General features: G+C 47.5%; 1 long non-coding RNA gene across 1 annotated transcript; it reads left to right on the top strand.

Moving 5' to 3' along the window:
- Positions 1-14864: 14864 nt before the first annotated feature.
- Positions 14865-47921, top strand: LOC140906093 (uncharacterized). Its single transcript, XR_012157040.1, has 4 exons — positions 14865-14967; positions 16926-16954; positions 23905-24008; positions 46152-47921. It is a non-coding gene; the product is annotated as an uncharacterized lncRNA (long non-coding RNA).
- Positions 47922-72089: the final 24168 nt, after the last annotated feature.

Below are 72089 nucleotides of genomic sequence, written 5' to 3' on the forward strand. Positions count from 1 at the left end.
CTCTGGCCAGTCCCAATGTGTGAGTGGGGTGTTTTCCCACTGAGTCCAGAATTCGGACAGAGGAAGGAGAGAGAAACCCAGAGCTAAATGACTGGAAACCCGAACTCTTTTCAGGGGACAAACATCACCTTTTTTCACGTAAGCTGTGAACTGCGTCTTTTTAATTTCCTGTAATTTAATTAAGAGAGGAAATTGCGTTCGTTAAAACTTTATCTTCTCTGTAGCCCTTTATGTGACCTAGTCAAAGGGAGTGAATGAAGGCTCTGTAGTACTCCGTCGCTTTCCAAAATAACCTTTATTTCAGCAGCATTGCCACATGGTTCGAAACAAACAGCTGAAGCTGCATCTTTCATTTTCAGTCTGGGGCGCCGTCCAAGCTGCAATGGATCCTTGAATTCCTCTCCTGCTTATGAACAGGAGCTAATCTATATAGCGCAGGCTAATTAGTCCCTGGTGCCATGTTCCGCGTGTGCCATTTCACAGATAACTCCTGATTATTCGGGCCCTACCAAATTCACAGTCTATTCTGGTCAATTTCACGGTCATAGGATTTTGAAAATTGTAAATGTCATGATTTCTGCTATTTAAATCTGAAATTTCACAGTGCAGGGGTCCTGACCCAAAAGGGAGTTATTGGGCGGTCACAAAGTTATTGTGAGGATGTCGGGGGGCAGGGGGTGTTGCAGCACTGTGTTAGGATATAGATATTTAGGTCTGTTTGCAAAGGCCTATACTTTAAGAATTTAGGGGTATTCTTACCACTTAGCTAGTTATTGAGGTATAAAAGAAAGAATCAAAATCACTGTCTGCCTGTTTATAGGGCCTTCTCTTACTGTGACAGTCTGAGGCCCTGTGCTTGGGCTAAGGCCTTTGGCTAAGCAGCAGAGGCAGCCATAAGCTGGGAAGCGACCGGTCACCTCCTCACATTCCCAAACTAGTCACATTGAAATAAGGTGTTATTGGGCTGTTAGGAATACAGTCCTGTCCTGATAATGCCCATCACCACCAGGGAAAGGGAAGAGCCTAGAAGATGTAAAAAAACCCTCAGCTTGATAGCATCCTGTCTGGAAAGAACTTACTTAAACAAGAGCTGGAATGTAAAATTCTTATTTGTTTGTTGTTCTACTACTGTAGTTTTCATTTTTCTATTGTTTGTATAATTTTTGTCTGGTTCTGGGATTGTTTCTGTCTGCTGTATAATTAATTTTGCTGGGTGCAAACTAATTAAGGTGGTGGGATATAATTGGTTAAATAATCATGTTACAATATGTTAGGATTGGTTAGTTACATTTCAGGAAAATGATTGGTTAAGGTATAGCTAAGCAGAACTCAAGTTTTACTATATAGTCTACAGTCAATCAGAAAGTAAGGGGGGGAATGGGAACAGGGAATGGGGGTGGGGAAATTGAAATTATGTTTCGCTAAGGAGGGAATGGGAACAGGGAATGGGAACAGGGACACAGGTAAGGCTCTATGGTGTCAGAGCTGGGAAGGGGGACACTAAGGAAGGAAATTGGAATAATTGCTTGCTAAAAGTTCACCCCAATAAACATTGAATTGTTTGCACCTTCGAACTTTGGGTATTGTTGCACGCTGTTCATGCGAGAAGGACCAGGGAAGTAAGTGGGTGAAGGAATAAGCCCACTAACATCTTGGTGCCGGTGACTTGGATGCATCACATCAGATAGGTGAGTGGCAGCCTGTAAGTCCCCCTCCCCAACAGTCCGCGCAGCTGCTTGGAGGGGGTATAGCAAATTCTCGTGATGGTAGTTGCCGGTTCTGGCAAGCCAGGATAAAGGATTTTTTGGATAAATGGATAAGGAAGAACCAGGGCCCATACCAGGTGCAGAGGTCAACCTGGGATGAGATTAAAAAGGAAATGGAGGAAGTGTTAGGGGACCCAGAGGGATGGGGTTTCGCTGAGGAGCCTACCCTCCTTGGTAAATGGGTAGCAGAAGAAGGTCCCTGCCCATGGGGACTGGATGCCATCCAGGGAAAGGAGGCACTTCGGTCCACTTGTGAGAGGTTTGAAGTTAGGGCAACATTATGGGAAGCTGCCAGTAATCTATCAAGTTTGGTGCTTCAGCAAGGGCTGCTGAAGGGTTGTAAATTAGTTAGGGGTGGTTAAAGATGATTTGGCACAACAGGGGTTAGAGTCAAAAGCAGAGTTAACAGACGACCTTTAGAGACAGGAGCTGGGACTTGGTCTTGGGGGAGTGGAGAAAAAAAAAGTTTCAAAGTAAAAAATGGCAGGGGGTTTGCAGGAGCAGGTAATGACCCCCACTCTTCTCCCAGAGCCAGAATGAGAACCTGGGGTAAGGGGTCCCAACTGTTTCAACCCAGGGAGCCTACTCTTGGTTCAGAGCTAGCTATGTCCTTTTCTTCTTTTCCTTAGTAGTACGGCCACCCTTACTTCTGCGCTGCTGCTGGCAGAGCGCTGCCTTCAGAGCTGGGTGCCCAGCCAACATCTGCCGCTCTCCAGCCACCCAGCTCTGAAGGCAGCACAGAACTAAGAGTGGCAATACTGTGAGCACCCTAAAATAACCTTGTGACCCCCCTGCAACTCCCTTTTGGGTCAGGACCCCCAATTTGAGAAACGCTGGTCTCCCCCCGTGAAATCTGTATAGTACAGGGTAAAAGCACACAAAAGACCAGATTTCACGGGGGGAGACCAGATTTCATGGTCCGTGACGCGTTTTTCATGGCCGTGAATTTGGTAGGGCCCTACTGATTATTCATTGATTAAATAAAACCAAAACAGGGACAAACAGGAACATCAAATATCTCTGTTTATGATCAACACTTGATAGGAATTAAGCTAAGAGTTCTCATTACTATTTAGTTCATGGTAGTGACTGATACATTGATATTGTCTCAAAAGTGCACGCTGAGAAGAAAGATGATCCAATGATCAGTGTGCTATTTTGGGCAACCTGGTTCAATTCCTGTTTTTGTCACAGATGTGTTCTTGAAGAAGTAATTTATTCTCTTCGTGCCTCAGTTCCGCAGTTATAAAATGGGGTTAATAGCACTGCCCCACTTCACAGGGGGGTAGTGGAGACGGTAAAGATTGTGAGGTGCTCCCATACTAGACTAATGTGGCCAGATAAGTGCCTAAGATAGATCACATATAGGTTGCTATCTGCTCTAGATCTTTGCTTTCAGCATATCTCACCTGGCACTGCAGTATCATTCTAGCTCACAAACAACACGGGGTTAATCAATATTTAGCTGAGAGACCGCCAAGAAAAGGCCAAAGCAGTGATGGTGGTTTAGATTCTCTTACAATATGGTGAGAGCTAGTTTATTCAGCCTGCTCTCTGAGTCAGTGCTAAGCCATGTCTCTAGCTCTATGCTGCTGGAAGTGCTGACTTTCAGAAGAAATGTGAAACCAAGGTCCACAGCACCCATGCTCATGGTAGAGCTCATGGCATTCTCTTGCCAGGGGAAGGGTATATACTCCAAAGCCTTGGGCTAATTTCAGTTTGGGGGATTACATTCAGGTTCTGCTGGTTCCCCCATCACTTTTTCTAGATATAGAATCTTTCTTTACAAGCGAGCACCCTTCTTCACTTCAAAACCTACGTGATTGTGCAATGTGTCAAATAACGGATGCACCCCTCCCCAGATATAGGTGCAGTTTAGCTGTTGTTAAAAATGTTCCTGTATACCATGTTCATAGAAAATTTGGGGATGAAAGTGTTATCTACAAATACTCTATTTTCATGTTATGGAAGTATAATAAATAATAATAACTGGTTCTGAAGTCTTTTCTCAGATTTTATTCCTCTTTATTAAGGCAAAACTTCCATTGAAATTAATGGAAGTTTTGCCTTAGTAAAGATTACAAACCAATGGGCCAAAAGCATGTTTCAAGGCCTTGATCTTTCAGTCATATGGGCACAGGAGGACTGAGACCTGAACTACAACTGTGCAGCCTTACGGGTTTGGATAAGCACCCAAAACTTCAGATGCTTATTTGAATTATCTGCGAAAAAAGGAGCTGGACTTCTCACGAGGACCAGCTCTCCCAGATTGTTCAGATACTTCCTGCTTCCTGTTGGGTCAGATCAGCCAGTTATTATGTATTATTTGTATTGCAGTTACTCCTAGGTGCACCAGTCAGATACTGTAACAAAGTTTTGCTCAGCTTGTGCAAACACAGAACAAAAAGGCAGTCCCTGCCCCCCAAACAGCTGGCAAGCTAAGCAAATGCAGTACCAGGAAAAAAAGGTAAAGATCAATCCCGGAACTGGTTGAAATTTTTCAACTGTAAGCAGTGTCAGGATGAGCTCCACCCTGACATCTGGTGGTGAGGTGTGGCAAGTTGTGGAAAAGAACTTCAGGGGCTGATCTCATTTGCATAGGCACACCCACCACGCCTAGAATGAGACCATAGCTGCCCAAATGGTCACTTTGGCTGCTGTGGGATCCCCAGTGTCTCTGTTATTGGGGCAGGAAGAATAAATTGTTATTACCCTGATTATGGGAACTGTGCTTGGAACTGTACGTGGCCTTTTGTTATGATGGAGGGATTCACCATCAACTAAGTAGCACTCGCTAGGCAAGGGTCATGGGTTCCAAAACTGTGTGAATGGAGAGAGGTTGGGGACAAGTATTAATATTTGGTGGCATGGGCCCCTTGGTGAGGACCTTACATGCTGATTGCACTTCCTCCTCTCTCCACTGTGGAATATCAGAGCTAATTTTGGTTTCATTAGAAGTCTAGTTATAGGCTGCTGAGCTCACTTTGGGCTGACAGTGCACCAGCACTGGGGCTCCCCTACTATAAGCTGAATTCACCTAAGAGCTGAAATCACTGAGTGTTGTGTTAAGTAGTGGGGGAGCCTGAAGATATATTGTGGAGCAGTTTGCGGGACGGCTGGTGAAGCAGTTCGACGCGGAGCAGTGTGTGGATGGCAGGAGCTGCTTGTGGGCCGTGGAGCTGAGTGAAGGAGTTCGTGGGGCGGCTGGCGGAGTGGAGCGCAGCTGAGCGAAGGAGTTCGTGGGGCGGCTGGTGGAGCGGAGTGCAGCTGAGCGAAGGAGTTTTGTGGGGCGGCTGGCGGAGCGGAGCGCTGCTATGGAGCTATGGGGCGGTCAGCTTCAGATCATGTAAGGTGCCTCTTACCCCCATCCCATTTCCACCCAGGTTGGGAGGTAAAGCTCCGCCGATAAACTTTCGAACTCTGGGGCTGCCCTGACCAGGGACAGAGACTTTTGGGGCATTGGACTTTTGGGACTTTGGGTGATTTGGGGTTGCTGGACTCAAGAACCAAAGGGAAAAGGGCATGCCCCAATTTGCCTGGGGTGGGGTTGTTTTTGCTCATGGGTTGTGTTATGAATCCTGTCGGTGGTGTTTCCCCAACATAATGCCACATTGTTTCTCTCTGTTATTAAAAGACTTTTGCTACACTCAGACTATGTGCTTACGAGAGGGGAAGTATTGCCTCTTGGAGGCGCCCAGCGGGGGTGGTATATATTTGTCCCAGGTCACTGGGTGGGGGCTCGAGCCGGTTTTGCATTGTGTTATTGGAATGGAACCCCTAGATATTGAACCCGGCCCTTGTTGCTGCCAACTCTGACGGGCAGAAGGGTTACACAACATTTGATTTTCTCAAAGTAATTTCTCATCAGAATTTTGATGGTGAAAGATGCTTTCTTCTTTGTTCTTCAACAATGACATTTTTCATCAAAATATCAAAACCAGTTAAAAACATGGGAAAAGTGTTTCCAATTTGTTTGTTTTCCATTTTTACAACCGGGTTGAAGAAGGCTCCATGGCATCTCTGCCCTGCTAGTTCTGAACGAAACCAGGATGGGCAGACTTTAAACAATTGTTATTATTAACAATAATTGTGATGGGGTACACAAATCCCACACTGGGCCCAAAGGGGTTAAAAGGCAATAGTGGGCCCATGTAGCAGGGCCCCTCTCGGCCTGCCGAGCGTGCTCTGACTGGAGGAGCAGGTTACAAGGAGCTCAGAAGCCCAGGCAAATGGTGGTAGACGGGCTGCAGGAGAGAGGAATCCCCTTCTCCAGGGAGCCAGATAAAAGGTTAAACCTAAGAGGGGACCACATAGTGGGTAAGGCCCACAGGCAGGGCCTTCTCCAACCACCGCCCACTTCAAGAACCAGCACGTCGTGCAGGGCTCCGCTCCTTTGGGCTCTTTGTTAAGAGACTGACTGTTTGCACAATAGGGGCCATGCCCCAGACTGCAGCCTACACCTCTCTTCAGCCTCCAAACCCTCCTCTCTCTTTCCAGGGAGTGACTGCCCTTTTCCAGCAGCAGCCCCTGTCTCTTGCCAGCTTCCCGGCTTTATAGGCCCCACCTATTCCTCCACAGTTGTATCTGCTTGCAATTACTTCCCTGCTCCCTACCTTTCCCCCCAGGTGCAGCCTGTGGACTTAATAGGCCTAGCTGGCCTCCTTAACCCTTTCCAGTCCTGTCTGGGGTGGACACCCATCACATGGGGTGACTGCCTGAGACCGTGATCCCTGGGTGGGGTGAGACCACCTGAGACCATGACCGCAGACCTGTTCACACCAACAGAAGTTGGTCCAATAAAAGATATTACCTCACCCACCTTGTCTCTCTTTTGCAGATATAGCTTACTCCATTTAGGGGACTGGTTTAAGCTATACAGTACAAGCTGTGTCTCACTAGGGATCTTTTGCTGGTATAGCTATACTGGCATAGCTGTCTACACTTTCAAGTGTAGACAAGGTCCTAGTCTGACTCATGATCCTGCCAGTGAGGTGTATTAGACTGTGGAACAGACTCCCAAGTAAAGTCCCATCCCTTGGAACATTTGACTAGAGAAGATTATGAAACACTCGAAAACGGGGAACATTCCTGCATGGGCCCCGGGACTGGACTAGATGTGACCTAACCGTGGTAGGATCGATGGCTATTGCTACACGGTGAGCGATGGGTGTGATTCCCAGCTCACACGGAAATACTCGGGCTGTCTCTGATCTGAGCGAGCATGTTAAACATAGTCATGTAGCCGCAGTTAATCGGGCAGCTGCACGGGGCTAACCACCCCGGATACAAACCTGCCGGGACCCTGGGTACGTTCTTGGGGGCGGGGGAGCTAGTGCATGCCAGCGTGCCATGGCTACCCTACTCTTTTTAGCATGATGAGCTACCAGCAACATGCCTGGTAGAGCAGAGACGCTGGCAGGGCAGGCATAGCATAGGACTCTTTGAACATGGACTAGTAAGAAGATGGGACGGGACAGCAAAATGCTGCCACGATGGCTGCCATAGCAGGACTGAACTGGTGATTTCCAGGGCCGAAAGCATGAGCTGGTATCGTTCACTTTGAGCTAAAAAGCCCCCTCTTTCTTGCTGGCCCATATACTCTGTCTAGCAGGCACAGCTGGAGTCATAATGAGACTTGGCAGAATTTAATTTATTTATTTATTTATCGTTCCAGTGGGTAATAGTGATGTTGAGTTTTAAGCTTTTTTTTTCCAATTTTTATCCATTTAAATTTTCACAGTTGTGGGAACTTTGGGGAGGATCAGACATCGGTGCGGTCAGGCAATGATTAATGACCGCAGACACTGAGATTCAAAAAGGTAATGCTTTATAACTGTCTAAATGCAAATTATCAACATCACAAGCCAAAATAAACCTCCCCGAATCATCCCGTCGGTCCCAAGCTGCATTTTTCATACTTTGCCTAGCTGTAAACGTTGATATCAGTGATGGAAATCAGTTTGCGTGTGTACAGTGACATGGACATTTATCGACATTTATCACTACAAATCGAATTGTTCTAAGCTTACTTACAACGCATGCTGACCTGGGGGTCCCACTAGGGCTAGGTGTTTAGTGACGCGATGCTAATAACCGGGTAGACGTCTCTGAAATAGCTGTTGTTATTATATATTTCATTAGAGTTGCAGATGACTCTTCATGGGGAAGATAGAAAGACAGGAACTCTATGCATCTCTATGCAACGAGAAGGCACCATGACTTGCCTGTTAGTCCTACCCACAACTCAGCCCTAGTTACACACGTCCATGCAAGGTGTGAGCCTGGGAAGCCAGGCAGCTCTGAACGTAGCAAGCACCCCCACTATGCTGGGTAAATATATCAGGTTGGCGGAACGGTGGTGGCAAGTTTAGTGGTTCAAGCCAGGCGCAGAGGCCTAAGAATCTGCAGTTCTAGTCTTGGTCTTTCCACTGACTTTGTGCTAAACAAAATATTTTCCAAAGTGGCCACTGATTTAGGGTGCCTCAAATATTTGGTGCCTTGCTTGAGACACCCGGGGCTTGAGAAAAGCTGATCTGCTCCCTCCGACTGCAGCTAAGCTGAGCGCTCAGCCCCGCTGCAAATCTGATACGGGGACATCCCAAAACCATCTTGGAAAAGAATAAATGGACACAAATCAGACATCAGGAATGCTAACACACAAAAGCCAGCAGGAGAACACTTCAATCTCCCTGGACATTCTATAACAGATTTAAAAGTAGCCATCCTGCAACAAAAGAACTTCAGAAACAGACTTCAAAGAGAAACAGCAGAACTAAAATTCATTTGCAAATTTAACACCATTAATTTGGGTTTGAACAGGGACTGGGAGCGGCCGGCTCACTACAGAAGCAGCTTGGCCTCTCCTGGAATTGACACCTCCTCATCTATTGTTGGGAATGGACCACATCCACCCTGATCGAATTGGCCCTGTCATCACTGGTTCCCCACTTGTGAGATAACTCCCTTCTCTTCTTGTGTCAGTATAATAATGCCTGCATCTGTAATTTTCACTCCATGCATCTGAAGAAGTGGGGTTTTTACCCACGAAAGCTTATGCCCAAATAAATCTGTTAGTCTTTAAGGTGCCACCGGACTCCTTGTTGTTTTTTTGGAAAATATTGTCCTTCACCTCCGTGATTCAGGAACTCCCCCTGTGAAATGGGGACAACAACAGCGCCCCCTGCCTTTGCAGAATGCACACAGCTCCTCGGCCGGGAGATATGCTTCAGGGCATTAGCACAATCTGACCTTTCGCCCGGCTGACCTCTCACCGCAGAGCAATTCACACACACTTGTCTGTCTTTGGCTGCCCTGTGGATCTTTCCTCTGTGTTTAATTTTCAGGGACTCAAAACGGCTGTGTGTGCTCATGGGCACAGCATGGGCTGCCTGCCTCCTCCAGCCTCCCCCCAAACCATGTGCCTGCCCAAGCAGCATCAGGTGAATTGAACCCTGCACTCTATTTTAACCCAACCCTGGGTGTTTTCGAGACATTCCAGAAATACTTCATGGAAGGGAACAGTACCTGCTGTCTACAACAAGCGCGGGGCCCGTTCAGTCTGGGAAAACTGTCTCCTTATGCTGTGGTTACAGTCAGGAGAGCGACTCTCTTAAAACAGTGTCACATAAAGTTGACTTAAGCAGCTTTTTACCTGTCCAGGGCTGAGTTCCAAATAAAGTTGTCTCCAGCCGGACAGGGTGGTTTGGTTTACAGTGCCAGGGGGGGACGGGGGGGGGGGGGTAAATGAAGCTTTATTGCATTTTGTGTCATGCGGGTATGTGGTCTCGAGAGCGTATGCACACGTACACACACACACATGCTCTATAGCAGTGGTCCCCAAATGTTTTATGTCCTGCCCGCCCGCGCCCACCCTGGGAGCCGGGCCATGGTGGGGGATGGAGCCAGGGCTGTGGGCCTCCGGAGTTGTGGTTGGGGCCAGGGGCCGAGCCTGGGGCTGGGGCTGTGTTTGGGCCTGGAGCCAGGGGCAAAGGCCAGGGACACAGCTGGGGGTGGGTCTGGGGCCAGAAGCGGAGCCGTGACCAGGACCTGAGACCGGGGCCGCAGCTGGGGGCAGGGCCAGAGCAGAGCTGGGGGCAGAGAGGGGCCGAGCGGTGCTCCATCCCCACGCCTCTGGGGGCTGGCCCCAGGCCCTGCCATACTCCCCCAAACGTTCTTCCATGCCCCACAGTTTGGGGACCACTGTGCATTAGTGTATCTATAAACAATCAATGATCCTGTAACAACCCTAATGATCGCAGCTGCTGCTGTGGGACTAAAATGGCTCTTGGCCTGTTCTCAGTTCTGGCAGCCTCCTCCTCAGTGACGCTTCTGGTGCAAACCCGGATGGTCATTGCAGTATGTGCTATGACTCCATGCCTTCCTTCCCCAGGTTCACCCCGGCATGCCCCCTATGCCTGGGGGGCATATAGGGCAAAGTGAGGGACAGAACCCTTCCCTAAGGTACAAAGTTCCTGTACCTTCCTCCGATCAGAGACAGGACACTGGATTCATTGTATCATGAGTTTGATCCATGACGGCAATTTCCTATGTTCCACCGTGATCGGAACCAGATATTGACAAGCCAACGTTGAAACTCAGTCTCGTTTGCCTCACTGATCTCAGTATAATTATGCATATTACAGTAGCATCTAACACTCCCAGTCAAGAACAGGATCCCTTTGCATTAGACGCGGTGCAGCCACGTCAGGTACATCGCCACTGCGATCGGGAGGACTGACTGCAGCCTGGGTAGACGTACCTGAGCTGGGTCTGATCTAGCGAGATTAAAGCTAGCCCCAGTAGCAACTGTACTGAAGCCGGGCAGTGGCCGCTCAAATATATACCTAGCATCCTGGGCAGGCGAGGCTGGCCCGTGCGGCTACCAGTGCTGTGACCATTTCACCGTGATTATTCGCTAGTTTAAAGCCAGCTGAGGTATGTTGATGTGACGCAGTCACACCTCCCCATGGCAGTGTAGTCATACCCTTTGTGAGATCCTCTGCCCTCAAGAGCTTAAAATCTAAATAGGCAAGAGGGAAAACTGAGGCACAGAGCGGTTAGATGTCCCCTGTCCACTTCACCCCACTCCCAACTCTATGGATAGGAGAGGGGGGCACTGTTGCATCTCTCATTTAGCCACCTCATTTCTGCAAAGCCCCAGGAGTCCACCTGTGCAAATAATAACCAAGAACCACAGGCCTACGAAGACCAGTTAAAAATGCAGTGAGCAGTTTTCCATCTCCACATGTGTATGTCAGGTGGAAATTAAACCCGCTGTGGTGACTTTCCAAAATAACCCTGGCTTGACTAAATAAACCAATCAGCTACTGATGGCTGTTTCTTTTAGTTTATGCAACCCTAAAATCCAATAAACACCTCAGACATGAAAAGAAACCATGGGGAACAAGCAGTGCCGAAAAACCAGCCCCCATTGATTGGAATTTTAAATAGATCTGCATGGAACCGAGCAGCTACCCGACTTTCCGAGCGTGTTCCAGCTTTAGCAATGAATGTCACTGTGCATCCACCCGCTTTCGGAGCCAGTAATGCCTGTGGTCTGCATGGGAGCTGACAGTACCCACAGGAGAATGTCACATTTGCATTTCTCAAACAAAATAAAAAGGAACTGGTTTTTGGCCCGGAACTGAAGCCTGCCCACCGCCTTCATTCTGCTGTTGTAGCAGTTGTTGGGAGAGAGATATTTCCTAATGAAATGTGATCTACTGGGGACACTGGGAAATCTGGCCCCAATTGTGGGTTCCGAGAACTGGGAAATCTAGCCCTGGAGCAATCCCAGTCCCACGTGGCCAAGCACTGAGGGAACTGCTCTGGCTATGTGACATGTGTCTATGCCAGGGCTGCTGAGTTGCAGCCACAGGATTGAAGAGAGAACTGGGATTTGGGCTTTTTTTTTTTTGCTTCTCCTCCTTCCAGTCCAGCCAACCCATCCCCATGGATCCTGGCAGCCAGATGGGGGAGCTGCTTAACCCGGGAACAGTCTCCTCTCTCGCTGCCTGTCTCCATGGCAAATGATCAGCACTGGCAGTTCCAGGGCAAAAGTGAGCCGAGGAGCAGCTGTCAGAGCTCAGCAGAGATTGGTGAACGCCTGTGATAGGACTGACTGAAGCAGAGGAATGACTAGCTGGGTGCAGAAGTCCCACGCCACTTGCTAGATCAGGGCAGATGATGGGCAACTGCCTCCTTTCTCTGTTGCTTCTTGTCTGCTTCTTGCTCTTCTGTTGCCCATTCCCCCCTCCATTGCCTCTTTTCCACCCCTCCCCAGCTCTGTTGGCTCTTTACTGTGCACATCCCATAGTCTCTTCACTGCCCTTCAGCCTCCCTCCTATCGCTTTCCCGCTCTGCTGCTCCTCAGTCTTCGCCACTGAAACTCACACAGTGTTAGTAGTCCTGGTCCTTGCGAGGCCCAGCTCAGCAGAGAGGATCAGAGCTCATCTAGCCCCCCTTTACTGGGGTCCTAAGAAAAAGGGAGAATATATTAACACCAAAAAGTCCCACTGTTCTGTGTCATTTTCTTAGATCCGCGTGGAAGCAGCAGGAATAGCTGCTGGAGGAAGGGAAAATAGAGAGATACCAGGTCAATGTCACGTTAAAAGAATTGCTGCTTCATTTCTTCTATCCAGCTGCTTATCTGGCCCCTCTCACCATAGCATCTCAGCGCCTCACAGTCTTTAATGTATTTATCCTCACCATACCCCTATGAGGTAGGTAGTGCTACTATCCTCATTGTACAGATGGGAAACTGAGACTCAGGGAAATGAAGTGACCCGGTCAACATCGCACACAAAGTTTTGTGGCAGAGCTGGGAAATCAAACCCTGGTATCTTGAGTCCCAGTCTTGGGCCGTTAAAGCAAACTCAGCCTTCCAGAAGAGGCAAGGTAGGTTTTTCTTGCCACTATCATGTGTCATTAATGATTCTGCTGCCCAGAATAGATATCTTTTGCAAAATTTATTTCTGACTGTTTCTACTTTCACGTTTTTATTTTCACAGGAACATTTTGGGCACCAAAATCATTAATGACCCATGAGATTGATGAGAGAAACCTACACTGCATTTTCTGGAAGGCTGAGTGTATATATATGTGGGGGGGGGGAGAGAGAAAATATATAATTACTTCAGCTTGACCCCATCTTAGAATCCTAGAATATCAGGGTTGGAAGGGACCTCAGGAGGTCATCTAGTCCAATCCCCTGCTCAAAGCAGGACCGATCCCCAATTAAATCATCCCAGCCAGGGCTTTGTCAAGCCTGAGCTTAAAAACTTCTAAGGAAGGAGATTCCATCACCACTTCTATGACAAATGTGGAGACATTCCAATATAGGCAACACATTTTAATTTCCCTCCAAAGCAAAGTTTTGCAAATCATATCAACAGCAAAAAAACAGGAGACAGGTCATCCTGAAGTAGTGTGGTCCTGTGGCTAGGATAGCGGTTTAAGTTCACATGGTTACTTGAGGTTCCTGCTAGCACTCTTCTTCTGTGACTCAAGTGATATGGGTTCTAGTCCTCACTATGGATGAGTTCCTTCACAAGTCTGTGTGCCTCTTTCCATTTCGATCTTGTCTATTTGTGAGGAAGCTCTTTGGGACAGAGATAGTCCATCACTGTGTGTTTGTACAGCATCGAGTAGAAAGGGGGTTTGAGCTTGGTTGGGGCCACTAACCACTACTGTAATACAAATAGCAGAACCATTTGTATAGTGAGTTTAATTCAGAAGGTTGCCAGAGCACACACATTACAGTATATTAGGATCACTTGTTTACCCCTGGAATGCAGCCAGTTCTGGGGTGGAATGTGGCTGCCATTGAAGCAGTAGTCATGCAGTAGTTTAGGACAAGAAGTGGAAAAATACTATGTTCAGCTGATCCTGCAGGAGGAACTTAGGTCGGCAGAATGCAATTACCAGAGTGGGAATTTGTCTCGGAGAAGAGACTTACCCCCTGTTTTTGAGACAGCTGCCAGAGGAAATGCAAGGACCAGAAGTTGTCAGCACCTCTGGTTTTCTTCAGAGCTAACACAATATCCTCCAGCGGCACAATGCCCCCCGCTGCATTCTGGGGCATGAATTCTGTGCAAAAGCCATTCAATTGCCTTAGCCACTGGAGCAAGTCACCAAGGTTTGTGGTGGAGTCTCCATCGCCAGCAGTTTTTTAATCGAGATTGAATTTTCCCCCCTAAGAGATCTGCACTAGTTCAAACCGGAATTATTCTGGGGACGTTCCACGGCAGGGGTAGCCAGACTGCAGCTCTTTTACAGTTAAAGTGTGGCTCTCACCCCCCCACCCCCATTCTCCACCTACTATACTGTTTGGGGGAGCTTGCGGCTTCTGACCTGTGGCGAGGTGATGGGGCTAGGGGCTTCTGCCCGGCAGGGAGGGGGCTCTTGGGGCATCAGCCCTGTGGGAGGTGCCTGACGGGGCTCAATAAAGCCATAACTGACAGGCGCACCCTGCGGGGCTGAAGCCCCGAGACCCCCCAAACCCACAGGGCAGAAGCCCTTAGCCCCACCACCCCACCACAGGTCTGAAGCCCTAAGCCCCAGCAGGGGAGTCCTGGCTCTCAATCTTTTGAAGATTGTCGTATTCGGCTCAGAGGGTTAGTAAGTTTGGACATCCTTGTTCTATGGCCTATTTTAGGCTGGAGGTCAGACTAGATGATCACAATGTTCCTTTCTGGCCTTAGACTATTAAATGTGCGGCAAAATCACGATTTTTAAGCTGGTTTTGCTTAGGAGATTGGGGGACTTAGATTCCTCACAGGTGTGTGTGTGTGTGTGTGTGTGTCCCTAACTGACACAGCAGTTAACAAATCATTCACCCAGAAGTGCATCACTTTTACCTACGGCCATATGCATGCAATACAAGGAGACTTATTAACTAGCTTTGCATAACTGAGTGACTGTGTATTTTGTCCCTTTGCTGTGTTTCCGTTTGCACTAACTGTTCTGTTAATAAAGTTAATGAGGGTTTGTTTCCCTTTTCCCCTTTCATCACAAGGACATAACAAATGAGATCCAAAAGGATAATCGTTCTTATATATTAAACTAACGGCTTCCACAAATCACTTTGGGGAAGATGACCTGAAACCACCATCTCTCCTAGAGGTGATTTCCAGATTTGCATGGTGAACTCCATTGAATTGCATCAAATGCTGGGAAAACATACTCCTTCCCTACGGAGCAGGTGAGATTTTACAACTCAACAGCTGGACCCCAGAGAGCCAGAGGGCAAGAAACACTGAACCGTGCATAGCGGGCCTGGATTTCAAAGCCGTGTTTGCCACAGTTCTCCGCACATGAGACAGGTGGTTGTGAGCACAAAGGTACCTCGCCCTGACTTTTCTGGGAACCTGATGTACATTGCATGGGTCACGGAGGCCCCGATTCAGCAGCGCACCGAAGCACATGTTCAACTATATGTGAATAATCCCAGCCCTGTGCCACAAAGCACTTAGGCAATCCCTTCCCCTCTCTGCACCTTCATTTCTCCTCCCCCTCTTTGAGTACATCTGCACTGGAGCTGGAGGTGAAATTTCCAGCATGGGCAGACATACCAGCACTAGCTTTGATTGAGCTCGGAAACGAAAAATAGAAGCAGTGCCACCATCACCCTAGGCATGAGCCCATCTGAAACCCTGGCTACGTACTCCAGTGGCTCCCACCGCTCCTGCTGGCATGGCTACACTGCTACTTTTAGCATGCCAGCTCCACCCCAGCTAGTGCAGGTGTGTCTGCCTGAGCTGGAAATTACACCTCCAGCCCCAGTGTGGACATACTCTTTGTCTTGTTTAGAATCATAGACTATCAGGATTGGAAGGGACCTCAGGAGGTCATCTAGTCCAACCCCCTGCTCAGAGCAGGACCAATCTTCCATTTTTATCCCAGATCCCTAAATGGCCCCCTCAAGGATTGAACTCACAACCCTGGGTTTCGCAGGCCAATGCTCAAACCACTGAGCTATCCCTCCCCCCCATAATTTAGATTGTTAAGCTAGTGAGGCAGTAGGACCTTGCTCTCAGCTGAAGCTACCAGAATCCAAATAATAAATGACAGCGTCAAGACTTCTTCAGTACTGGAGGCAAAGCAAGGACACCTGACACAGAAGCCAACGTTCTATCCACGAGACCATGTTATCTTCCCGGCCAGTGAGGTGTGCTGGAAGCCCTGAAGGCTGAAGATGGCCATTCAATTAAATACATTAGCAATCAAAGAGAAATAGTTATTCCGGGGTATTCCTTGCAAAACTCCTTTCCATCTCTGAAAGATCAGGCCAGAGGTTCAACACATTTGTCTGACAATGGCTTTCTAGATGTTGCTAGAGCACACTGCCCGGAAGTGAGTTTCGCCACGGCCAGTAAAACAGGACTGTAAAAATTTGTCCGAGGATTCAGGCATGCAATTTTTACCAGCCAAAAAGAAAGTCAGCATCTGGAAAAACTCTATGGCTGAGCAGGTGTATGTGCTTCTGGGTTGTCTGTCTAATGCAAATGTGGTTTTCTCGAGCAGGGCTCTCCCAGAGATGGCCTCCAGACACCGTTTCAGAACAGAACAAACAGAAGCAGCTCTTCTTTCCATTAGAAGTCAGGCCCAGACGTTACGCAAGCTGAAGCGGAAGCTCATCGGTCATTGGCCAGCCTAGTGGGAAACGATTAGAACATGGCCTCTTGACAATCCAGGATTGATAGCCATTGGACTGGCCTTGGGATAGTGGCTGCAGCTGGTTTCTGCACTGGAAATTATTCTACTTGGAAGCTCTGTTGTCCAAATATTTTGCTACCAAAACATGACGACTAGATAGTTTGTTGCCAGAAACATACATGGTCGTGTGAACTGTCGATGAGTAACCAAAGCAGGGGAGGAATGTTCTCGTGGTTAAGAACCTGGCCTGGGACTCAGGGAAGCTGGGTTCAATTCATGGTTGTCACAGACTCCCTGTGTGGCCTTAAGCAACTCCTTCCCCCTTTCTGTGCCTCAGTTCCCCATCTGCAGGATGGGAGGAGGAATAATCCTTTCTTTGTTTGTCTTGTGTATTTAGATTGTGAACTCTGCAGGACAGGGGCGGTATCTCTCTCTCTCTCTCTCTCTCTCTCTGTGTACAGCATCTAGCACAGAAGGCTGTTAATGACTATTATTTACTTACAGGAGCACTCTACGGGACAGTCACTGATTTGGTGAGTTCATAATCTAACCTGATCTCAGGTGGGTCCTATGGGCACTTCTATAATAATGACAATTAACAATAAAAAATGTGGCTAGAAAATGGAATTGGAGCCAGCAGAGGGGAATGACCACCCTAATTAGAGAGAGCTGAAAGAAAAAATATGGTCAGAAATTTAACAGCTTGCATTATTTATGTTGTTTGGTTCCCATTTTTCCCTGCCTGGATGATGAAAAGAGACTGGTCAGTTTTGCTCTGGTTTCTAGTCAGTTTCCAGTTATTTTCACTTCTAGTTCTCCTGTTCAACCCCAATACTGCAATGGTTGGGTTGTGAACATTAAAGCGTGGGGGTGTTTACATTGTTTTAACTTTTCTTTCACCAGATTCTTTTTTAATTTTATGGCCTTAAAAGATCACTTTTTTACTAAATCTAAATTTGGAGCCAAAATGGATCCCTGGTGTGTTTACAACAGCATTGGAGATGGATGGAAGTCAGGGCTGTTGAGTGGAAGATGGAGGTGATACTTTGTGGATCAAATGGCAAGACGGATGGACACACCGGGAAGCTCACATCTTTTGGGGGAGGATTTGGTCTCATTTGCCATCCAAATGAAAGTGGCAAATAGACACCCAAAGCAGTGACAGCATGAAAATCTGGGACCCATTACTGAACTGTCCCAGAAGTCAATGGAAGTTGAGCACCCTTGCAAGACTGTACAGTACATAAAGCACTTTTGTCTCTGATCAACCCCTCTTTGTATGTTGCATCCCTTGCCCTGCATCTGCTTTGGCTATTTGGATAGTGAGCTCTTCTGGGAAGGGGCCGTCTTTTATTTATTAGGTATTTGCACGGCATTGAACACAATAGAATCCCTGACTGACACCTCTTGCCATTTCACAATACAAATAATTATCAGTAATAACTGTAATGAGTTGGGGGTTCTGACTCTGCCACTTCTGAACTGTGGGTGATTTTCTGAAATTGTATCAAGAAATTACTGTACCATGGAAAGCCGACATGCACTTGGATCCCCCATGAGTTAGCAGGGTTTTGCCATGTCTCTGCCAGGCCAGAGACAGTGGTGAATGATCAGCACTTAATGATTGTCTGTTCAAAGTAAGACACCTTGGGACAATAGGTTTGCTCTACCTGGGAGAAGACACTTCCTCCTCTTGTCTGAAGCGGGGAGGAGTGGGGGGGTGATGGAAAGTTACCAAGATGCAGAACAGGAAAATAGCAAAGGTGGTCTATAAAGCAGTAGTCTATAAAGACATTCAGAGGGGGGAACTGGGGGCAGGAGCCATTTTTCCCCAGATTAAGACCATAGAATATTAGGGTTGGAAGAGATCTCAGGAGGTCATCTAGTCCAAACCCCTGCTCAAAGCAGGACCAACACCCACTAAATCAAGCCAGGCCTTAAAAACCTCTAAGGATGGAGATTCCACCACCATGATGAGGGAAGCTGCTGCAGGGCAGGGTAGGTAAGAATGGGAAGGCCACTGCCTATGTGTGATGGAACAGAGGTGATGCCCCCAGAGCTCCCAAGGGAAGGGTGAGGTAATGAGGGACATTGCATTTAGGATGTTTTATTGTTTGTGTGATCTGTGCTTTCTCATGCTTTCCATGATTAACTATAAAGAGCATGAAGTTGATAGACTGAACAAAGAGCGTGTGTGTGTGTTGATGGTGGCACAGCCCCTGATAGAACCAGAAGCTTCACACCTTTAGGGTGGAGTTCCAGGAGAGGGGTGTGCTTGCATACTGGGGCATCTGCAGTGTCCACCAGAAGGGATAGGCTGCACCAGAAGGGATAGGCTGCTAGACAGCGGGTTCCAAGACTCGGGGAGTGGGGGGTGCCAGATAGAAGGTCTGCACCCTGGGAGTGTGTCTAGGGACCCTGAGATTGAAACAGTGGCTGGACTCAGTTCAGGGTCCAGGAGCTTGAATCCAAATCACAGAGGTTTGGATTCCCCTCACAGCAGTCCTAGTGAGAGGCCAGGCAGGGCTGCTGCAAGGATCTGAGACAATAATGTTTGCTGCTTCCAGGACTCAAAGCATCCATTGCATCTTCATGAAGCTTCTTTCTGTCCAAGCTGAAGTGGGCCAGCTGCTTCAAAAGACATTCTCTCTTCCAGCATTTGCACTTGGCTCCCAAAAAATGCACTTGTTCCTATTTGTTATCAGATGAGAAGGTGTGGGTAACCCACTGAAGCCAAGCGAGCTCCTGCGGCTTGTACATTGCACTCTCATTGGCGAATTGTCTGAGTTCATTGGAATGCCGCTTGCTTTCTTTTCACCAGCTCTCTCTTTCAATAGGCTCCGTGTTTGCTGTGCTTTGAGCTGTCCGAGCCTGGACTCCTCGGTGGCTGAGGCCAAAAAGCCCATTTTCTGCTGCCTTCTCATAAAAAGAAAAATGGCTCCAAACCAAATAATGACGTGGAATCAAAGAGCCTCGTACAAATCATGTTAATCACCCGCGAATACTCGGAGCAAAAGTTGTTTTGTCTTTTTTTCCCATTTTTCTTTTTGGCAGTAAAACTGGGAACGAGCGACCGGAAGTTAGAAATTGTTAGCTTACATTTTACAAAGCTTGGAATGAGCCTTTTAATCTGAGAGTGTTAGAGGTTGCACAATCTCAAAATCTTAATGCTCTTATCCAATCCATCCAGCTATCTAGCTAATCTTCTACCTTTGAACAAATCACAAACTTTTCCTAACACTAGAGCAACAGGAATTTGAGGGGGAAGATCCCTGAAATAACTCTGAGATCTGTTTTCTATCAGACGAGAGGCTCTCAGCCTGGGAAAATCTCAGGAGATATCAAAATGAATTCCCTATACCACGGCTTCCCCTCCAAAATTTAGGCTGTGAATTTTGAACATTTCTTGTTTTTCAAGAATCATGGGTGATCTTATCTAAGCATAAGTTTCCTCTGGTCTTCCTCCAGGGAGGGGAATTTGTGCTGCTCATTACCAGAGTTGGCCAAAACTCACAATTTTTGGTTCATAACATTTTGCATTTTTGGTTGATTTCACTTTGGAGCCAAGCCTCAGCTAGAGATGAGGCTCCAACCGGGAGTGTGGACATCTTGGCATAGTCTGTCCTGGAGCTCTGGGTAGAAGTGAGACTCACAGGGCTTCTACTTCTCCTGCTTCATAGCAGGAAACGGGGTAGCCCCTGGGTCCCCAGCCCTGGGACAGTTCTCATGGCAGCAGAGCAGTAACTAAGCATTTTAGCACTCAGGGTGAGCAATCATATTTGCACCCCCTAGAGGTGACATATGGGGGGTATGCAGGGCCACATGGCCCCCCCAGATTTCTGCCTTGCTAGGGGGATGCACCCCACAGTTTGAAAACTGTCACCTCCTGTCAGGAGTCGGTAGCTCTGAAGCTGGTGGGAGCTGCCTGTCCCGTTCAGTCCCCTGAGTCTACATACTGAGGGATCCAGGGCACTTGTTGGCTGCCCAGCAACCCAACCTGCCCTGCTCCCTGAGCCGACTCCCCCTGCATGGCCAGGTGCTCCCCAGGAAGGGCGGGTGGCACAGCTTGGAGCTGTCCCCTGACACACTCTTGCCTCTGCCCTGAAGGAGCCCGGTGCTGGCCAGTGACACCCCCAGGAGCCGGCCCCGCCCAAGGAGCCCAGCTGCCATGAGATGTTCCCGACAGTACTCACCCCCTGGGGGCACCTGCCTCTCGCAGCCCAGTCACAGCCCGCTCGCTGCCCGGGGACCTGCCACTGCAGCCCGGTCATTCTCCCCACACTCCCTCTTGCCTTGCCCTAGTTACGGCCCTGCATGACAGGGCTCCTCCGGGAGCTGTGGACCCTGGCATCCAAACTCCCAGCATCTCACTAGGCAATCAGGGAGTTGCCAGATGGAAACTTGCCTGTGTTTTGCTGGAACCTGCGACAGGTCTGACAAAATGTTTTGCCCCCTCAAACTGGCATTTTCTGATGAAACTACGTGTAGTTGGAAAATTCCTGACCAGTTCTACTAACAAACCTCCTCCATCCCACAACTCTGCTGTTATCCTTACCTTGATAACCCTTATCTTCTGTACTAATCACCCTCTCTCTTTTAATACTTACAAGAGCAATGGGACCTGCAGGTTGCTGAACTCTCTATGGCCTTTTCATTTCGGTGCCTCCATTTTGAAAGAGATTTAGGCACCAAAAGCTGCTGATAGGTACCGACTGGGATTGTCAAAAACACCTATGTGCCTAGCTCCCATTGAATTATCTGTATCTTTTGGTGGCGAATTACATTTAAAAAGCTGTCTAAAGTTAGTCACCTAAATCCAAACTTAGTCCCCTAAATGAAATTGTCCTGATTTCCAAAGGTGCTGCTCATACACAGAGCCTGTCAAAGTCACGGGGAGGAGTGGATGCTCAGCACTTCTGAAAATCAGGCTACTCTTATGTAGGTGCCTAAATATAACATTTGTCAACAAAGTTTGAAAATACGGGCCTGCAAGTTAAACACCAAAGGGGAAACGGTCCAGTCCTGTCACCTTTCCAGACCAGGATCTGCCACTGCAATCAGTGGGAATTCTGCACACACTCTGCTTCTGAGATCAACTCTTCAAGGAGGTAACTAACATATGTCTATGAGTCAGAAGAAAGCAGGTCATCATCTCAAAGCAAGACAAGAACAAAAGGTATTCCAGAACTGAGAAGAACAAAAGAGCAAAAACTCAGCACCTCTTTTCTAAAGCAATTCCAGCCTCAATCATGATCAGTTGGAAGGATCCTCAAGAAAAATGATGATCAAAACATTCTGGGTTACAGGGTCAAATCCAGTACAGGTCATCAGTGACTGTATGTTGTTACTCTCTGATGGCTGTTTGGTATGACAAATGAGTTGGTGGCTATCAATGGTTAAGTGCCCACATCTCAAATAATAACACCACTAATTGAGTTCCTTTTTGATGGTCTTGGCTTGGAGGCCATGGAATGAATGGGCCATGGAGACTCAACGACCCTCTTTTGTCATTTGATATGGTCCCCTCCAGGTTAGGGAGAGGGCATATCAAGAGGCAACGCAAGGCGAAGCTAACCCAGACTATACTTGACTTGTGGGAACATAGAGGAGTCTAGGCTCTTGAGCTATTCATCTGGCACCTTTAATTGGTCTACAAGGTCTAAATACATGAAAAATAAATGGTAATAAACTGAACAGCACATCCAGTTCTGGTCCAGTGTGGCCAAAAAGGCTAATGTGATCCTTGGATGTACAAACAGGAGTGGGAGTAGGGGGGTTGTATTACCTCTGTGTTTGGCATTGATGCAACAGCTGTTGGAACACAGCGTCCAGTTCTGTCGTCCACAATTCAAGATGGATGTTGGAAAGTTGGAGAGGGTTCAGAGAAGAGCCTCAAGACTGATTAAAGGATTGTAAAACCTGCCATACAGTGATAGACTCAAGGAGCTGAATCTATTTACCTTAACAAAGAGAAGGTTAAGGGGTGACTTGATTACAGTCTAGAAGTACCTACAAAAGGAAGAGAAATTTGATAACAGCAGGCTGATTAACATAGCAGACAAAAGTCTAACAAGAGCCAGCGGCAGGAAATTGAAGCTGGACAAATACAGACCAGAAATAAGGTGCGAGGTCATTAACCACAGAAACAATTTACCAAGGGTCCCTTACCAAAGGATTCTTCATCAATGAAAATTTGAAAATCAAGATTGGATGTTTTTTCTACAAGCTGCGCTTTAGTTCAAACAGGAATGAATCCAGAAAAGTGCAATGATCTGTGTCATACCAGAGCTCAGACTAGATGGTCATAATTGGCCTGATGAATAAAAGAGCAAGAAACTCTCCCAGAGAAGTCCCACTGGCCAAATTCTCTGCTGGCGCAAGTCGGCAAAGCTGCATTGAAGCCAGTGGAGTTGCACCAGCAGAGTTTGTGTCTGTGTTTTTTTTCCTCTCCTTGTGACTGTACACACCTGGATATTTTTAGCTCTCAGCTGATGAAACCCCTGCTGACAATCTGCACTGCCACCTTGTGTGAATCGAGCTTTGTCTGTGCTTTCTCCAAACCCTTCTGCCTCATTGACGCCGAACATTTCTTCTCATGTTTCCATCTCTGTGCACCGTCCCCCCATGATTGACAGATTCTTATTATTACTGGCAAGCGTTAGCACCCTTCTGATATTTGCCGGTGGCCTGTATGTCCCCCTGCTGTGCAAACTGAGGGTCTGTTCTTGCAAGCTGTTGCACTGTGCCCCACTGAAATCTTGCAAGGAGTGAGTCTCCCTTCTTACACCTTTCATAGAATCATAGAATATCAGGGTTGGAAGGGACCTCAGGAGGTCATCTAGTTCAACCCCCTGCTCAAAGCAGGACCAATCCCCAATTTTTGTCACGATCCCTAAATGGCCCCCTCAAGGATTGAACTCACAACCCTCGGTTTAGCAGGCCAATGCTCAAATCACTGAGCTATCCCTCCCCGTTTCCTCCTAGGGCAGCCTCTACACCTAGAAATGTTTCCGCGATTGGGCATTTAGGCTGTTAGATCTTCATGGTGGAGACTCTTCAGCTGGCGTCAATCAGTATAGCTCCACTGCTGATTTACACTAGCTGAGGATTTGGCTGTAAGGTATTCATAGTTACTTAGCATTTAAGGCCAGAAAGAACCATTAGATCGTCTAGTCTAACCACCTGCGTATCACACATCATCACATTTCATCCAGTTACCCCTGTATTGAGTCCAGTAATGTGGGTTAGAATAAAGCATTTCAGTACTCAGGAGAAGGGAGGGAGTTGATTAGGTGAGATAAGCTCTGATGAGCCCCGCAGCCGATCCACACTCCATGTTACAGAGGAAAGCGGAAAACAAAGTTCCTGCCTATATATATGTATATATATATACAGAGAGAGAGAGATACATACACACATGTTGAATTGCATAGTCCAAGTCTGTGTAAAATATGCCTGTCTTGTGCTCTGCTTTTCCCCTCAGGAAATTGAAAACTGGACTGGATAAAGTATAAAATAGCAAACAATTCTGCATTGGCAGACGAAGAATCTCAGCTGGACCTAATAGCCCTTTCCCTTCTCTGGCATGTAAGTTTCGATCATCCGGTGTCAGGGGGAATTTTTTTTTTTTTTTAATTGCAGAGACTTTTCAGGTTGTCAGTTTCATCCCGTTTTCGGCTCACCTCACTTTGTCTCTTCACTGTTATTCTCTCTCTGCAAAAAACAAAACAAAACACCCAACCCAGATATTTCTCTCTTTGCTCTTTTCCTGTCACTGACATGAAAATCACACCCTGGGTGGCTTTTCAGGGGAGCTGGCAAAGCCAGATGAATTACTAGGGTGAAACACCAGGCAATTACATTTGGATGTCATTATGAAATCCTGTCCTCACCTTGAGAAACATAAAGCTTTCCTTGCTTCTCTGGCTTTCTCATAGTTCTGGTTTCATTTGTTAACAGAGTGTCTGGGTTGTTCAGCTCAGGCCTTGTCCATATTCGGCGTTGCACCTGTTTAACTAAAGGTGTCATTTCTATTCTATACAGGTCTTTATACCACACATCACCACAGTATCTGATTAAGCAATGTGACTAACATCTCTCATGTGTGATTCATTCTCCCGTTAGTCTCATTCATTTTGTGTGCAGTGGAGTGTTTTATTTTGGTAGGCTTTTGTTTTTATTTTAAATATGCATATGATGGGGTACACAGACCTAACGCTGAACAAGAAGGGGTTAATGAGAGCCTTTGGGCCCAATCAGTTCCACCCTATTATATTTGTGCAAGATCAAGCCAGGGGGAGGTGCAGAGATAAAAAGGGAAAAGACCCGCTCACTGGTGGCCGACTGGGAAAGGAAATGCGCCTCTTGAGCCAGCCAGTGAAGGAGGACCTGGCTGCGGCTAGAACCGTAACTAGAGGCTGCCTTGAAGCTGCCTGGAAGGAAGGATCAGCTGGGGTGAGAGCCAGACTAAAGACCCTTAAGTGTCAGAGCTGACTGGAGGCAGATAGGCCCAGTGCAGGACCTTTCTGTTTATCAACTAATTTCAATCCCCTTTGTTCTGAGACCTGCAGAAGAGTCAGCTGGAGAAGAGACCGCGAGAAAGGCCTAGCTGCAGGCCAAGGACACAGCAGGAGTTCTGAACAAGCACACCTCATCTGCTTCATGCAGGTTCCCTGGGCTGGGCTCCCGTACTGGCCCACCCAAGGCAGGAACAGGAAGACCCCAGAGCCAAAAGCTGGTAGGCCCCAAAAGCCTGGAGTTGGACCTAAACTCTGGCGTGTCACCGCCAAGACCAGTGGTGTGTTGGACCCTGCTTTCCCTGAAGGGGGAAGCACTAAAAGTGACCGGGGGGGCGGGGAGGGCAGCTCATAGGAAGAGGTAGCCCACGAGGGCTGGGTGGCTGTCAGCAGGGGACATCAAAGGAGGAGAAAAGCCACTAGGCCACACACAGCCACAAGGGTGCAGGCCTGCAGTGATTAGACATTTCCCCCGTACACGTTGCTCTGTGTTTCTCAGAGAAGGCAGGTCAAAGACCTGCCCCCTTGCACTTGGAGCAGAAGACAGGGACGTTTGGGATGATCCTAGTTCCTGGGGGAGTTTGTTTTCTTGGACTGGCCCCAAGAAAACTCTGTCTGCTGCACAGATTAATTTTACCCGTTTTGGTAGAATGTTTCTTTGTGCCAGAGCAATGCAGTTCTCAATCATGGTCTTCATCCCAGAGCACCAGGGTCTTTAAGATACCCTGGGCCCAGCCCCTGGAGCGCGCTGAAGCTGAGGACTGAGACTTTTTTTATTCTAAACCAGTAAAATTAAACTGGTGCAAAACACAGTGTAGATGCTCTTAAACCCGTTGGAACCTGGCACACATTAATTTAGCTTAATCCAGTAAGGAATCAATTTAAGGGATATAAACCTGGTTTGAATCTAGTTATAATGATCCACACTTTGTTTTCAAATTTAAGTGTATTTCCACTGTGTATTGAACCGGTTAAACTACATTTGTTTTCTGAACCAATTTAAAATTAAACTGGTGCAATTTGGAATATTGACCAGGGTCAACAGATGGCAGATTAGGCAGGTGAGAAATCTGGATTCCCATCTGGCCCCTAACGAGGAATTCCATGTAGCTTGTTTTGCTGCAGCTGTCTCTGTGGTTCACCTGGTTGGGCATTTTGTACACGATGCTGCCATTGAGGACAAAATAAGATGCCCAGGACAAAGCTGCGTCTGGGAAGTGGCTTGTGCTTAGAGCTGTGGGAACCTTTAAATTGCCTGGCCTCACCCGCTTCCAGGTTGCATTGCAAATGCAGAAAGTCAGCCCAGGATCATCCACAGATGCACCAGCCTCTGAACCTATGCCCTGTTTCAAGCATTGGCGGATAGAAAACTTCACACTGAAACCATCAGTAACTTGGCAGCTCCATTTATGTTTGCCTGTGAGTTTCTCAAACTGGGAATTCTAAGGGATATTCATGGCTAGAGCTGAGTGGAAAAGGGTTTTCCCATCCCATGTTCTTGTTGAGATTTTGAAAACTTTCCCTTTCCACATCCTGATGATACTGAGATCTTTTGAGGTTTTTCTAAAAAAAAGTCAGAGAGAATAGCTTGGTGATTAGGGATCTCAGCAGAGTCAGACCAGAGACTTGATCATGGGTTTCCCCATGTCCCAGACAAGCCATCTAACCACTGGGATATTTCGGATAGTGGTGCTTTCTCTCCTTTTGCACATATATTTCATCCTGGAACTGAGATACTTTTTTGGGAGGGTCAAATCTGGTATGTTCCCATGACCTTTCAGCATTTTCCAGCAACATTTAGTCAAATTCTTGACCAGCTCTATTCATGGCACAAGGGCATATGTGGATTGTGACCCAAGGAAATGTGTGCACTAAATGTAATGGAGGTACCCCAGCCTTAGAAGTGGGGTGTAGGTAGAGCTTTGAATTCCCATAAATTAAGGCTTGTTTGAACGTCTGTAGGGTAAAATACAAACAAACGGTACAGTTACAGTGTGTCTCTCAGAACACACATTTAATGCATCGAGACAGAATCACAATTAAACAATCAAGGTGAAATGCTCACCTTTACTCCAACACATTAAAAAATCCATGGCTTCATGGTTGCCACTATGATGGATGCTTGGGGCCTGATCCAGAACTCATTGAAGCCAAGAGGAGTCTTTCCGCTAACTTCCGCGGACTTCAGACTATACTTGTAGAGGTTCCTGGTAAGGACAGAGCTCAATTTCTACTGCAAAAGCCATTTGAACTAAACTAATCTCCATTGGCTCTTAGTAATACAAGGTCCATGAAACACACATGAGCAGTTCTGATCCTATCCAGCAGAGGGCAGCAGAATGCATGCCCACATTAGCTGTCGGGGTAGCCGTGTTAGTCTGTATCCACAAAAACAACGAGGAGTCCAGTGGCACGTTAAAGACTAACAGATTTATTTGAGTATAAGCTTTCGTGGGTAAAAACCCCACTTCTTCAGATGCATGGAGTGAAAATTACAGATACAGGCATAAATATACTGATACATGAAGAGAAGGGAGTTACCTTACGAGTGGAGAACCAGTGTTGACAGGGCCAATTCGGTCAGGGTGGATGTGGTCCACTCCCAATAACTGATGAGGAGGTGTCAATTCCAGGAGAGGCAAAGCTGCTTTTGTAATGAGCCAGCCATTCCCAGTCCCTATTCAAGCCCAAATTAATGGTGTTACATTTGCAAATGAATTTTAGTTCTGCTGTTTCTCTTTGAAGTCTGTTTCTGAAGTTTTTTTGTTCAAGTATAGCTACTTTCAAATCTGTTATAGAATGTCCAGGGAGATTGAAGTGTTTTCCTACTGGCTTTTGTATGTTATCATTCCTGATGTCCAATTTGTGTCCATTTATTCTTTTACATAGGGACTGTCCGTTTGGCCAATGTACATGGCAGAGGGGCATTGCTGGCAGGGCCTGTGCAAGGATATTTTGTGCCCCAGGCAAAACTTCCACCTTGCCCCCCCCCCCCCCGCCTCCCCCACCCCTCCCCCCAGAGCATCGCTTATTATAAACTTTCAAAAATGAATACTGCATAATGATTAAAATGCAAGTTCAACAATGTTTCTCTTTTCTTTATTCAATCGTTTTCCAGCAATAGTGTAAAACACAATTTTGGGGCACTGCTTTTTGGCGCCCCCAAATCTTGGTGCCTTAGGCAGCTGCCTACTTTGCCTAGTGGTTACACCGGCCTTGATTGCTGGCACATGATGGCATATACAACATTAGTAGACGTGCAGGTGAATGAGCCTCTGATGGTGTGGCTGATGTGGTTGGGTCCTCTGATGGTGTCGCTAGAGTAGATATGGGGACAGAGTAGGCAACGAGGTTTGCTACAGGGATTGATTCCTGGGTTAGTGTTTCTGTGGTGTGGTGTGTAGTTGCTGGTGAGTATTTGCTTCAGGTTGGGGGGCTGTCTGTAAGCGAAGACTGACCTGCCTCCCAAGGTCTGGGAGAGTGAGGGATCATTTTCCAGAATAGGTTATAGATCGTTGATAATGTGCTGGAGAGGTTTTAGCTGAGGGCTGTACGTGATGGCCAGTGGTGTTCTGTTATTTTCCTTGTTGGGCCTGTCCTGTAGTAGGTGATTTCTGGGTACCCGTCTCGCTCTGTCAATCTGTTTCCTCACTTCCCCAGGTGGGTATTGTAGTTTTAAGAATGCTTGATAAAGATCTTGTAGGTGTTTGTCTCTGTCTGAGGGATTGGAGAAAATCCGGTTGTATCTTAGGGCTTGGCTGTAGACAATGGATTGTGTGATGTGTCCTGGATGGAAGCTGGAGGTATGTAAGTAAGTATAGCAGTCAGTAGGTTTCCGGTATAGGGTGATGTTTATGTGACCATCATTTATTAGCACTGTAGTGTCCAGGAAGTGGATCTCTTGTGTGGACTGGTCCAGGCTGAGGTTGATAGTGGGGTGGAAATTGTTGAAATCCAGGTGGAATTCTTCGAGGGCCTCCTTTCCGTGGGTCCATATGATGAAGATGTCATCAGTGTGGCGCAAGTAGAGTAGGGGAGTTAGGGGACGAGAGCTGAGCAAGCGTTGTTCTAAGTCAGCCATAAAAATGTCGGCATATTGTGGGGCCATGCGGGTACCCATAGCAGTGCCGCTGACTTGAAGGTATAAGTTGTCCCCAAATCTGAAATGGTTGTGGGTGAGGACATAGTCACAAAACTCAGCCACCAGGTGTGCCGTGGCCTCATCAGGGATACTGTTCTTGACAGGTTGCAGTCCATCCTCATGTGGAATATTGGTATAAAGAGCTTCTACATCCATAGTGGCCAGGATGGTGTTTCCAGGAAGATCACCAATGCATTGTAGTTTCCTCAGAAAGTCGGTGGTGTCCCCAAGATAGCTGGGAGTTCTGGTAGCGTAGGGTCTGAGGAGAGAGTCCAAATAGCCAGATAATCCTGCTGTAAGAGTGCCGATGCTTGAGATGATGGGGTGTCCAGGATTTCCAGGTTTATGGATCTTGGGTAGCAGATAGAATACCCCTGGTCAGGGCTCTGGGGGTGTGTCTGTGTAGATTTGTTCCCGTGCTGTAGCAGGGAGTTTCTTGAGCAGATGGTGTAGTTTCTTTTGGTACTCCTCAGTGGGATCAGAGGATAGTGGCCTGTAGAATGTGGTGTTGGAGAGTTGCCTGGCAGCCTCCTGTTCATAATCCGACCCGTTCATGAGGACGACAGCACCTCCTTTGTCAGCCCCTTTGATTATAATGTCAGAGTTGTTTCTGAGGCTGTGGATGGCGTTGTGTTCTGTATGGCTGAGGTTATGGGACAAGTGATTCTGTTTGTTCACAATTAGCTGGTTTCCTTACAGTATGTGCTATACAGGTGAAATGTTTTATCAGACAATTCAAAGCAACCCTGCTTAGACCCACTGATGATATTAAGGACACTTCTTAAATCTGTCCAGTAAAGTCAATCACCTCCCCAGGCGCACACAAAATGAATAAACATTATTCATAGAATCATAGAATATCAGGGTTGGAAGGACATCAGGAGGCCATCTAGTCCAACCCCCTGCTCAAAGCAGGACCAATCCCCAACTAAATCATCCCAGCCAGGGCTTTGTCAAGCCTGACCTTAAAAACCTCTAAAGAAGGAGATTCCACCACCTCCCTAAGTAACATATTCCAATGCTTCACCACCCTCCTACTGAAAAAGTTTTTCCTAATATCCAACCTAAACCTCCCGCACTGCAACTTGAGACCATTACTCCTCGTTCTGTCATCTACTACCACTGAGAACAGTCTAGATCCATCCTCTTTGGAACCCCCTTTCAGGTAGTTGAAAGCAGCTATCAAATCCCCCCTCATTCTTCTCTTCCTCAGACTAAACAATCCCAGTTCCCTCAGCCTCTCCTCATAAGTCATGTGTTCCAGACCCCTAATCATTTTTGTTGCCCTCTGCTGGACTCTTTCCATTTTTTCCACACCCTTCTTGTAGTGTGGGGCCCAAAACTGGACACAGTATTCCAGATGAGGCCTCACCAATGTTGAATAGAGGGGAATGATCACGTCCCTCGATCTGCTGGCAATACTCCTACTTATACAGCCCAAAATGCCGTTAGCCTTCTTGGCAACAAGGGCACACTGTTTAAAAATAGCCAGAGCTTCGCGAACCAGCTGAGCGGCGGCGAATCAGCTGAGCAGCGGGGAACAGCAGAGCAGCACACAGCAGGAGTTTGCCTGGGAGTTCGCCTGGAGTGAGCCCAGTGAGGCTTACATCTTGCCAACTTCTCTGAGGAAGCTCATAGTAGGAAGGTGATATGGAAGGTGGGGGTTCAGCTGTTGTGACCTGCATTGGATGTGCCATGTTTGTCTTTCTTCCACAGGACAGAAGCGACTTTGTCTGTACAAAGTGCAAGCTGGTCTCCATATTGGAAGAGAAGATTGAAGGTCTGGAGCAACAGATAACGATCCTGCGTTGCATACGAGAAACGGAGGATTTTCTGGACAAAAGTCAGGATATGCTTCTACGGGCACAAAGCTCTAAAGATTTAGAGCAGGTTGCACAGCGGAGCCAAGAGGCCAGTGAAGAAGCTTGGCAACATGTGACCTCCGGAAGAAGAAGGGGGAATGTCCGGGTTCCAACAACGCGGACACAGGTAACTAACCGTTTTCTTGTTCTCTCCACAGGTACCATTGCGGAGAGTGGACCAGATGATATGTCTGGGAGGAAAAAGCAGAAGGAGACTCCGCTGGTTGGAAGGCATGAGATGCACTGTCCTGAGATGGGGGCTTCCACGACCACCACTCCCAAGAGAAGGAGGCGGGTGGTGGTGGTCGGGGACTCTCTCCTCCGGGGGACTGAGTCATCTATCTGCCGCCCTGACCGGGAAAACCGAGAAGTCTGCTGCTTACCGGGGGCAAAGATTAGCGATGTGACAGAGAGACTGCCGAGACTCATCAACCCCTCAGATCGCTACCCCTTCCTGCTTCTCCACGTGGGCACCAATGATACTGCCAAGAATGACCTTGAGCGGATCACTGTGGACTACGTGGCTCTGGGAAGAAGGATAAAGGAGTTTGAGGTGCAAGTGGTGTTCTCGTCCATCCTCCCCGTGGAAGGAAAAGGTCTGGGTAGGGACCGTCGAATCGTGGAAGTCAACGAATGGCTACGCAGGTGGTGTCGGAGAAAAGGCTTTGGATTCTTTGACCAAGGGATGGTGTTCCATGAAGGAGGAGTGCTGGGCAGAGACGGGCTCCATCTTACGAAGAGAGGGAAGAGCATCTTTGCGAGCAGGCTGGCTAACCTAGTGAGGAGGGCTTTAAACTAGGTTCACCGGGGGAAGGAGACCAAAGCCCTGAGGTAAGTGGGAAAGCGGGATACCAGGAGGAAGCACAGGCAGGAATGTCTGTGAGGGGAGGGCTCCTGCCTCATACTGAGAATGAGGGGCGATCAGCAGGTTATCTCAAGTGCTTATATACGAATGCACAAAGCCTTGGAAACAAGCAGGGAGAACTGGAGGTCCTGGTGATGTCAAGGAATTATGACATGATTGGAATAACAGAGACTTGGTGGGATAACTCACATGACTGGAGTACTGTCATGGATGGTTATAAACTGTTCAGGAAGGACAGGCAGGGCAGAAAAGGTGGGGGAGTAGCACCGTATGTAAGGGAGCAGCATGATTGCTCAGAGCTCCGGTACGAAACTGCAGAAAAACCTGAGTGTCTCTGGATTAAGTTTAGAAGTGTGAGCAACAAGAGTGATGTAGTGGTGGGAGTCTGCTATAGACCACCAGACCAGGAGGATGAGGTGGATGAGGCTTTCTTCCGGCAGCTCGCAGAAGCTACTAGATTGCACGCCCTGATTCTCATGGGTGACTTTAATTTTCCTGATATCTGCTGGGAGAGCAATACAGCGGTGCATAGACAATCCAGGAAGTTTTTGGAAAGCGTAGGAGACAATTTCCTGGTGCAAGTGTTAGAGGAGCCAACTAGGGGGGGAGCTTTTCTTGACCTGCTGCTCACAAACCAGGAAGAATTAGTAGGGGAAGCAAAAGTGGATGGGAATCTGGGAGGCAGTGACCATGAGTTGGTTGAGTTCAGGATCCTGACACAGGGAAGAAAGGTAAGCAGCAGGATACGGACCCTGGACTTCAGGAAAGCAGACTTCGACTCCCTCAGGGAATGGATGGGTAGGATCCCCTGGGGGACTAACATGAAGGGGAAAGGAGTCCAGGAGAGCTGGCTGTATTTCAAGGAATCCCTGTTGAGGTTACAGGGACAAACCATCCCGATGTGTCGAAAGAATAGTAAATATGGCAGGCGACCAGCTTGGCTTAACTGTGAAATCCTAGTGGATCTTAAACATAAAAAAGAAGCTTACAAGAAGTGGAAGTTTGGACATATGACCAGGGAAGAGTATAAAAATATTGCTCAGGCATGTAGGAATGAAATCAGGAGGGCCAAATTGCACCTGGAGCTGCAGCTAGCGGGAGATGTCAAGAGTAACAAGAAGGGTTTCTTCAGGTATGCTGGCAACAAGAAGAAAGCCAAGGAAAGTGTGGGCCCCTTAATGAATGAGGGAGGAAACCTAGTGACAGAGGATGTGGAAAAAGCGAATGTACTCAATGCTTTTTTTGCCTCTGTCTTCACTAACAAGGTCAGCTCCCAGACTGCTGCGCTGGGCATCACAACATGGGGAATAGATGGCCAGCCCTCTGTGGAGAAAGAGGTGGTTAGGGACTATTTAGAAAAGCTGGACGTGCACAAGTCCATGGGGCCGGACGAGTTGCATCCGAGAGTGCTGAAGGAATTGGCGGCTGTGATTGCAGAGCCATTGGCCATTATCTTTGAAAACTCGTGGCGAACAGGGGAAGTCCTGGATGACTGGAAAAAGGCTAATGTAGTGCCAATCTTTAAAAAAGGGAAGAAGAAGGATTCTGGAACTACAGGCCAGTCAGCCTCACCTCAGTCCCCGGAAAAATCATGGAGCAGGTCCTCAAAGAATCAATCCTGAAGCACTTACATGAGAGGAAAGTGATCAGGAACTGTCAGCATGGATTCACCAAGGGAAGATCATGCCTGACTAATCTAATCGCCTTCTATGATGAGATTACTGGTTCTGTGGATGAAGGGAAAGCAGTGGATGTATTGTTTCTTGACTTTAGCAAAGCTTTTGACACGGTCTCCCACAGTATTCTTGTCAGCAAGTTAAAGAAGTATGGGCTGGATGAATGCACTATAAGGTGCGTAGAAAGTTGGCTAGATTATCGGGCTCGACGGGTAGTGATCAATGGCTCCATGTCTAGTTGGCAGCCGGTGTCAAGTGGAGTGCCCCAGGGGTCGGTCCTGGGGCCGGTTTTGTTCAATATCTTCATAAATGATCTGGAGGATGGTGTGGATTGCACTCTCAGCAAATTTGCGGATGATGCTAAACTGGGAGGAGTGGTAGATACGCTGGAGGGGAGGGATAGGATACAGAAGGACCTAGACAAATTGGAGGATTGGGCCAAAAGAAATCTGATGAGGTTCAATAAGGATAAGTGCAGGGTCCTGCACTTAGGACGGAAGAACCCAATGCACAGCTACAGACTAGGGACCGAATGGCGAGGCAGCAGTTCTGCGGAAAAGGACCTAGGGGTGACAGTGGACGAGAAGCTGGATATGAGTCAGCAGTGTGCCCTTGTTGCCAAGAAGGCCAATGGCATTTTGGGATGTATAAGTAGGGGCATAGCGAGCAGATCAAGGGACGTGATTGTCCCCCTCTATTCGAGATTGGTGAGGCCTCATCTGGAGTACTGTGTCCAGTTTTGGGCCCCACACTACAAGAAGGATGTGGATAAATTGGAGAGAGTCCAGTGAAGGGCAACAAAAATGATTAGGGGTTTGGAACACATGACTTATGAGCAGAGGCTGAGGGAACTGGGATTGTTTAGTCTGCAGAAGAGAAGAATGAGGGGGGATTTGATAGCTGCTTTCAACTACCTGAGAGGTGGTTCCAGAGAGGATGGTTCTAGACTATTCTCAGTGGTAGAAGAGGACAGGACAAGGAGTAATGGTCTCAAGTTGCAGTGGGGGAGGTTTAGGTTGGATATTAGGAAAAACTTTTTCACTAGGAGGGTGGTGAAACACTGGAATGCGTTACCTAGGGAGGTGGTAGAATCTCCTTCCTTAGAAGTTTTTAAGGTCAGGCTTGACAAAGCCCTGGCTGGGATGATTTAATTGGGGAATGGTCCTGCTTTGAGCAGGGGGTTGGACTAGATGACCTCCTGAGGTTCCTTCCAACCCTGATATTCTATGATTCTATGATTCTGTGACTCATATCAGCTTCTTGTCCACTGTAACCCCTAGGTTCTTTTCTGCCGAACTGCTGCCTAGCCACTCGGTCCCCAGCCTGTAGCAGTGCCTGGGATTCTTCCGTTCTAGGTGCAGGGCTCTGCACTTGTCCTTGTTGAACCTCATCAGATTTCTTTTGGCCCAATCCTCTAATTTGTGTAGGTCCCTCTGTATCCTATCCCTACCCTCAAGCGTATCTACCACTCCTCCCAGTTTAGTGTCATCTGAAAACTTGCTGAGGGTGCAGTCCACGCCATCCTAAAGATCATTAATCATTATTGATATGTATTGCTGTTGCACACAGGAGCCACAGTCATGGAGCAGGATGCCATTGTGCTAGGTGCTGTCCAAACACTGAACAAAAGGCCCTGCCCCAAAGCCCTTGCAGTGTAAGTAAATATAGAGGGAAAACCTTATAGTGTGGTTCTATTCTGACAAGTAAATCCACTGCGGGGCTCTATATTTATTGACTCTCAGTCAATCCAGATGAAAACAAGGGAGAGAAGGATGGAGTTTAAGAAGGGAGGACAAATATGAAGGGAGAGCTAACACTGGGAAAGATACTGGCATTCCCACAGGCACAGAGTATGTAAAAAGGTAGGAATTAAATGATCTGACTGGCTGAAAACAATCCTAAACCCTGGCTATACTGAAGCATCAGTCACAGCCACATAATTTTTGCAGATTTTAAAATCTCTTAAATTTAGAAACCCACTACGTATATGTATATGCAGCCAGCTGTTGATAACATACCATGGGCCAGATCCTTTGCTGGTGCAAATCAGCATAGCTCCATTTAAATTAATGGGGCCTGTGGTCAGTTGCACTCACTACTTTCAAAAAGAAAAGAAGTACTTGTGGCACTTTAGAGACTAACCAATTTATTTGAGCATGAGCTTTCGTGAGCTACAGCTCACTTCATCAGATGCATGCCGTGGAAACTGCAGCAGACATTATATACACACAGAGATCATGAAACAATACCTCCTCCCACCCCACTGTCCTGTTGAGCATCCCCAGTGTCCGCTGTGCCTAGTGCAAGCTATAAGTCAGCCTCTGAGGGTCTTCTGTGGCTCAGCCCTCCAGCTGGGTCTCATGGTCCAAACTCTTGCCAGGGAGCAACAAACTCAAACAGAAGGAGATCCTTGCCCTTTGGGATCAGTTATAACTAAAACAGTTTGTTACCCATCAGGGCTTAATTCCCTTTCCAAAATTAACTCAGCATGGTGCCTTCTGCCATCGCCTGGGTCCACTGGCAATGTCCTAGGGAGCATTCCTCCTCAATCCACTGGCTCCCACCAGGAACTGTCTTGCTAGCAGCGGGCAGCTTCTTTTATTTCAGCCTGCTGAGCCCTGATTGGTTGGTGCTGGTCCCCAGACCGTCTAGCTGCCGGAGGACCAGATTTCAGAGGTTTCCAAAATGGCTGCTCCTGGGATGTCTCTCTAGGCAAGCCTAGAGGTCTAATACTCACTGCTCTTTTCCTCTCAGAGAACCATTTCTTGGGCCAGGGTACACCCTGTCACAGGGCCAGATCCTCAGCTGGTGACTACATCAGCTAAGTGTACAGCCCAACCTGAGTCCAATTCTCCACTGCCTCACACCTTGTGACATCATTTACATTTGTGCAAAGCGCGTGTAAAATTCTGTCAAATCTGAGTTTAATCCACACTCACTTATACCTGTGTAAATCTGGACAGAGGGGAGGTGTATACTATAAATGTACATCAATATAACTACGTCGCTCGGGGGTGTGAAAAATCCACACCCTGGAGCGATGCAGTTATACTTACCTCACCCGCGGTGTAGACAGTGCTGTGTCGACAGGAGGGCTTCTCCCATTGACATAGCTATCACCTCCCTTGGAGGTGGATTATCATCTCCCGTGGAGGTGGATTGACTACAGGCGGGAGAAACTCACACATCGGGATTGTAGTGTCTTCACTGAAGCGCTACACCAGCACAGCGGCAACAGGTTAAGTGTAGACCTGCCCTAACTCCATTGACCTCACTGGTGTACCTGAAATGCAGATAGGCCATTTCTCTCTCAGGCCAGATCCTCAGCAGATGTCAATCATCCTAAACTGCCTTGGCGTCATGCCACTGTCGACGAGAGTAACTGAGAAATGAAGCAGAACCAGGATGTGTGGTACAGTGTTAGTAGTGGTAACACAAATAAATAACAATGCTTGAGGACGTCCAACAGTAAAGATCTTTGAGAGAAAGGCACTGAATGAAGCAAATAACAATATGCTGGACTGCAGCCTAATGCACATGATTTATGCCCTGAATTTACCTGCTTTTGCTAGAACAACAGCAGTTGTCAAAAGAAAACATCTCCTAGATTAGCAGCAAAAATACATCCTGCTGTGACATTTGAAGGTTAGTGACGTGAATCGGCCCAGGTTCCCCTTAATATAAATCACTTCTTTGGAAAAGAAAAAAAAATAAATTGCAAAACAGGAAAGACTCTGGAACATGTCTGGGGGTGGTACCTTTCATGTGCTAATAATCAAAAGGAATAAATACACTTTTCTTTCCCACTCCCCAAACCCTCTTCACCTACTTGCAACTGAATATATAATCCATTTGCATTCAGGATGCCTCATAACCACCTTGCACTCCCGATTGCAGCCCACAGACAGACCTGGAAGGTCAAGGCAATTACACACACGCAGTTCTGAGGCTTTTAACATTTCTCTTGCCCTGGAGTGAGAATTCTATTGAATCAAATCCGCTCCTGTGAAACAAAGCACAGGGTACAGGAGCATCTTTTGTATTACATACATGGACAGACAGACAGTGAGAGCAGGGCGGGGAGAGGAAATTGTCGTGATTTTCTTCTCTTTTTTGTCAAAATTTGAAAACTTCTGTCAACCCCACCACCCCAAATCATCCAGTCCCCGTAAATATGATATGTTAATGCAATGTTGAGGTTGACAGCTGATGCATACAAAAGTCAGGGCATTAAAAAGTTAAAAGCACCTCATCTTCCATCAACACAAGTCCCTCTTTATACCACCCTGGTAGGTAAAGGGACCTTAAAATATGTTTACATTGTATTTATATCTACTCTATGGCCCTTTGGGGCATCAGTGTACATAAGAAAGCCCTGGCTGGGATGATTTAGTTGGGGTTGGTCCTGCTTTGAGCAGGGGATTGGACTAGATGACCTCCTGAGATCTCTTCCAACCCTAATCTTCTATGATTCTAAGAATCAGATCCAAAGTTCCCACAGGCAATGTACTAGGTCACATCCATCACATATAAATGCACTGGAAAGAGGACCACATTCTCCTGAGGATATAAGTTAATGGGAAAAGAGGAGGAAATGCCCCCAGAAATGGCCCCTCTGGCCTTCTTAATAACCACACAGAGGTTATAATGGCATAGTCAGTTCAGTGCAAAGTCATGCAGTGGTGGCGGCCTGACAAATATGCCTGTGTATAGAGAAGGTAGAGTATTAAACAACTTGATTTGTACATTTTCTCATGGACCCTGTCTCCCATGGGATGTGATTTATTCATAGAAAACTGTTTGCATCTCCCAGCATTCTCACAAGTTTCAGTGTGACATACACCACCGTGGCTGATATACCGGGGACTGGATCAGGACCCGCCAGAGCTAAACACATCAGCTCTGTAGCTAGAGCTAAAGCATCATTTTTTTGTAGATGAGAGCTGTAACAACTCCTATCCTCTGTAGACCAGCACAGCAACACACACACACACAGCCACGCATCATTGCTTTTTCTCTGAAGATTCATGCTGGAATGTGCATTAGTTGACCTCCATTATTTGTCTTTTGAAAAAAGTTTCAATTTTCCAGTCAGAGACCAGAAACACAACGACTTTCCTTAGGTGACCAGTCACCAAATGTTGGCACCAACAGTCCTTGAACAACCTAACAGCTGAAAAAATACCCATCCGGGAAAGGCTGAGGTGGGACATGATTGGGTACTTTTCTTTGTATGACTGCAGCACCTAGAGGCCCCAACTGCTGTTTAGGCCCTAGAAAATGTGCACACACAACAAGGGATACCTTCTGCCTTTTATGATGAGATTACTGGTTCTGTGGATGAAGGGAAAGCAGTGGATGTATTGTTTCTTGACTTTAGCAAAGCTTTTGACACGGTCTCCCACAGTATTCTTGTCAGCAAGTTAAGGAAGTATGGGCTGGATGAATGCACTATAAGGTGGGTAGAAAGCTGGCTAGATTGTCGGGCTCAACGGGTAGTGATCAATGGCTCCATGTTTAGTTGGGAGCCGGTATCAAGTGGAGTGCCCCAAGGGTCGGTCCTGGGGCCGGTTTTGTTCAATATTTTCATATATGATCTGGAGGATGGTGTGGATTGCACTCTCAGCAAATTTGCGGATAATACTAAACTGGGAGGAGTGGTAGATACGCTGGAGGGGAGGGATAGGATACAGAAGGACCTAGACAAATTGGAGGATTGGGCCAAAAGAAATCTGATGAGGTTCAATAAGGATAAGTGCAGGGTCCTGCACTTAGAACGGAAGAACCCAATGCACAGCTACAGACTAGGGACCGAATGGTGAGGCAGCAGTTCTGCGGAAAAGGACCTAGGGGTGACAGTGGACGAGAAGCTGGATATGAGTCAGCAGTGTGCCCTTGTTGCCAAGAAGGCCAATGGCATTTTGGGATGTATAAGTAGGGGCATAGCGAGCAGATCGAGGGACGTGATCGTTCCCCTCTATTTGACATTGGTGAGGCCTCATCTGGAGTACTGTGTCCAGTTTTGGGCCCCACACTACAAGAAGGATGTGGATAAATTGGAGAGAGTCCAGTGAAGGGCAACAAAAATGATTAGGGGTCTAGAACACATGACTTATGAGGAGAGGCTGAGGGAGCTGGGATTGTTTAGCCTGCAGAAGAGAAGAATGAGGGGGGATTTGATAGCTGCTTTCAACTATCTGAAAGGGGGTTCCAAAGAGGATGGCTCTAGACTGTTCTCAATGGTAGCAGATGACAGAACGAGGAGTAATGGTCTCAAGTTGCAGTGGGGGAGGTTTAGATTGGATATTAGGAAAAACTTTTTCACTAAGAGGGTGGTGAAACACTGGAATGCGTTACCTAGGGAGGTGGTAGAATCTCCTTCCTTAGAGGTTTTTAAGGTCAGGCTTGACAAAGCCCTGGCTGGGATGATTTAACTGGGAATTGGTCCTGCTTCAAGCAGGGGGTTGGACTAGATGACCTTCTGGGGTCCCTTCCAACCCTGATATTCTATGATTCTATGATTCTATGATTCTGCCCCCAAAGAGCGTGTGTATATATAGACACCCACTAGCCAGACAAAGGATGGAAGGGGAATCAGAAGCCAAGTGGTCAGTGACATAGAATCATAGACTATCAGGGTTGGAAGAGACCTCAGGAGGTCATCTAGTCCAACCCCCTGCTCAAAGCAGGACCAACCCCCACCCAGCTTCAGACCCCATGGCTCCTCACGCCTTCACCAGTGCCCTATCCACTAGATCACACTGCCTCACTAAATGATACCCTGGCTTTGTACTCCAATGATTAAATAGGCCCAGGTATTTCAGTAGGCTGTAGATCACAACTATAGGACTTAAGTGGTGCATAGACATTGTGCTGACTCTCTGCATTATGGGTGCATTTCACCCATAAGTTCCAAGCCATGAATTGTGCTGTGTAACAATCAAGACTCATTATTGGCAAGTTACATCCTTTAATTAGTAACATAAATATTTGCTGGGGCTTTTTTTTTTTTAGCCCTTTTGCCTTATGATCACATTAAGGTAGCACAGTATGACAATTGTATGGCATTAATTCCTGCTGAGCTGCTAGGATGCCATTCAAGTCTAAGGCTGCCAGCCTCACACATCAATCCAGTACTGGTTACGCTCTGTTACATATTACTGCTTAAATGAGAACAACTACAGACGGAGGGTTTGTTTTGTTTCCTATCAAGGGTAAGATATTTTGTTTCTAGGAAATGAATAGAGAGAAGCCCTAGAATTTATATATGGTCATTTGTGGCTCTTAGTCATTATGGAAAAATCTACAAGGCAAATCCTCTCTTGGCGTAAAGACATCAGTGGAGCTAGCCCATTGGGGATCTGCCCCTATAGATGACTGAGACTACACTTGGTTTTGGGTGGAGGGCTCCTGCGATTGGCAATAATGAAACATGGGTCCAGATCCTTAGCTGGTGTAAATTGCCATAGCTCCATTGAAGTCAGTGGAGAATCTGGCCCATGAAATCTTTTGTGTCAAGGTCAGGAGTTCCAGCCCTGACCAGGGGGGTAGGGAATGATGGTCAGCACATGGGCCTGATCCTACACACCATTACCTGCCAGGGAAGGTTTGCAGGATTGGGCCTCATCGCTGCACTCCAGTGATGGCTTGCTGGCATGTGCAAAATGAGTTGGTGGCTTCAGTCCAGGTGTTCGTAGACAGGTGTCCATGCCCCACAATCCATCGTGGGCAGCAGTGGGGCTAAGGACTGAACAGGCACGGGGGCTTCTCTGCTACCCACGTCCTGTCCTGCTCACTGCATTCTGCGCAAGCTTCTCTCCTTGCTGCTCCATCAGATCATACTCAGTAGCAGCAGGTGCCACTCTCAGTCAAGCCAGGACATCTGCAGGGCATGCCAGACCTAGTCTCAGTCTGAGCCTCTTGTCCTCATCCACGCAGGGCTCCGTGCCTTGTTTGAGACATTGTGCTCATCAGCAGTCATAAAACACCATCGCTCTCCTCATTCAGATTGCCCCAAGAACCCAAGCTGTTCAGGTCGGCATTAGGTTTACGCTAAGGTTTGGCATTGAGGTGGAACCAGGCCTGGAGTTTAAATTCAGCAGCCCCCAAGAGATTTTATGGCCAAACAGGGCCTGGGGCCACCAGTGAAAAACATGTCAAGTGGAGGAAATCAGGGGAGATCACCTTTCGCAGCTAAACTTCAGCACTTGTCTCCATTGGGCCTGTAGACTAGGCCCCTTCTGCTTGTGGATCCAATCCAACTCCTCATGGGCAGGTTTAGATTCAGGGATCCAGGTCGAACCTCTTCATTCCTGCCTCCTGGACATTCACAAGGGTTCGGATTCAAAGGTGCTGGCTTTCCTTTGGCCCCTCCTTCCCACGAGTCCTTTGGGTGCTACCAACTTCATGTTTGCTACTTGTCTTGACCATCTTGGCTCCTGGATTGTGACTTTAGCTCAGCAGGGGTTCCAGGGGACCTTGTCTTGCTGTATATTTATTTCACAGGCCAGCTGGGCCATTTAAGGGTAGATGGGCCCCAATTCACCGGGGCTAAACTTAACTAGTCTCTACAGGTGCAGAGAATGTAATAATAAGTGATGTCATGTGACAGATGGGTCGTGTGTCTAACTCAAATCTCTGGCTGTAGATAAGAGAGGCCTGGGGAAGCACAGGCTGGGGGGAGGGGGGTAGCCAGCAAAGAGTTGTGGGATGTAGGAAAAAGGGTTTTGTCCTGAGAAACTATAGGACAACTCCTGGTAAGGTGTCCTGGGAGTTGCTGCTTGATAGGGAGCAGAAGGGGTTATGAGCCAGCTAGGAAGGCTGAGAGGAAGTGTTCTCTTTATTGAAATGTTCATCTTTATAAACTCAACCCCCCTAAGAGAGGTTTTTACTGGACATAAGCCTTTGTGAGTCACTGACCGAGGAGGCCTGAGGAGAAGAAGACACTGAGGCAGGGCTGCTGCGGAACTGCTCCAGGCTATGAGGGGGTGTGCTGCAGGTGACAACCCCGGTACGGTATATTTGACAGGACTGTGGTACCACAGAAATGAGGGTGATGATAACTCTTGGACTCATGGTGCTTGTTTCTCGCCCTTGGAAGGGTTTTAAATAGTTTATTATGATTGTCTGTGTTACTGTAGCATGTAGAAGTCCTAGTTGTGGATGTGGGCAGACAGAGTGCAAGGAAACACTGAGATAGGAAGGGTCAGCATCCTAGGCCATGGTCCCAGCTCACCAGCAGCTTAACCTCTGTCACATCCTTCCTTCCATGTTCCGCTCTGCAAATATTGGACTGTGGACAGGAAGCAGTGTGCAGAGGGCTTCTTGGAATCATTAAGGGGGCACTCAAGGATTCGGTCTCAGGGAAACGTGCCTGTTCTGTTCTGAGCTGGCCACATAGTTCTCTACCCATTAGGGTTATCATTAACCACAGATCATCTGGTTTGATTAAAGTGAACTCAGAAGCCCCAGGGAGGCCTCAAATAAAGACGAAAGGGAGGATTTGCTGTTACAAAGGAAGGAGACTCAGGGGGAAGCCATCATTTTCAACCTCTCTCAGAAGGTGTCAAAGGTTTGATGCAATCCCATGGACATGGTCCTGGCAGAGGATGATATCCCATGCACCTATGAGGAGGACACCAGCTGCTTTCATGGCAAGGGAGGGCAAATGTACCACACTGCTCTGATATGCCACCTCAACAAACCTTTCCAAAGCAATGAACACACACACATACTCACACTCATGGCCCTCCAAATAGCCATGCTTTACCAAGGGTGAAGGAGCCCAGCATGCAACCAGTAGGAAATAAATCAGATCCCAAGAGCTTCTAGGAAATGCTGATGTAATTCTCTAGCATAGGGCCCTATCCATTGTCCATGGAAGTCAATGGAAAGTTTCCCATTGATTTCAATGAGCACTGGATCAGGGTCTTAGCTATTGTGTCCCCTTCTACTTACCGGTGGTGGTGACCACAACAGGCTACTTCTGGTCACCACCATAGTTCTAAGCCTTCCCTTTTAGCTCCAGTACCAGAGGATAGTTTTGTAATGAAAGACCTGTTCCAAAGTTCATTCAAGGCAGAATGTTTCTGTTGACTTCTGTGGGACTTGGATTGGGAACCTAGAGAAGTACAATCATGTAATCACATTTTATTGATGCCAATGTTCTCAAATATTGCATGCGTGGGTATTTATGGGAACCAAGATTTAAAGTCACACACCGATGTGTTCACACCGGAAGAATCTGCATGCTCATCCAATGAGGAGAAAAGAAACAAGAGTGCATGATTTCTTTACCCAATCAAAGTTTAACGGCGTGACTTAAATTTCAAGTATTTGCAATCAATTTACAGAGTAAACTTTGAATAACAAATAGACCTAAAGGAACTGCAATCTGCTTATGGCCATTTCCCAAGCAGAAAAGATGGCTGTAGACTCAGTTTTTGTGTACCAAACTTGAGATGCTTGGAGGTTTGATTTTCAGTGAATGGGTGTTCAGAACCTTAAAGGGGTCTAAGACTGGGCTCCCCAAAATTGAGGCACCTGGAATCACTAGTCACTTTGGAAAAATCTGGCCTGCAATGAATAATACACTGCATTACTTGGGCCACATCCTCAGCTCGTGTAAAACAGTATAGCTCCACTATAATTAATGGAACAACACCAATTTGCACCGTTGTGGATCTAGGGTGGCCAGGTGTCTGATTTTCGATCAGAAAGTCCAGTCGAAAAGGGTACCTGATGGTGTGCGGTCAGATCTGTTGACCGGACACCCAAAGTCCAGTTATTGCGGGCGGGGGAGGCACTGAGTCATCATCCACGCCAGCCCCTACTCAGCCAGGGCCATCTCCTACCTGCAATCAGGTGGCTGCAGCTCCCTGCCCCAGGTCTGCAAGCTAGTCCCTCCCAAGCCATGCGAGGGGGGAGAGATGGGAAAAGCAGTGAGCGACAGAGGGAGGGGGAAAGAGGAGCAAACGGGGGATGGGGCCTCAGGGGGAAGGGGCAAGGCAGGAGCGGGGCCTTGGGGGAAGAGGTGGGGCAGGGGTGAGGCCTGGGGTGAAGGGAAAGAGCAGGGACAGGTCCTCGAGGGGGAAGAGGCGGGGTAGGGGAGGTTCCGGCATTCCTGCTGGAGTGTCCTGTTTTTAAATATTACAAACTTGGCAACCCTATGTGGATCGCAGAGTATATTATTCATTGTGAATTATTTGCTCAGCTCTAATGAACACTGTTATTTACACTTACCCTGTATATTGAACCAGATTTTCTCCTTATCTATGTCAACACGGTCCTAGCTGGCCATGTCTGACCTTTCCAATCACATTGTTCTTTAGCTATAGCCCAAGCGATTTAGACAGGCCGTTCATGTTGTTACTTATTCCCCGCTGAAAGCAAGGCACCGGGGAAGTCTCTAAGCAGTTCCCACAGCCTCCCTACAGAAATATTTCTACACTGTCAGCAGCGCTGGGCCTGGGATGCTGATGCAGGAGATAAGCACACAGCTGTGCCAACTCCGCAGAGCCGAAGCAGCTGGCTGTGTGTGTGTGCTGGACAAGGAGATAATGGGATATGGGAGAGAGGTGGCTTTTGTGACCAGCTAGTGCAAGGTCCAGCTCTCAGCTGTTCTCACTGGCTTTCAACATGGATCTTGTCATTCCAAGATCAGTTAAAAAGCTCAATGGCATCCTTCCTCTTAAAGGGATAGGATGGGACTCAAAGATCCTTGGCCAGATATTCTTCTTTGTCAACCCAGCATGACCCAGTGGATTTTAAAGTGACTGCATTGCTTAACGGACAGAGAAATTTGGCCCTGTGTCTTAAACTGTTATAATTAATGGTGAATCATTTTGGAAGGGCTATGAAACCTCAGGCTTAGGGTCTTAAGCCAATCTCTAACTCTTGGAGACCAAATGCTGGGGGTAGATTACCCCACATCTGCTCAGAGACAGGATACTGGAATAGATGGACCTCAGCTCTGTTCCAATCTGGCAAGGGGGGAGGGATAGCTCAGTGGTTTGAGCATTGGCCTGCTAAACCCAGGGTTGGGAGTTCAATCCTTGAGGGGGCCATTTAGGGATCTGGGGCACAAATTGGGGATTGGTCCTGCTTTGAGCAGGGGGTTGGACTAGATGACCTCCTGAGGTCCCTTCCAGCCCTGATATTCTATGATTCTAAGTTTGTGTGTATATATAAACCTGTGTACAACCTGAGATCATAGAATCTAGGGATTGGAAGAAAGAGGGTTTGAAACAGCACATGGCATTTATAAATTATGCTCATTCCTCTGGACTTGCTGCCTCCCAAGGTTTTAAAATTAGCTAACCAACAGAGCATGATGGTTTGCAATGTGACCCGAGTTAGATTCAAAGGAAGTGTCTTCTTCCTCCCTCCCCCCCGCCCCCCCGGGGAGTCAGACTTCTTCCTTTTGTTTGAAGATCAGTCCCTCAAGTCTGGTCTATTGCTGGGGATTTCCAAAAAGTCATTCCCACCAGTTCAGCAGAAGAAGTGGTGGCCTTCAAGGGAACCACTGTGCAGACAGTGCTCCTGTGGCCACACTCATTTTTTCTGGGATATAGGGCGGATCAAAAAATTTCCATTGAAACTGTTTTTGAACAGTTTTTGAACTGTTTTGAAACTGCTTTGACTAAACAATTTTTTTTCTTTTTTTTTGCAGAAAGCGTCTACATGGGGTCCTGCTGGTGCTACCAGCAGTTTCAGTGGAAAAATCAATAGCACATATGCTGCTTTAAGAGCACAAGCCCTGAAATGATTAATCACCTTCCCCTCCTTGCCACTTGAATTCAAGTGCCTGTCATGCAACATGCCAAGCCATTTTTGCTGGGTCAGCAAAAACTGAAACCTCTCCTCCTAGTGGCACATGGACTTTCCAGCCCTATGAAGAATAATGAAGCAGGGCGACAAAATTAGAAATTACAGAAGAAAAAAATTGCCAAGGAAAAGCCCACCCCAAAGCAGGCTGGGCTGGGAGAATAGCTCCCCCAGAGCCTCTGCAGCCTGTTTATCCAGGAAAAGAACACAAGAATCTGAGGAAACCGGAGGACAGTTTTAAAAATACCAAACCTCCAGCATTTTCACTTAATTACAGAGTAGGAGCTGAGGGAATGGAGGGAAAAGAACAGAACATGGCCTATTCTTTTTGTGCTGCTGGCTGCCTGTTTGTTGTTGCTTTTCATTTTAATTTTTCTGGGTCACATTCTATTTTGGAAACTTCGCCTTCCCCACCCCCATTCCCACCCAGCAACCAGATCCTTCTTGTTTGGGGCTGTTTGTGGACAGACTTCATTGTCTGAGCACAGCACAGTGGCGGAGACCACAGCAGATGCAGCTGGCAAGCTTGGGGGGTGGTGTGTGTTGAGGGAGGAGCTTAACCATCTAATAGTGGGGTCCATGTGAAACAGCTGGAGCAGAGAGTTTTCCAGCCACTGGGGAGGAGCTGTCAGTCTCTCTCCCCTCATTTCTCCTCCTCTGTGTGTCTCTCCCCCGCTAGGTCTTTTTTAACCACAGTCTTCTTGGGGAAAGTTCACCCCTGCTCAGGGGCCCCCAGGAGCCAGCTATGCCAGTGAAAAATGGCCACCTCAGGCATTAATGCTACTCTTCCCAGCTAGTTTACCCTGTACAGCGAGGGCAGACCCAGATCCACCTCTGCACTTCCCTGCCCCAGGAACCCCCAGTGCACGGAGCATTCTGGGGCTTGATCTAATTTTGCATGGGGAACATAGAAATCCTGCAGCAGCCGGGAGAAAATTCCACTGGGACTGGCAGAAAGGGCCCTCCTCACAAGCTGCGGTGCAGGGGATATGCTCGGAGCAGGAAGGGGGATGTCTGGGGAACTTCTATAGTCAGTGCTGGTGCGTGGGGTCAACTGAGATTCCATTTTCTGCCTCAGTCTCTATCATTTTTTCTCTCTCTTTCTTGCTCTGTCTCTTCCTCTGTCTCTCCTTCTCTGCCCAACTCCAAACCAGCTAATGATGACAACACAGAGATCTATTCTTGTAAAGCATCCATCAGGAGATGGCGGGGGGAAATAACATCCCACCCCAGGTCCTTTCCTCTTGTTCTGCCGATGTACATTTCACCAGCTCTCATCAACCTAGTTGAATCCCTGACAGAACAATCCCTGTAATGCAATATCCGAAATATTTTCTTTTGTAAAAATAAAAATACAAGGGCTGCTTCCACTCTCCTTGGCAGAGAATCTCACCTTCGAGGCATTGCTGTTGCAAGGGGGTGGGGAAAAGGGGTGACGCTTTTATTTGCATTTGTTTTTGATATATATAAAAAGAGAGAGAGAAATACTACGGCTTTCTATACGCATCAGATGTTTTCATTAAACATGGGGGCGTTTTACACGTCTTAATGCCACGTCTGTGCTTTGAATTCCTGGGAGCTGAAGGAAACTACCTAGCTAAGTGGAAATGTAAATAAAGGTCATTTACAGCTAACAAAATGGATAATGGCATTTTGTATTAACAGGCAATCCCTGATAGCTAGGCCTGGCTGTGACCACCTTTTTGGATTGCCTCAGCCAGGCCACAGAGCTCGCAGCGAGCCAAGAGCCGTCCCCGCTTCTACAGTTACAATAAACGCCTGACGATGATGGTAGCTGACAGTTTATTTCACACAGCAGCTCAGCACTCGAGTGCCAGAGCATGGCAGAGTGAGCCCGGTTGCATTATGAGATGACTGCATGTGGTGGTTACAGGAACGGCCTGTTTCCAGTTACGCCCCCTTGCAATTCCCACCACTCCAACCGCTCCCTCTCCATAAGCAAGCTCTCGGTTTTCCTTGTCCAGCGATGGGCGGGTTGCGGGGGGCGGGAGGGAGCAGACCCAAAGCATTAAAAAGAAAAGGAGTACTTCATCGGATGCAAGTGAGCTGTAGCTCACGAAAGCTCATGCTCAAATAAATTGGTTAGTCTCTAAGGTGCCACAAGTCCTCCTTTTCTTTTTGCGAATACAGGCCAACACGGCTGTTACTCTGAAACCAAAGCATTAAGTTTTCTTTCTGCAAAGCTCATTGCTTTCATCAAGCCACCAAACAGCCTGCTCCTGCTTTTCTTGTGCCTCGGTCCATTCTCACAGACCTCTCCAGACGTTCGGGAGCGGGATAAGCACAAAACAAGCCTGCGCCAGGCAGCGCTGCTGGAAGTGACACTCAGTCTGTGATTATTAATAATATTACACGGGGGTCAGAGGCTCCGTTGTGCTCGGCAATGCACAAGCACTGAGAGAAAACACTTGCCCAGAAGAGCTTGCAATCTCAGTGCACAAAGGGAGTGAGGGGGAACAGACGAAGCTGCTCCTCCACAATCGCAGAAGTTGAGTAGCTGAGTAGGAGGAATAAAACCCAGGTCTCCCAATGCCTAGTGCGGTGCACAATCCAGACCACCACCCTTCCCAGTTTTACAGGGTACTACCTCTCCTCCTTACCTTTCTGTAGCATTACATGGGACACCTCCCACCCCAGGAGGACTTGATTTTAGATCACAAGTACCTACACTGGAGTTACATCATGGTAATGACTTTGAGAGGAGAAAGGGGATATATATTTTACCCTGTCACCCCATGCACTCCCATTGACTTCAGTGGGGTTGTCCAGGATGTAAGAGAGGGCAGGATCTGACCCATAAGTTAGTACAATGGGAGATGGATAAATGATATTTCCCCCGTGCATTGGGCATTCTTAAATCTCAACCCATGATGTTTGCTGTACACTGTTATCTTCCCCGTCTAAATCCAGGGAGGTGTAGCGGTTACTGCAGCTACCCAGGGCAGTGAAAGATGAATTTGAATGGTCGCCCTGTACATGTGTGCATAAATCACTCCTCCGGGTCTGTTAAATCGTGTGTTTTACAGCAGCGAGGCTCACTCTGGGAAGCTAGAGTTGCAGCTAGATTTTCAAGGTCCCATGTGCATCTCCGTCAGCTTGATTGGCTTCATTGCCACAGCCTTGGATCTCAGGAAGAATAAGAATGGTGATGACTGCACACTCAAGCCGCCCAGGGAGCACTGAGAAAACAGACCAGTGGTGGGATGGCAGCCATCTGTAAGGGAAACAGAAGGAAAGGGATTTCTGGGGATTTCCACCAGGTAGAGTAGGAATGAAGCTCCTCACCTAGCCAGCAGTGGGGGAGGGAAAGCTGGAAGAGGACTTCTCCAGAAGCCAGGAAGGAGGAGAAAGGGACTCAGACAGAGCTAGGGGTGTCAGGAGAAATGACGCTGCTCTGTTGTCCATGGCATCATTTTGTAGCTCGTGAGCCATGATGGCACAACGTCATCACCACCCATTGAAATCAACGGGAGTCTGATTGAGTTCAGTGGGCTTTGGATCAGGCCCCAAATGACACAACGTTCTGGCACAATCCTTTCAATGCAGTGGTGAGATGCATGCATTCTGTGGTTCTCCGCAGCTCTCCAGTGGCTGTCCAGAAAGTAGAGATGGAGCACCACTGATTAACTGTGGGGCACACGTGCATTGGATTCAAGCAACATAGCAGAACAGTAGAGGAAACAAAAAATGATTTGGAAGCACATCCGCCATGTGCAGTTCTTGCCTTCCAAAGTCCGGTTTTGACTATCCTAGAGACAGGGATTTCCCTACAACCCCCCTAGGGTGTACACTTCCCCTAAATTTCCCCATCATCTCCCCCGCCCAGTGGTCAACTAGTTACATGCAGTGTTGCCAATTCAGTCGTTGGTTGGAAATCTGAATTGAAATTGAAACATTAATACATGCTTTAGCATATACAGTGTATGATAAAAGACTTATACCTGACAAAGTATAATAGGTTTGAAAAGTGTGATCCAAGACTAGCTTCCTCACGTAGCTGTTGTTTTTTTATGAACATGTCGGTGCATTCATTTCGGCGATGTTGGCCAACCTGATCATTTCACATTATGATTTCTAAGCAAGGTCTGAATGAGCTCTCCCCTGACAGCTAGTGATGAGCTGGGTGGCAGATGGTGGACAGGCTGTATTTACATGAACACGCCTACTCTGCCTCGGTATCCAGCAGACAGAGCTGTGTTGCCCAAGTGGTCAATTTTGGCCGCTGTTGGGTTACAAAACTCGTTAGTACTGAAAGCAGTGGGGTAATAACATGTTGTTATCCTTATTGTATGAGTAAAAGGCAGAAGGACTGTATTTAGCCTGTCCTGATTGAGGGGGTCACCCACTCTCAGTTGAACTGCACAAGCTAAGTAAGGGTTTTGTATGGCAGATCCCAGGGAAGAGAGAGAGAGGGTGGGGGACAGCGGTGATGCATGGTGGTGTGGGCTCTGCGTAAGAGTCACGGGCACGATTTGACCTGCCCTCTCCCCGTTTAAAGATAGAGCTGATTGGGCTCCATAGAGAATCTTTCGTTTTGCTAAGTGACCCCTAGATCTGAAATCACTTCTAATCAGGTCTAAGTGCTCAGACCTGCTGCGGGACAGCTCTTCTGTGGAAGAGACGGCCCAGCCTGCACTAGCAGCAAGGTTCCTGCACTGAGAGCTGAAATCACTGGGAGCCTGGTGGAACCTCAAGAGATTGACTCGCAAAGGTCACAGTGGCAGGTGGGGCAGGGCCATTGGCAACGGAGCAGTGGAGTAAATGAAGAGCATGAAGAGCAATGGTGGCCAGAGCGAGCGGCTGGAGCAAATGGCGAGCAGCTAGTGGAATAAGCAAGGTAGTTTCTTCCCCCTCGGGTGGGAGGTGAACTCATATGAAAGCACCTCTGAACTCTGGGTCTCCACGGACCAGGACAACAACTATGAATGGGGATGCACTGGAGGGAAACGAGGGAGTGGCACCTTAAAGGAACATTTGTTTGTTGGACTATGTTTTAGTGACTTTGCTCCAGAATGCTAGACTTATGATTGGGAAATGTATATAAATATACATTTCCTAGTAGGCCAAGATTTTTAAAATGCATTATTTGCCAAGGTCGTTATCTCACATCATCGCTTTCTCAAGAAGTCGTTATGTTGGGCAGTTTCTTTACTAAACACTTTTATTGTTATATTATAATTAATTTTTACAGAAGAACAGTTGCACTGGGTCAGACCATTGGTCCATCTAGCCCAGTATCCTGTCTTCTGACAGTGGCCAGTGCCAGGTGCTTCAAAGGGAATGAACACAACAGGCAATCATTGAGTGATCCATCCCCTGTCATCCACTCCTGGCTTCTGGCGAACAGAGGGTAGGGACACTCAGAGCATGGTGTTGCATCCCTGCCCATCCTGGCTAATAGTCATTGATGGACCTATCCTCCATGAACCTATCTAGTTCTTTATTGAACCCTGTTATAGTGTTGGCCTTCACAACATCCCCTGGCAAGGAGTTCCACAGGTTGACTGTGCATTGTGTGAAGAAAAAATTCCTTTTGTTTGTTTTAAACCTGCTGCGTATTAATTTCATTGGGTGACCCTTAGCTCTTGTGTTATGTGTTATGTGAAGGAGTAAATAACACTTCCTTATTCACTTTCTCCGCACCAGTCAAGATTTTATAGACCTCTATCATATCCCCCCTTAATCTCTTTTTCAAGCTGAAAAGTCCTGTCTTTATAATCTCTTCTCATATGGAATGTGTCCCATACCCCTAATAATTTTAGTTGCCCTTCTCTGTACCTTTTCCAATTCCAATATATCTTTTTTGAGACGGGGTGACCAGACCTGAACACGGTATTCAAGATGTGGGTGTACCATGGCTTTATATAATAACAATTGAGGAGCTTGGTTTGCCAGACCAATCAGCAAAGCCAGTGCTGACAAACTACATGAAAAGGCTGCAAAACACCAAGCCTCTGGACTGCATCAACATGCAGAAAGCCTTATAAGCTAGTCACTGTCAAAGCCAGCTTTAGAAGTACTTAATGAGGCTGTTAAGATTGCTTGAGACACAACTAAATACTAGGCAGTATTTATGCGAACAAACATAGCTAGGCATACAGTTTATGTGAACAAACATAGCTGTTGCATCATACTTTCTATTTTAGCAAGAAATACCACGCACTACAAACTGTAGGCCAATGTTAAGTGCATTGTTAATCCTGAAGTTGCACACTGGTTCCAAACAAGACCAGCAAATGTTCCCTGTCTTTCTGCAAGAAACTCAGCTGACTGGTTAGAAGCATGCATTGCAACAGTGAAAGACTCAGCAGCTGAAAAAGTGAAGAACTCTCTCACCACATTCAAAACATGTGCATATAAATGGGCATCCAATATTAAGTTATTGTGTACATTATCTTGATGTCAGTGGTAGGTCAATAGATGCATTTATAGCTGTTCAGGTTATGGAAGACACATCCACTGCATCTGTGACAACCCACATCTTAGAAGAGTTAAATGCTTGTCAATTGAACCCCAAACAGCTGGCTGCTTGTGCCTTTCATGGAGCTGCAAACTTCTCTGGAAGACATAGTGGATGGAGTACAAGCTTTGTTCAGAGAAAAGTGTAACCCTAATCTCTCTTATACACACTGCAGAGGCCATCTACTCCAACTACAATAGTATGAGCTGCAGAATCTTCAAAAGACATTTAAAAAGCCATACATTTAATGTCTTTTTAGACTCTTTTTTTAAGCAAGAGTCCAAAATGATTGAACGTCTTGGAAAAAATAGACTGGGATTTAGTCCACTCTGGGAAAAGCTGTTGGCTTTCTCATGAGCAATCCTTGGCTGTTGCCTTAAAATTACTGCAACCATTATCACTGGCTTTGGAAAGTATCTACCAAGATGGGATTGATCTAAATAGTGAGGCTGGTGGACTGCTTTTGCGAGTGAGTTCAGAGAAGACAATTGCCATTCTCTCTTTTGTAAGTCTACTGTTGAAACCGCTTGGGTAACTAAACAATGCCATCCAGGCATCTAATACAACAGTCGTAGATCTTTGTCCAGCAGTAGAAGCTACACTTGGATCAATCAGAGAGTTAACCATTGAAAACATACTGGAAGAAGCAAAGACTTCAGTATAGAAGTTGACTAAGGAAGGCACTTATACTGACTCCTTAAGTGAAGAGGACAAGAAGTGTTTGTTAAGCCAGCTGAAAAAGTACACAGGCTTGATTCTCACAAATCTTCAACAACGACTTCTGGATTCTGCTCAACCTCTACGTAGCTTTTACAGATGCCTGTCTTATAAAACATCGACAGTTAAGTAGAGTGAGCCACTACCTGCAATGGGTCGGCTATGTGATCAGGACAGAATAGAGAATTTTGAACACAGGGTGGAATAGCATATGATGAACAAATGAAGATTTGACTTCAACTTCTTCTTTATCATCACTAGTGACTCGACCCAATCTTTGTGCTCTGTTTCCTGGGATGAAAGAAGTAGGAATTCATCTCTTGCTACTCACAGTCACAACAACTACAGCTGAGTGTTTCTTTTTCCTCATTGAATAGAATTTTGTGTTCTGAAAGAAGTCACCTTCTGGCTGATCAAGAACATATCATGAAGGACTGGACTACTGGACTCATGAAAAGCCAGCAAAGATGAAAGCATTGCATTCGAGAAGTTCATTAACAGAGTTGTGCAAAATTACAACAAGAAACCAAGAAGGATGTAGATATAGTGCTTCACAATAGGCTTGAGTAGCCAACTTTAACTTGTGATGATTTTAAAACATGAGTTAAATCTAATAAAATGGTTGTGAGACATTTTTCAGTTTTTACTATGGTGCCATACAGACCACCTTCGTCCTTATGGTTTTACCCCTCTTCGGCTTTTACACCCCTGTAAATTTGAACACATCCCCAATTTCAATTCATGGGGAAAACACTGCCTAACGTTTAGTTACAGAACACAAGATAAAAGACTCGCATTAGCAATTGCAAGCACAAAACCACACTTGTAATTGTGGGTGTAATGTGCATATGTAATTACTGCAAATTGCAAGTGCAAGCCAGGGATTTAAAAGTATAAGCGGCCATTTAGCTGCATAACACACCAGCTGCATGCTAAAATTCAATGCACAGATGGGCAGGCATTTCTCTGCTTGAATTTTTGAAAATCAAATCAAAAGAGGGCACCTAATACAACGCTCTTAAATCCTGTATTTGGCTGCTCAAAGTGACACACTAATCGTTCATTATTAGTGTAGAGCTCAGAAGCCCCATCAGGATCCAGGCCTACTGATTCTGTGCAAACTTGACCAGCTTTTGATGCCTTTACATTGATGACCAATTGATTCCACTAGTAGCCCCACTGAAATGAAGGGACCGACTTGAGGACAAAGGTACCATGTCATGTGAGTAGAGGTGGCAGAATCTAGCCCTATGAAGGCACCTAACACTAAGGCACCTAAGACTGGAATCTGGCCCACATGTGCCCATTTAGACTCCCACATTTGAAAATTTGGCTCATCATAGTTGGTGATCAATTAGGCGTTTCATTCTGTTTTGAAATTCACAACCTGTAACTAACACCTGGTAACAGGATGACAAACGCCGTAGCTCACCCTCACACTCTGTAAAAAGGGACACCACATATTCCTCTCCTTCACAACAGTATCCCTACCCTGTGCAGCCTGCACTGAGGTGTCCCGTTCAGTTCAGCTTGTTGATATGTGCCCCGTCATTCCAATGGATAATATTTCCATTTGCCTTGCAGCAGCCTGTGGTAGGATGAGACCTTCACTTTCTGTGCTGTCTGTATTTTGAGTCACCGCTGGGTGACTGGCCCACTGTTAACACCTTCCTGTCTGGCAGATGGCTGCTCAGAGTCATTTCTGTTTGTATGAATTCCAACTTCTATAACAGAACTACAGTATCATGAGTCATTCACCTTCAGTACCAGGTTTAAACAAGAAATGGGCTAGGACTGGGGCAAGAAAAGCAGAAACTGGCTTCCTAGGGGAGAGACCCTACCACCAGTCTGGCTGGGCTAGACTATGCCTTTAGGCCCAGCCCTGAGCAAGGAACGATGAGTCAGCTGCATCTCCCCATGAAGCACTGTGACTCAGAGACACACTCTGAAACACTGTACCGCCTTGCTCCATGCTGGTAGTAATTTAGGGCCAGATGGTGAACCACTTACCCCTACTGCTGAGTGCTTATTCTCCGTTGGCTTGAGTGGGACTGCTCATGTGAGTAGGTGCTCACCAGATGTAAGAGGTTCACACTCTATACCAACAGTAAGTTATTACTCCAATACTCATGTGTTGGCTTAGCTCCTCTGGCCAGCAAGTAGCAGACGAGAGCACAAGGTCCACCCATCCCTGCCCACTCCTCACCCATCTTATTTAGAGAGTGAGTGAGTGATCAGACCTGTTTAATTCTACGCACCTGGACCCAAGGCCTGGGTAGACCACACAGGGCTGTAAGCAGGGTCTTGCTCCACTGTGCAGGCTTGTAGGCCAAATTGCAATCTAATCCACTATTTGTAATTAAAGGGATCTAAAAAAAGTCCCTCTGGAACATTCATCTCACCACCTTATCCAGTGTAGGGTTACCACTTTGAAATGCAAAAAACCCGGCACCCTCCCCACCAGGCAAGACTGCCTCAAACACAACCCCCAACCACAAGGCAACTCTGTACCCCCACCCCTTCAACAGCCACTTATAGTATCTAGAGACAGAACACAAATAGATGAGATTGATAACAGTGCCGGTCTCCTCACTCTAGTGTGACTCAAACCCGTAAAAAAACCCCTGCAGATTAAATTATTTTTCTGGCAACTGGAAAATCCATAAAAAAAACCCTGGCAGGCTGGTCAAATACCATCCAGGTGGTAACCCTAATCCAGTGTGAGGAGAGGTATGGTCTAATAATCTAAACACAGACCTCCTGAGTTCTCAGCCTGCTTCTGGCCTTGGTTCCATCTACTGCTTGGGCTAATTTCCTGTCTGCAAAGTAGGGATAATATTTGGAGATGGGTCTGAACCACTAAACTGAGTGTGAGGTCATCTGTTCCCTTCACGCTGGGGCCCATCAGGTTTAGGGCATCTAGGACTGCAGTGGTGGCTTTGTGGCACAGAGCAAGAGGTAGTCTATGTTTTAGCTTGGACTAACCCACTGAAATATATAGCAATGATCTGCAAAGGAGATGAAAATGGGTCAATCTGTGACAGTGCACCCCATAAGGCTTTATGGAAATATGCTTATGAATGTATATATGACATAACTGGAATATGTTTTATGCTACATATGCCATGTAACATATCTCTGTAAAGGTTATGATCTACTGAATTTATTCATCCTATTTGTATGCATGTGTCATTATTGCATTCAAAGCTATGAATATTGGCTGTATACTTGTTTGATTTTAAATAGCCTTAGTAAGGCATTTGGTCAGCTTCTTTAGAAAGGAATTTGCAAGTTAAATGCCCGATCAAGAAGCACGGACAATGGATCTTGAAAGTCTCCAATCCACATAAGAAGTCTATATGAGGACGTTCAAGGTAGCATGTGAACAATGGCTGCTGCCTGTAAAAACTGAGTCATGCATGGACATGTGACTTGCCCAGGTGACTCCAAAACTCCATCTTGGAGCTGGACTTTGCATAGGAGAGAGGAGGGGGTCTCCACCCACAAGAGAAAGTCTATTTAAGCCATGGGAGACCCCTCCATTTTGTCTTCAGCTGGCTCAAGAGATAGCCTCTCCACCTCCAAGGAAACCTGAAAGAAACTGGAACAAAGGACAGTAACTGCAAGGGTGTGAGTGATTCCTGGACCCAGACTACAAGGAAACTAGTCTGTAAAAGGAAGCTTCCTGGAATTCCTCTAAGGGTGAGGTTTTATCTATATTCAGTTTTTTTACTGTATTAGACATAGACTTGCATGTTTTGTTTTATTTTGCTTGGTAATTCACTTTGTTTTGTCTGTTACAACTTGGAACCACTTAAATCTTACTTTCACTTTTTACTTATTAATTAACCCAGAGTATGTATTAATACTTGGGGGGGGCAAACACCTGTGCATATCTCTCTATCAGTGTTATAGAGGGCGAACAATTTATGAGTTGACCCTGTATACATAAGCTTTGTACAGGGTAAAATGGATTTATTTGGGGTTTGGACCGCACGGGGAGTTGAGCATCTGAGTGTTAAAGACAGGAACACTTTTTAAGCTGCTTTCAGTTTAAGCCTACAGCTGTTAGGAGATGTGCTTCAGACCTGGGTCTGGGTTTGCAGCAGGCTAGAGGGTCTGGCTCAAACCAGGCAGGGCACTGAAGTCCCAAGCTGGAAGGGCAGGGAAAGCAGGGGTAGAAGTAGTCTTGGCACATCAGGTGGCAGCCCCAAGGGGGTTTCTGTGATCCAACCCATCACAAATGCCTTTTATGTTTTGTTTCTGTATGACATAAACAATAGGCCTGAAAAGCATAGGAGGAGGAAGTGGGATTGGTAGTTGAAGATTTTTTTTTCCTCCTTGATTTTCATAATGGAAATTCACTTCTTGTCTTCCCTGCTTGGAAGACCCTATGGTCAGCGGGATAATGACATCACAAATACCAAGAAAGTGAGACTTGATTAATTGAAAAGGAGCTGATTTTTATTCAGATTGGTGAAAATTGAATTTTGAGCCTTTAAGGTGCCCTGGCATCACATTTTCAGGCTCTTCTCTGCAACCACAAGGGCTAGAAACTCTCTTTTAAAAAAACAGAGAAAGCTGCAGAGATTATGTGATAACTTCACTCCAGGAGCTGGTGGTTTAAGAAAACAACCAAAGAGTGACTGACTTGGCCCTGTTGTACCCCACAACACTGACAAAGGGTGAAATTCACCCCTGCACAGAGAGTCAGCACAAGGCCTATGTGCCAGTTACATCTTTCCTAATGACTCAAAACAGGGTTTAAGTTGGAATTAAATGGTGCATGGGCATGCTGTTAGATCTCCATACTGGGGACAATTTTACCCAAAAGCTCTGAACATCAGATGGTGAAAAATTCCATTAACCACTGGCATGACGGGAAGGTCATGACTTTCCTTCACCAAGGGAAGGTCATGCCTGACTAATCTAATCGCCTTTTATGATGAGATTACTGGTTCTGTGGATGAAGGGAAAGCAGTGGATGTATTGTTTCTTGACTTTAGCAAAGCTTTTGACACGGTCTCCCACAGTATTCTTGTCAGCAAGTTAAGGAAGTATGGGCTGGATGAATGCACTATAAGGTGGGTAGAAAGCCGGCTAGATTGTCGGGCTCAACGGGTAGTGATCAATGGCTCCATGTCTAGTTGGCAGCCGGTATCAAGTGGAGTGCCCCAAGGGTCGGTCCTGGGGCCGGTTTTGTTCAATATCTTCATAAATGATCTGGAGGATGGTGTGGATTGCACTCTCAGCAAATTTGCGGATGATACTAAACTGGGAGGAGTGGTAGATACGCTGGAGGGGAGGGATAGGATACAGAAGGACCTAGACAAATTGGAGGATTGGGCCAAAAGAAATCTGATGAGCTTCAATAAGGATAAGTGCAGGGTCCTGCACTTAGGATGGAAGAATCCAATGCACCGCTACAGACTAGGGACCGAATGGCTAGGCAGCAGTTCTGCGGAAAAGGACCTAGGGGTGACAGAGGACGAGAAGCTGGATATGAGTCAGCAGTGTGCCCTTGTTGCCAAGAAGGCCAATGGCATTTTGGGATGTATAAGTAGGAGCATAGTGAGCAGATCGAGGGACGTGATCGTTCCCCTCTATTCGACATTGGTGAGGCCTCATCTGGAGTACTGTGTCCAGTTTTGGGCCCCACACTACAAGAAGGATGTGGATAAATTGGAGAGAGTCCAGCGAAGGGCAACAAAAATGATTAGGGGTCTAGAACACATGACTTATGAGGAGAGGCTGAGGGAGCTGGGATTGTTTAGCCTGCAGAAGAGAAGAATGAGGGGGGATTTGATAGCTGCTTTCAACTACCTGAAAGGGGGTTCCAAAGAGGATGGCTCTAGACTGTTCTCAATGGTAGCAGATGAGAGAACGAGGAGTAATGGTCTCAAGTTGCAGTGGGGGAGGTTTAGATTGGATATTAGGAAAAACTTTTTCACTAAGAGGGTGGTGAAACACTGGAATGCGTTACCTAGGGAGGTGGTAGAATCTCCTTCCTTAGAGGTTTTCAAGGTCAGGCTTGACAAAGCCCTGGCTGGGATGATTTAACTGGGAATTGGTCCTGCTTCGAGCAGGGGGTTGGACTAGATGACCTTCAGGGGTCCCTTCCAACCCTGAGATTCTATGTTTCTATGATTCTATGAAAATATTTCCAATGGCTTTAGCCAAGCTGAGAAATCTAGCACTCCACCGCCTACCCTTTTGGAGTGCCAATTATCATATTCCCAGCAAAGATCACATGTTCCCAGCAATGGCAACAATTTCCTACCTCATGGGATAACCTCCCCCCCCCCCACCCCAATGTTGGAATTAGAGCACTTAGGCTGTTATCACAATGTGATGGGAAATAATAGAACTATCATTTGTCATTAAAAGGAAAGAAAATCTCTGCTGGCTCTTTTGCAGCCCTGGCTGACAATTCTGAGCTGCAGTTCTCACTGTCAGATAAAGGCCGGATTGTGAGTCACATCAACAACATCAAAGCACAAGCCATCACATCTATTTGTTCTTCGATTTGGAGTCCGTGTGTAATTTATCGCTGCCTCATTGTTGTGGTCAGATTGGAATATCATTTGGAGGCAGATTACAAATCTCTGTGACGTTACAAGAAAGGAAACATTTATATTGCCCCAACGTTTGGAATAATAAATCAAAAACTCAGCAATCCATTAAAACAATGTAGATAGGATCCTGAAGGCAGATTTCTGGACACACTGCAGAGCCCTGCTTTTATTTATATCATAAGGAAATTAACCAGCAGAAGGACAGCAAGTTTGACAGTTTAATGGTATTATGTAAAAGCCCTTCTTGGACAGAAGATAAAGGGCTAGATTCACTGGTTTGGTGCAGCTGCTTTGATATGCTGCATAGCTGGTGGAATCCAGCTGGAAAGCCAGGAGGGATCACCCCATTGAAACAGCAGAGTTTCGCAAAAAGAAAAGGAGTATTTGTGGCACCTTAGAGACTAACAAATTTATTTGAGCATAAGCTTTCGATGAAGTGAGCTGTAGCTCACGAAAGCTTATGCTCAAATAAATGTGTTAGTCTCTAAGGTTCCACAAGTACTTCTTTTCTTTTTGTGAATACAGACTAACACGGGCTGCTACTCTGAAACTGAGCAGAGTTTCTGACACTCCTTCTCTTCCCTGCTCCTTTACCCTTGCCTAGGAGTTTGTGGCCAGGACACCATCCTGCTTCTTTGGCCACCCGGGGCTGTTTTCAGACAATCCACTTTAATTTAGTACAGGAGGATCCACCTGTAGCAGGATTAAAAGCCATCTTTCTACCCTCACATCTTCCCCCCTTTCACGCCTCAGCCCTAGCCAAGTGATCTGGCCGCGCACATTCAGTCGTATGGTTTCCAAGGTGGAAATGAAAGCACAGTGCTGACCGTGCCAAAATACGCAACAGGGGCTGTGCCATTCGGAAGGGAAAGGCTTCAGTGTGCGAGACGCCAAAAGGCAAGAGAACAGCCAGGAAAGGAGGCAGTCCCTGGCCATGGTAAAATGGGGAGTTTGGGCCAAGTTGCTGAGTTTTGACGCAGCCTACGCTGCTACTTAATCAAAACCAGCTCTGGGAGGGGAGACCAGTGGGAAGGAAAGAGACTGCTTGCACTTGGAACATCAGTCATTTGTTATAAGCCTCGGCCAGTTTTATGCTCTGCAAGCCAAATTTCTGAGGCCTTAGAAACCGACTCCGGTGGAAATTGCGAGTGCAGTTCTGTGGGACTACCAGGGGCCCCTGTGGTAAAAGGGTGTGTATCTGTGCGTGTGTGTGAGGGCGAAATTTCTCCTTGGACATGCAAAGTGTCGTGGGGAATAAAAGATAATGCATTCAATGCAATAGAAGCTACACCTCTACCCCGATATAACGCGACCCGATATAACACGAATTCGGATATAACGCGGCAAAGCAGGGCTCTGGGGGGCGGGGCTGTGCACTCCGGCAGGGCAGCGTGTCTGGCTCCGACATGCTGCTCTGAACGGCGTGTTAAGGGTGCCGGGCCAGGGCTGAGGGGTTGGATAAGGGGCAGAGGGTCTCGGGGGGTGGTCAGGGGACGGGGAGCGGGGGGGCTGGGTAGGGGGTGGGGTGCTGGGGGTGATTAGGGACGGGGGGTCTCTGGAGGAGGAGGTCAGGGGACAATGAGCAGTGGGGCTTAGATAGGGGGTGGGGTCTTGGGACGGGTGGTTAGGGGAGGGGGGTGTCTCTGGATGGGGTAGTCAGGGGACAAGGAGCGGGACAAGGAGGGGGACAAGGAGCAGGGGGGTGGTACTGCATACACCGTGTTAGTTCTAACAAAAATGATTTGCTGACTATTAATAACGGAAATGCTTGAGGCCAAAGCAAGTTCGATTTAACGCGGTTTTATCGATAACGAGGTAAGATTTTTTGGCTCCCGAGGACTGTGTTATATTGGGGTAGAGGTGAAGCACAACTCTCGTCAGCTCTTGAAGGGCCATGTATCATACCCACCTTGACGCAGGAGTTTAGCACAGTGGAAGTGGATGCCAGAGCGAAAAAAGCGAAGTGGTTTTAGTCCCAGTTTTGGAAAGACTGATTTCCTGGGCCAACAGGTTCCTAATCTTTGCATCAAGATGATGGCTGGCACAGCGCTGGCTTCCTCCTTGCCCAGGGGGGTGCTCAACCCCTGCTCCGCCCCAGGCCCCACCCCCCACTCCACTCCTTACCCCAAGTTCCCACCCAGCCCTTCCTCTTCCTGCCCTCACTCTGCCCCAGGCCCTGCCCCCACTCCATCCCTTCCCACAAGCCCCCACCCCGGCCCCACCTCTCCCTGCCCCTGCTCTGCCTCAGGCCCCGCCCCCACTCCAGCCCTTTCTACAAGCCTCACCCCCATCCCGTCTCTTCTCGCCCAGTTTCATCCCCTCCCCTGAGTGCACCCGTCCCTGCTCCTCCCCTTCCCCCCAGCACCTTCTGCATGCCACAGAACAGGTGATCGCACCCGGTGGGAGGCGCTGGGGGGAGGAGCTGGCTGCCGGTGGGTCTAACACTCATTAGACCTGGTTTCAGCTCCCAGCTCCACCACAGCCTTTCTGTGTGAACTTGGGCTAGTCACTTAGGCCCAGATCCTCAAAGCTACTTAGGTGACTATCTCCCATCGATTGGAAAGGGAAGCAGGTGCCTAAATACCTTTGAAGATCCCTCTTGCTTCAGTTCCCCCATCTGTCCGGAAAAAAAACAGGGAGGATTGTGCTTCCCTAACTCAGGAGGGATGTTGTGAGGTTAAATACCTAAAGATTGTGAGGAGCTCAGGCACCATGGCAAGATAAGACAAAGCATTGACTTCCAGTCACTATGAGAACAATGCTTGGATATAAGGAGGAATTAGTTCCTCAGCCCTTTATCATTCTGGAGTAAGAACATAAGAATGGCCCTGCTGGGTCAGACCAAAGGTCCATCTAGCCCAGTGTCCTGTCTTCCAACTGTGGCCAGTGCCCGGTGCCCCAGAGGGAATGAACAGAACAGGTCATCATCAAGTGAGTAGACTAATTGAAACCCACGCAGCCAACAGTGTGGGTGTCTTTCAGATTAGAACTTGGAAACTGCTCTGTCTGCTTCATGTGGCTGTCACAGCGGTTTTCAAACTTTTTGAGCTGAGTCTCCCCCCACCCCCTTTGAGTTACAATTTTTGGTTGCGTCCCCCCAGACAAAGAGAGGTGAGTTAGGGGTGGAGGTGGTGTTCCCTCCTGAAACCCAGGTATGCCAGCCTGAAGTCCAAACCTCCTGCGGTCGCCACTCACCCCTGAATGTTCCTCCATGCCCTCCTAGCGGGGCACACCCCACAGTTTGAAAACCTCTGGGCTATGAGGTTCAGAATATTCTCAGATTATGGTTAGCATTTGTGTACGAGTATCACTATGCATGCAAATAGCTGCACATACTTTCTTGAGCACTACCGCTTACATGTGTAAGTGACAGGAGTGTTATATGCAAAACCCACCGTATCAGGCATGTAACCTACCCCACTGCCTATTATTGTTATTATTTATTTGTATTATTGTAATGCTTAGGGACCCCAGCCACGGAGCAGGACCCCATTGTGCTAGGCGCTGGACAAACAAAAAGATGGTTCCTGGCGTGAAGAGCTGACAATCGAAGTATAAGCCAAGAGATAAAAACTGCATACAGTCAAATGGGGAAGTACAAGAAAATAATGAGGCAGTATGGGTCAGCATGATAGGCAGCGATCTCAGGACCAGAAGTCTAGCTATTGTCAAGTTTTTTCTAGGCTTCATGGCAAAGGAGCGTTTGAAAGAAGACAATGAAGTAGATTTGTAGATGTCTATGGGGAGCTCCTCCCAAGCATGAGGGAGTAATAATTGGTGCTTGTTTGAAAATGTAACAAGTAGGAGATGGAGGCTGGGACCATGGGCCAATTAGAAGTGAGCGTCGACATCTCGATAGCGAATGAGAGCTTATAGCAAGGGTCGGGATAGGTGAAGAAGGGCCTTGAAAATAAAGAATGTAGCAACCTTCCTGGAACTTGGAGGGAGGAGGACAGGTTGCAGGTGGGAAGAGTTGGAGGAGGCACCAGGAAGCCAGCCTGTGTGTGCACGTGGCTGGATTGCTGGCTGCAGGTACACTACCTTTGTAAATAGTTTCTTAATAAGGAGCCAGTTTAGTTTTAGAAATATGACATCCTCTCCCATTATTATCCAGCATACAGTACACGAAACAAAGACAAGCATCTTCTGGTGGATGTGATCGAGAAGGGGGAGCCAGTGGAAGGATGCAAAGAGAGGGCTGAAATGGTGAAAGCAACAGGCTCGGTGAACGCTGCTCCGTTGTCCTCCTTCAAAGACTGCGTTTGTCCCAAAATATGGATTTAGAAGCCTATGTTGTTGGCAAGGCCAGATTCACTCTCCTGTGGGCCCGTGGCTATTAGATTTTGTGGGGCCCCTGTATACAAGTCTTGTTCCTAATTTAAAACAAAACGATCACAATTATGGCATCGAGGCTATTAACGCTATACTTAACTTGCCTTTTAATTAACATAAAGCCGTTCTGTGGTTACATTTCAGTCTTAAAACAAGTAGAATATAATTAACTTAATTCAAAATAGCCTACTTCTTACCTCAGAACAGCTGTTATATTAGTTTCTTTCTGGGAGGGAGTTTGGGTGCAGGAGAAGGTGAGGGGTGCAGGCTCTGGGAGGGAGTTCGGTGCAGGAGCGGGTTCTGACCTGGGGCAGAGGGCTGGGGTGCAGGAGAAGGTGAGGGGTGCAGGCTCTGGGAGGGAGTTTGGTGCAGGAGCGGGTTCTGACCTGGGGCAGAGGGTTGGGGTGCAGGAGGGGGTCCGAGGTGCAGGCTCTGGGAGGGAGTTCGGTGCAGGAGCGGGTTCTGACCTGGGGCAGAGGGCTGGGGTGCAGGAGAAGGTGAGGGGTGCAGGCTCTGGGAGGGAGTTCGGTGCAGGATTGGGCTTCAGGCTGGGGCAGAGTGCTGGGGTGCAGGAGAAGGTGAGGGGTGCAGGCTCTGGGAGGGAGTTCGGTGCAGGAGTGGGCTTCAGGCTGGGGCAGAGTGCTGGGGTGCAGGAGAAGGTGAGGGGTGCAGGCTCTGGGAGGGAGTTCGGTGCAGGAGTGGGCTTCAGACTGGGGCAGAGGGTTGGGGTGCAGGAGAAGGTGAGGGGTGCAGGCTCTGGGAGGGAGTTCGGTGCAGGAGTGGGCTTCAGGCTGGGGCAGAGTGCTGGGGTGCAGGAGAAGGTGAGGGGTGCAGGCTCTGGGAGGGAGTTCGGTGCAGGAGCGGGTTCTGACCTGGGGCAGAGGGCTGGGGTGCAGGAGAAGGTGAGGGGTGCAGGCTCTGGGAGGGAGTTCGGTGCAGGAGTGGGCTTCAGGCTGGGGCAGAGTGCTGGAGTGCAGGAGAAGGTGAGGGGTGCAGGCTCTGGGAGGGAGTTCGATGCAGGAGTGGGCTTCAGGCTGGGGCAGAGTGCTGGGGTGCAGGAGAAGGTGAGGGGTGCAGGCTCTGGGAGGGAGTTCGGTGCAGGAGTGGGCTTCAGGCTGGGGCAGAGGGTTGGGGTGCAGGAGAAGGTGAGGGGTGCAGGCTCTGGGAGGGAGTTCGGTGCAGGAGCGGGTTCTGACCTGGGGCAGAGGGCTGGGGTGCAGGAGAAGGTGAGGGGTGCAGGCTCTGGGAGGGAGTTCGGTGCAGGAGTGGGCTTCAGGCTGGGGCAGAGTGCTGGGGTGCAGGAGAAGGTGAGGGGTGCAGGCTCTGGGAGGGAGTTCGATGCAGGAGTGGGCTTCAGGCTGGGGCAGAGTGCTGGGGTGCAGGAGAAGGTGAGGGGTGCAGGCTCTGGGAGGGAGTTCGGTGCAGGAGTGGGCTTCAGGCTGGGGCAGAGTGCTGGGGTGCAGGAGAAGGTGAGGGGTGCAGGCTCTCGGAGGGAGTTCGATGCAGGAGTGGGCTTCAGGCTGGGGCAGAGTGCTGGGGTGCAGGAGAAGGTGAGGGGTGCAGGCTCTGGGAGGGAGTTCGGTGCAGGAGTGGGCTTCAGGCTGGGGCAGAGTGCTGGGGTGCAGGAGAAGGTGAGGGGTGCAGGCTCTGGGAGGGAGTTCGGTGCAGGAGCGGGTTCTGACCTGGGGCAGAGGGTTGGGGTGCAGGAGGGGGTCCGAGGTGCAGGCTCCGGCCCGGAGGCATTTACCACAGGCGGCTCCCAGCTGGTGGCACAGCAGGGCTCAGGCAGGCTGCTTGCATGCCATGGCCTGACGCTGCTCCCGGAAGCAGCTGGCTGCTGGCATGTCTCTGCGCACCCCTGCAGGAAGGGGGACAGTGCGTCTCCATGCGCTGCCTGCATCCACAAACGCCACCGTCACAGCTCCCATTGGCTGGTTCTTGGCCAATTGGAGCTGTAGGGATGGAGCTGTGGGTGGGCGCAGCGCACAGAGCCGCCTCCCCTCCCCCACCCCACCAGGGGCTGCAGAGACGCGCCAGCAGCCGGCCGCTTCTGGGAGCAGTGTGGGGCCACGGCATGCAGGCAGCCTGCCTGAACCCTGCTGCGCCGCTGGACTTTTAGCATTCTGGAGATCACGATCGACTGGCAGAGGCTCCAGGATTGACCAGTCAATCACAATCGACGGGTTGGTGACCACTGAATTGTGTATAATTATCCATTTATTTTTGCGGGGGCCCCCTTAGCCCTGTGCTGCAGCCCCTAAAGCCCCTGCGTTAATCCAGCCCTGGTTGTTGTTATCCATTTTTGATAATCGTGGCACAAAATCCAGGGTGCCAGATCCTCAGCTAATGCCAACTGTGTCCGCATATCTATTCAGAGGACACCATCATAGGGCCTAATCACATCAGCCACACTATCAGAGGCTCGTTCACCTGCACATCCACCAATGTGATATATGCCATCATGTGCCAGCAATGCCCCTCTGCCATATACATTGGTCAAACTGGACAGTGTCTACGTAAAAGAATAAATGGACACAAATCAGACGTCAAGAATTATAACATTGAAAAACCAGTCGGAGAACACTTCAATCTCTCTGGTCATTCAATCAGAGACCTAAAAGTGACAATTCTTCAACAAAAAAAACTTCAAAAACAGACTCCAATGAGAGACTGCTGAATTGGAATTAATTTGCAAACTGGATACAATTAACTTAGGCTTGAATAGAGACTGGGAGTGGATGGGTCATTACACAAAGTAAAACTATTTCCCCATGTTTATTTCCCCCACCCCCACCCCCCACTGTTCCTCAGACATTCTTGTCAACTGCTGGAAATGGCCCACCTTGATTATCACTACAAAAGGTTTTCTCCCCCACCCCCCGCCCCGCTCTCCTGCTGGTATTAGCTCATCTTAAGTGATCACTCTCGTTACAGTGTGTATGGTAACACCCATTGTTTCATGTTCTCTGTGTATATAAATCTCCTCACTGTATTTTCCACTGAATGCATCCGATGAAGTGAGCTGTAGCTCACGAAAGCTCATGCTCAAATAAATTTGTTAGTCTCTAAGGTGCCACAAGTCCTCCTTTTCTTTTTGTAATTCCATTGTACTCATCCACTGATAAGAGCTGGCCTTAAGGGTTTAGGTATGACTTAAGAGTGCATTGTGTCATGCAAGTGTAACGCTGACGGACCTGGTCATCGTCGGCATCAAACCTGGGACCTCGAGAGCTTAATTCATGAGCTTCTACTCCAGGAGCTTCAAGACACTTTTCTCTTAGCCAAGCCTGTAGCAGGCTCATCAATCTCTAGCTGCCACTAGAGTGGGACAGAGTGCCACAAGCTTTCTGCATAAGGGCAGGTTATACCCTTTGTGACTTACATCCAGCTCTACTTTCAAACTCAGCAAATGATTCCAGGTCATGAATAAATCTGAGAAGACAATGAGCTGTCACGCGTACAGTCTGTGAGAGAAAAAATTAATTAGGCTCCAGCTCTTCAATGTGCTTCACACGGACAGACCCCTTCAGTGCACATAGAACTCATTGCGGGGCCAGGGCCTTAGCTTCTAGGAATTATTTATCCAAAAGCAAGGTACTTATGGTATGGCTAAATCCCATGAACCAGCTTCTGTGTCCGCCAGAAACCTGGGACTGATTTAATTTCTTTAACCATTCCATAATACTCTTCACATATTCCTTCTCTATCTCATAAAAAAGGAGTGTGAGACCAGATCCTTTTTCCACAATGTCCGCCAGTAACATGAGCCACTCTTTCTGCATGGGAATTGACCTTGTTAACACCAGGACTAAAAATCTCATATCCCTTTGCTTTAATTTCTCCTCAGCTCTTAGATTTGCCCAGCACTGCCATCCTAACTCCAGGTTTAAGGAGCTTCTGTTTCCAATCATTTACAAACAGCGTTATAGGGCAGATCCCTCAGCTGGTGTAAACCATCATAGCTCTGTTGACTTCGAAGGAGCTGTGCCTGTTTACACCATCTGAGGATCTGGCTCAGTGTCTGAACCCTCTGGCTTACTTTGTCATAGTGTAGACATTCACGTTCTCTGGCTTCTGCTGCGGTTCTCTGCAATGTTACTGGAGTCAGATAAAAGCAGGGTATAATCTTAAAAATAATTAGTTTTAGCTTAACCAGTTTTGGGGGCTTTTCTCCATATATGAGTCCAATCCTGCAACTCAAAATTGCTTTCCAGGTCTCGTTCCCAGAGAGTCTCTGATTTCTGCAGTTAATGACTTCCGTTTCGTAGAAAACTCTTGTATATACAAGAAGCCAATTGCCCCTCCCCTTTCTACAGTCCCTCTCTTCATTTGGGCCCTGATCCAAAGTCCACTGAAGTTAATAGGAGTCTTTCCACTGACATCAAAGGGTTTTGCCATAGACCATTGAAGTATTGCCTTTTCTCAGTCATCCCACTTTGAACTACATATGTTCTCGCGATGACTCATGTAATAAACCCATGTTGACCTATATGTTTTCCTGACATTGGGTCTTATTTGGAGGTGGTGGAAAGAAAGAAAGAAAGAAAAAAGTCTGTGTAGGCCGCCTAGACTCACACTTCCTTTTACTTTGATTGCTGCTATATTTGCATTGCAAGCCCCTATTGAAACCTCTTTTTGGCCCAGGTCATTTTCAGTATAACTCTCTTCCATGTACATCCTGCACATTGAGCATATTTCAGATTGTTTTCCCCTCATATGCATTCATGTTGTGTTTCTCTGAAATTGTATCTCATTTTGCGATTGTCCCACTCATATCGCCGTTCTCCTTCCTCCCTTTGGATAATTTCTCTTGATCTCTCTGATTTCACAGCACCTCCCAATTTGATACAGTCGTAAATTTTGTTAGATCACTAAACAGGACACTGATTGCTGTGGTCAGATTGTCAGTCCAGCTAGCCCAGCAGCCTGCTTCTGGCACCATCCCACCAACTGATGCCTCATAGGAAGGTGAAAATCTCCACAAGCCTCAGATGAAGTCACTATATTTGCAGAACCAATGCGGGCAAACTCCCAGTTTAGTTTTGCAGTTGTCTCCAAGGTTCTCTGGTTCACAGAGGATGACAACTCTCCCTTTTTTGCATTTTAATTGACCTACTAGCAGAATCAGGGCAATGCTCAGAAAATGAATTCATGCTGCCCTTTTCTGCCTAGGCCCTAAAATCTCCAGTTCCCAGCGCGATAGATGGATTGCTGTAAAAAGCCTCTCTTTATAGCTGACCTGACATTTGCTTATGTGGGTAGAGACAGGGTTTAAAAGAACGGAGGAATATGAAGGAACTTTGAGAAGCAGGATGGCCTTGTAGTTAAGTACTAGATTAGCACTCATGAGATGTGGGTTTAATTACAGCTTTGTTGTGTGACCCTGGGCCGTCACTATCAGGACAGTCTCAAGAAGTAACTTGAGTTGGAGGTAACTGAGGGTAACTGATAGGTTTCAGAGTAGCAGCCGTATTAGTCTGTATTCGCAAAAAGAAAAGGAGTACTCGTTAGAAATTAACAAATTTATAACTGTGCCTGCCCCCAGTACGCAGGGCACAAGCAGCAATGGGAGGGTCCCTCCAACAACTTAGCCCTAAATGTGTCATTGGGGACCTAAAAAGGTGACACATCCTCTGGTAAGACCCATCAGCATAGTGTCCGAGCCCCTACTGTTGATTGCACTGAGCAAAGATTGTTTTCTGCAGCCAGCTAAGAGGAATGACTCCTCAGGTCCTTCTTTAAACCAGGAACCCTATGAGGCCTCCCTGTCTCCTGCTCACGCAGCAGCCTGGCTCCCGTCACACAGAGTGAAACAACATAACCCCTCTCCCAGCTCTGTCCCTTTGCTCTTCCTTTGGCCTGTTGCTCAACTCCGGCGGATGCCAAGTAACAGATAATATGTGGCAACATACCAAGCTGGGGAGGGGGAGGACATGGGAGGGCGCTGCAGGGATTGGTGCTAGATAAGAGGGAGTAAACAGCAAGTTAATGAAATTCCCAAACAAAGCTTAATGAATGGAGCGAGAGGGTAGACTTGGGAGAGCTGGGTTCAGTTCCCCGCCCTTCACAGGCTTCCAAGTCACTATAGGCCAGATCCTCAAAGGCATTTAGGCTCCTAACATCCAGGATCTGGGCCTTCGCCTCCCTGTGCCTCAGTTCCCCATCTGTAAAATGGGGATAATGAGATGACCTCCTTTGCAAAGTGCTTTGAGATCTAAAGATGAGAAGCTCTATACAAGAGCTAGGTATAATGAATCCCTGTCTCCAAGGGGTGTTCCGAGGATAAATACAATCACAATAGTGCAGTGCTCATTTACTGTTGTGATGGGCGCCACAGAATTGGCACGTATGGTGTGGTTGTGGTGCTCTCTGTGCTGTGAGCCTTGGCCACACGGAACTGTCTTGCGGCAGCCAGTACAGAGCCCTGTTCTTGCTGTCCCCAAAGCACAGACCCCAGCCACTGGAACGAAAGGAGAATCTCCATTAGGGGATAAATGCACAAGCCCCAGATTGTGCAGAAGTCAGTCGTCCATAGGCATGCTAGCCTAGCCCAGTTTTTACAATGCAAAGGACAGGGGCAGGAAAGAGCCAAGTGGGATTCATCTAGGAAAAATGTGAATTCCATATGTGAAGGGAAACACGTCAGAACACATACACTCAGCAGTGGGGCTGAGCTTGGGAAGCAATGATGCTGGAAGACTTGGGGTCAGAGGGGATAGCCCATCAGATGGGAGTTAGCAATGGGATGTAGTGGCAAAGTAGCGCAATGAAACATGTAGCTGTATAGATGCTAGTCCCTCTCTAGGATGATATTCACTATTTCACTAGGAGGGTGGTGAAACACTGGAATGGGTTACCTAGGGAGGTGGTGGAATCTCCATCCTTAGAGGTTTTTAAGGCCCGGCTTGACAAAGCCCTGGCTGGGATGATTTAGTTGGTGATTGGTCCTGCTTTGAGCAGGCGGTTGGACTAGATGACCTCCTGAGGTCATCTTCCAACCCTGATATTCTATGATTCTGTGATTCTATATTGTGAGAAGAGGTGATGGGGAATACATTTGTTGAACACATGGACAATTTTAAAGACGCTCCAAGCCTGGAAGAAAGGGACAGACCTATTACAGAGCACAGTGATACAGTGGTAGGCTGTATTGCCTGGTTTGTAGGGCACTAGGCTCAATTCCTAGCCTGTGCCAGTCCTAGGTGTTTCAGAGGGAATGGACAGAACAGGGCAGTCGTCGAATGATTCATCTCCTGTCATTCAGTTCCAGCTTCTAGCCGTCAGCAGTTTAGGGACACCTAAAGTATGGGGTTGCATCCCTGACCATGTTGGCTAACAGCCATTGATAGACCTATGCTCCATGAATTTATCTAAATCTTTTTAGAACCCAGTTATATTTTTGGGCTTCACAACATCCCCTGGCAACGAGTTCCACAGGTTGACTGTGCATTGTGTAAAGAAGCACTGCCTTTTGTTGGTTTTAAACCTGTGGCCAATTAATTTCATTGAATGGCCCCTGTTCAGGTGTGGTGTGAAGGGGTAAATAACACTTCCTTATTCACTTTCTCCACTTCTTTCAATATTTTATAGACCTCCGTCGTACCTCCCCTTAGTCATCTCTTTTCTAAGCTGAACAGTCCCAGTCTTATTAATCTCTCCTTGTCTGGCAGCTGATACC

Source organism: Lepidochelys kempii, chromosome 2, assembly GCF_965140265.1.
Source record: "Lepidochelys kempii isolate rLepKem1 chromosome 2, rLepKem1.hap2, whole genome shotgun sequence".
NCBI classification, from domain to species: Eukaryota; Metazoa; Chordata; order Testudines; family Cheloniidae; genus Lepidochelys; species Lepidochelys kempii.